A 72089-nucleotide genomic window follows, 5' to 3' on the forward strand; every position below is an offset into this window, starting at 1 on the left:
AAAACCTGGTGTATGACACAAATGTATTCTTGTTCTCTGTTTTCTGTCTGTGTTTGTGGGGGTAGCATTTTTGTTGTTAGACAGATATGATAGAGATAAATCTGACATCATTTATTAACACCACTTCTTCTCCCATTAAATGTTACTACTGATGCACGGTGAACTCGCACACTCAGTTTTCACTTGTCAAATAAAGGGGTAAAATGAGTAGGGCGCTCTTCACCTTTCTCTAGACAGTATTGGAAACCGGGGTACGAGAAATATAAACAAAGCAACAACCTTAAGACAACAGACTTCATGGTAGTAGCTAATGCATCAACTACCTTTCTGTTGTAACCATGCGATTACTTTCAGTCCGAAAATGACAAAATCAACTCAAATGATTAACATTGTGTAAAATAAATGAGTTCTTTCTTCTGACAAAGACAATGCATTCATATTCCAACGTATGACTAGGTTCAATCAGCAAATTTACACGCGATGTAGGGATCAATGATTAATGTTGATTAATGATTAATTGTTTCCCCACTCACAGAAACGGGCTTCACCCATAAAACCACTCGTGCTAAACCTAATTAACTATTTGTGCATTGACTGCATTTTACTTTAAGAGCTTAATGTAAAATTATGAGTTACAGTAGCAAATTTGTTTCAGGAATTCTTCCGTGGTAGGGTTTAGTTAATAACGCACATGACATTGATAAGATACATGAAAATTTGGAAAATCTGACCGCAGTCATGTTTGCGGGGTTCAGCGATTTTCCTAAAGCCTTGTGAGCTATGCGTAACATGTTACTTCAGCACCAGATGGGTATAGATTTACTGTTAGCAGCTCAGGGGGAGGCTCTGTCATGTATCAGGTGATCAATGCTGCACATCATCAGATAAACTGGTTCTCAATGCGGATAAGACTAAATTGATGTTGTTCAGTAACACTAAGAAGGTTTCTCAAGTTCCTCCTTCTGTGTTCACTTTGACTGGAAATGTCATAGAGGTGGTCCATTCTTCTAAGTACCTTGGCATTTGGCTAGATGATGCCCTCTCTTTTAAGCCTCATGTGGACAACCTTGTGAAGAAACTTGAACCCAAATTGTCCTTTTTCTTTCGAAATAAATGTTGTTTTTCTTTTGAAGCAAAAAAGCAGCTAGTCACTGCAACATTTTAATCTGTCTTAGATTATGGTGATATGGTGTATGGGACCGCCTCAGCACAATATCTGCATAAGATTGACACTGTGTACCATGCGTCTCTGAGATTTATTACAAATTGTAAAAAATCGAACCCATCATTGTGAATTGTATTTCAGAGTGGGATGGCCATTGCTGTCAAACAGGAGATCAGGGCATTGGCATATTTTTATCTATAAGGCCATGCTAGGACTGTTGCCATCCTACATCAGTAGTTTAATCACATGGTGAGGTGTTGGTTCCCATTCATTGCGATCAGAGTCTTACTTGCCGCTCTTTGTTCCATTTGCCCTTACAAATCTGGGAAAAAGGGCTTTTGTCTACTCCACTCCTTCTGCATGGAACTCTTTGCAAAAAGACTTGAAATTATCTGAACTTATTTCCTTAAATGCTTTTAAATCCAGATTGAGAGAACCTGAAATGACCTGTTTTACATTGTAAATGTTTTTAACAATCTGTGTTGTATAACTTTTTATAAATGTAATTGATTGTGTTTTTGTCTGCCTCTTGGCCAGGACTCTCTTGAAAAAGAAGGTTATATCCTCAACGGGACTTTCCTGGTTGAATAAAGGTTAAATAAAAAAAAATTTAAAAAAGGGCTGGCTTCGGGGAAACCCATAAGCCCTGGAGCCATAGGTGTCTTTAACAAAAGGCCTCGCTGAACAGGCTTGAGAGTGTAGCCTACTGTTGTCTGTCATATTGTTCCTATGTGCTGGTGTACTTACTTTTGTTTAATGTGTGGAAAGACATTTAGCCTTGGGGACAACAATGTCTAAAGTCTATCTACAGTTTATTTACTCCTAATTCCTGAAATCTTCTTGTAGGAAGTAGACTCCGCAAGAATCAATAAATGTTATCCAGAATAGGAAAACCTATTTTTTTTACGTTGTTAAAGTAAATAAGTATTCTGAATATCATTGTGCTACTTGACAGGGGACAGTGCTTTGGGTAAGACAACATATTTATTGACTCTAGTCAGACTATTTTACAGATTTAACCCTAAAACAATTTGTGCCTAAATGTTTGCATTGTTGAATTTAGAGGATTTTTTACCAAATCGTAATTACAAAAATATACCTCCACTATTGGACCATGTGTCAATATTTCACTGGTTTACCTTTAGTAAAGATGTTTTTATATTTTATATTCAGAATTTAAGTGAACTTGATTGAACTAAGAATCACTGAATGAATAGTGTCATCATGTTATCATTTTTTATTTGTTAATTTTAAAGCAGTTTAAAACAGTCCAGTTACTTTATATGGCACAATACAATGTCAACACATTCTGATCATTAAAACAATGTTTCATGAATTGACTATTCACAGTTTAGATATTTGAATAGTATATATTAAATACATGTTCTTGCAAGTAGGAAGAATTTAGAAGTATTCTTCAAGTTGTGTTGGAGAAATGATTGAACTGGTCCGTTCCACAAACCAGTGCTGTTGCAGCAAATTTCCTGGGACGATCAGGATCCTAATCGCAACAAAAGGAATTAGGATCAATACACAGTGTGAGTCTTTGAAATTATAATCTGCATGGAATAAAGCAATGGATCTACATTAATGTTTGTCTCACCTCTATGGGATATGCACAGGTGGGAATGTAACGGATCACAAACCCGCAGCGCCTCCTCTGGGACTGTTGGGCTCACTGGCATGGACGAGGAAGCCATCATGAATCTAAAAACAAATCCTTCATAATGCACCTTGTACTGTATTCAAACCTGTTCATAACATCGTCACTTTTGACAAACAAGACATAAACTCACAGACATCTGCCCAGCTAACAGAGGGCATAACACAGCTTCACCAGCCTGAACTAGCTCCTCTGGGATCTCCTGATTGACTGACAGCATGTTTCCAGAGCGGATGGCTTGGCGATGGGGCAACATGCCAGCAGAGTGGCTACCTACAGGGCAAAATGAAAAAAAGTTCAACTCTAGTGAAGCAGGTTGTTGATACTTTTATTCAATACTGCTATAAATCACAGACCTGTCTGTAGAGTCTTTTACCAACTCCTACATTAGGCCAATGAGTTGGGACCAGGGAATTTTAAAATAATTTTAAATAATAATTGTAATCTGTTTATTGATCCCCCATGGGGAAATTACAATTTACATTCTGTGTCCACACTTGGTTAGTTTACACACAGTCCTGAATTACACACAGACACACATGCTCAAGATCTATACATGCACTTTCAGTGCTGTGACCCATTTTTTCCCCTGACAGAATGCTCACCGTAGCACAAGCAATAGGCCTACAGTCCATTCATTTCATTTCTGGTTTAGTTCCATTCATTTTCTTTTGTACACAAATCAAACAATGACATAGTGAAAAGCTGTATGCTTTCCCCCCTAGCCACACACCTATGTGTCCCTGGCTGTTGATTACCTGCATGCCTTCCCAAAGGCAATGCTCCACCCAGTGCTCAAACATAAAACTACAAATTACTTAGCATCACCAACGTGGTACAAAACAAAACAAAGTTGTAAAATGGCTCCAACAAAGTCTTTGGTGGGGGTCAAGGAAAGCGTTTAGGCTGTTGTTTAGCTAAATCCAACCAGGACAGCGGCTAAAGGCATACACTTGCAAGAGAGGCAGACATGTGTAACCAAAGTACCTGGGATGACCTGAAGGGCGCCGTTCTCTTGCACTGAGTCATCTAAAGCGAGCCACACAGAGAGAACAGGGCCACCAGCAATACCCCAATACCTGTGAACAAATCAATTACAGTGAGGCAAAACAAAACAAAGCAAAACAAAACCCCTAAGTGTTTTTTCAGAATGTGGATCTACCTCATATCCTGATGCCAGGCCACATATGGAAGTTCAGGTTTGGGTTCTCCTTCGTTATCCTGCTGGATGTCAGGTTTGACTGTTGGGTATTTACAGATGAAGCGGGAGTCCAGCAAGATGACGTCAGGTCCCAGGATGGCTTCGACCACTTTTATGATTTGAGGGTGTTGGGTCAGACCCTTCACCCATGGATACTGAAGGTGAACATTGTGGAGGCTGTACTGGGTGTAGTCTTCCCCTGGAAAGATTTGTAATATACCCATTCACAACACCATACTTCCTATTTAATGAAGTGTTTTGTGAAAAAAAAAATAACAGACACTTTGAACAGGAAATGTCAATAAACGTAAATTTTGAGGATTACAAAAATGTTCAGAAACACAATTCATCCCTTCCCTCCTTCATCTTTCAGTGCTACTTACCAAGTTCTTTCTCCAGCTCAGAAAAGGCATGTTTGGCCTCCTTCAGCTCAGTCTCATTCAACACAGGCAGCGCAGAGAGGAAGCCCTGCTGGTTGTAGATCTCTTGCTGTTTAGCCATGGATGTAGTCATCTTTGGTAGAAAGTTTCACTGTTGATCCCTACAGCCTTCCGCTTATGAAATGTTATGGTGGAGGTTAGGAAGAAAAGATTAAGTTTAAATAGTTTTCCATCCATCCATTTTCAAGACAAGTTTAATTTTTGTTTGTGCAGACATAAACAAAAAACATGCCTTGCCCATCTGGCCTGATGGAAAAAACATTTAACCACATTAATTGGGTCTGTCTAGGTCTGTCTGTCTATCACCTTGTTCATCCAAGACCAATATAACCCCAGCGACTACACCTCAGTCCCTGTGTGAACTGTGTCTCCATGTTAAAAGTCTCTTTGTGAACATGTAAGAGCTGTTGACTAAAACAGGTCGGGAAACGACCATTACTCTCAGCATAGTGGAAAAGGCAAAAGTTGACATACGCTTTAAATACACAGTAGGAGCTACACCTGTCAGTATTATATCTAAATATGCAGTGAATTTTTTATGTCTCCATACCTGTCTGCTGCTCCGGTTTCTCTTTCTCTCTCTTTGAGTCTGGGCTCTGGCTGGTAAAAATCTTCTTTGAGGCAACGATTATATATTGCACGGTGAAACTCCACCTCCTTTCTCAGCATCTTGTTCATTTCCTAAAATGACATCATGTGATCTTAAAATTTTGAAGAAAACAAAATGAAAGGGAAAACCCATGACACTTAAAACTAAATTAAGGGAAAATCAATGACTCTGTGACTTACACTGCCTTTGCATTGCTGTGCAGTACAAGACGTTGATTGACAAAAGTAATCACATTAATCCGTACCTTTTTAGGAGCTACGTGCCAGGATGGCTTTTCTCGAATAAAAAGTAAAATATCATGTTTTCCCATTGGGAAATGATTTACAGGACAAAAGGTTATTTTTGGAGCTGTTTTTCAATTTGAAAGAAATACCTTGAAAGACCTTACTGAGATTACTCAGATTAACTTTTCCAATCATCACAACCTCATATTCAACTTTTATCTTTCTTGTCAGAAACTCAGAAAGTAAAGCAACGATGAATGATCAAAGGACATGACATCTTTCATATTGTGTGGGAAGGGTGTGTTTTTGCGCAAGTGTGTGTACAAATCCAAAGAATAAATACCAGAAGGGTGAGTCTCTTTGCAACGTACATTCCCATCCAATTAGATTGAATATGGTATTGATGACACAAAAAATAACATTAACTGCTGTGAAATTATTTAAAACTAAACTATAAAATTTACCGTTCTCAAAGACATACACACAGTCTCAACTCATTATCCTACTGACAGGTAGTCTTTTTCTTTTCTTTTCTTTTCCTTTTTTCTCCATGTGGCTCGTGGTGTGAGGTGCGTGTCGTTATTCTCCAACGTGACGACCTCTTGCAAGAAACTAAAATAACAAGCTATTTTTTTTAAATGTAAGGAGTCGAAAGTACTGATATTTGTGTTAAAATTTAAGGAGTAAAAACAAAAAGTTGCCCCAAAAATTAGTAAAGTAAAAATTAAGAAAAATCTACTTGAGCAGCCTACAGTAATGAAGTATTTGTACTTTGTTACTCCCTATCTCTGCATTTTCTTCTATGCACCTGTCTGTAAGACATTGAAGGTGTGCATGGGCCTTGAAATTGTTGTCTCGCTCTGTGTATTTTTATTTTTTATTTTGAGTGGAGCTGCTCGGGAACGCAAATTGAATTTTGGTGTGAACTGACAATAAAGTTGTATTGTTTAGTATTGTTTGTGCATTTGTTCAATAAAGCAATGACTAAATGAACAAAAACTAAAAAAAAAGTAATAGATTATTCCACAAAATTCCCTCATGTTGTACAAGGCAAATTAAGGAATGATTTACAGAAACTTTCCAAAGATTGCTAAGAAAATATTGTTGAGGAAAAACCCCATTGCCCAGCAGCCACCTCTGTTGTGTGACAACATGTGTCAAGAGTTTCGGTTCAGATGTTGATCAGTGAACAGCAGCAGTGAACCGTTCAGCTTCCTTTAGTGTCGGAGCAAACATTAACTCAGCAGCGCACTACAGAGGAGACCGTCTGCTCATTCATAGCTGTTCTGGGCAACACCCACCCAAATGCAGCTTCCTTGTTTGACATTCTGGTGTCACTGACTTCTATTGTGTAGTTGCGGTTGGTTTGGTGAGCCCACACATTAAAGGAAATCATGTCACAGACTTCAAAAATACACCATATGAATGTAAAATATGTTTGGATAGAGGCTGGGTAGCCTCCTCTAATGCAAATATGTGATGTGATATCTTTGTGTAGGTTACTGGACCTGTTCATTTCACTATATTTAATTTAAAATGTTCTGTTTTATAAATTAGTATAATAAAGCTGTTCTAAGTGAACTTTTTAAGTTTTTTGTTTCATTCAAATGTTAACATGTAACATGTTATTTGACATGTTAAAGCAGGTAATAAAACACCAGCACGCTTAGACTATATCAGTTATTATTATTTATTGTATCGTTTTGACTTCGTTGTTTAATAACTTTGATAGTAATACAAAGAAGCATTAACTTCGGAGAAAGAGATACATTAGAAGAAGATATATAGATATACAGATACAAAACATTCTATTTCTGTCATATAAGTAATACAATAAAAAAACAGTAGACTATTGTAATCTACAAACTAACTATTTTTGTTAGGAAGCCTAACAGGGCAAACAATGCATCTGACCACAGATTTTGCTCTTGTTGGATTATTACCATTAACATTAACATTAATTTGTGTTCATTAATCAAGTAAAAGTGATGTCAGTGGGTGTAATGGACAACTGAAAAATGGAAGGAAAAAAATGTACAGAGTTGAAAGTTGTACATTTGGAATTTAATTTACTGTGTTTGATCTTGTTTTTTTTCTCCGACCCTCAGTCGGACTCTTTGGCTCTGTTTGGGTGTTTGGGGCAGAGAGGGTGGTGCTGTTTTCTTTTCTCTCCACTTTGTGTCCTCTTGTCTCCACCTGGTGGCTGCTGCTCATTATTGCAGCGGTGAATAAGCACAGGGTCCTTGTTTGGAGGCGTTTTCTTCAACAACAGCCGTTGCAGCATCTGTTTGTCAGACCTCTCCCGTCGGAAGTCATCCTCATACACCTTGAGCTGTAGAACCACAGACAGTAAAATCAGAAAAAACAGATTCCAGGGACACATCTTTAGGAAATCCAAGGAGCAGCTCAAAGTGGATTCATCACATATTTTGTCAAAACAGACTTTTTACTGTAAACCCTTGAGATGTGGAGCTGTGCAAATATCTCATCAAGGCATTATTTATTTAAAGGCCAGCCACATCACATATTTAACCATATTTAACCAATCCAGCATTTGATGTGATTAACAAAAAAATTGCAGAACTGTATGAATTATCAGTTGCCTAAGCACACACGTTCTTGTTGGTTTGGGTCAGATATACCACAGATAGTTTTAACATATATATTTAAGTGTGAATGTGCATTCGTATGTCTGTCTGTGTGAGTGTGTGATTTTTACAGAGTGTGCGTTTTGTGTGTATGTGCACACAATCCGAAACCTTACCTGCTCTTGCAATAGTGCCACCTGTTGGCGTGTCTCTCCCTCTTCTTCCTTAGCCTCCGGTTCTCCTGCAGTGTGTGTTTGTGATCGTTATGCTCTGTCTGATATCCAGCTTCATAAATCTGGGTCTGCTAACACAAGAAATCAATGTCTTGTGATCTGCAGATACTTCTTATTTCACTGAGAGAATTTCAGAACAGCAGAGAGCCACCACTTGGTGGTGCAGTTCTCCATCTAATTCAAGTTTAAGCATTAACCACATCTTTCCCTGGCAACAGAGAGTTGACATCAGTTCTGCTCTCATCACATCAGAAGTGGTAACGTTTTTTGACGCTGTGCTGAAGAGAGCATCCCACCTGACATTGCAGTGCTTCCAGCTGTTCATTTAGATCCTGTACTTCTGTCAGTGCTCCCAGTGGGGTACCACTTCTCTGGCTTTCTCCTCTCCGCCTTGCCTCTTGGCTGGAAGAGTCTGGGAACAGGGAGGATGAGGGGTTGTAGCCAGAGACGTGACTAGATGACAGGGTGGAACCTACTGGAGTATTAGTGGTGGGGCTCGACACAGGACCGCGTATCACAGCACTGAAGCTGCCCTGTATAAAGACATAGGAGAAATTGATTAAGCATGCTCAAGTTACAGATCAGAGCATATCCCACTGACAGATTTAATACCTGTTTGGCAGGTGTGCCGTCTCTGTCTGGGTGATGGATTCTGCTTTCCACCACTCTGATGTATTCATGCAGCTCCTGGTTCTTCTTCAGCTCTTGCATCAACGCCTGTTGCATCAACGCCATTGTTAAAAACATTGTAAATGTTTTTAACAATCTGTGTTGTGTAACTTTTTATAAATGTAATTAATTGTGTTTTTGCCTGCCTCTTGGCCAGGACTCCCTTAAAAAAAGAGGGTTATATCCTCAAAGGGACTTTCCTGGTTAAATAAAGGTTAAAGAAAAAAAAAGAAAAAAAAAGGGCTGGCTTCGGGGAAACCCATAAGCCCTGGAGCCATAGGCGTCTTTAACAAAAGGCCTCGCTGAACAGGCTTGAGAGTGTAGCCTACTGTTGTCTGTCATATTGTTCCTATGTGCTGGTGTACTTACTTTTGTTTAATGTGTGGAAAGACATTTAGCCTTGGGGACAACAATGTCTAAAGTCTATCTACAGTTTATTTACTCCTAATTCCTGAAATCTTCTTGTAGGAAGTAGACTCCGCAAGAATCAATAAATGTTATCCAGAATAGGAAAACCTATTTTTTTAATGCTGTTAAAGTAAATAAGTATTCTGAATATCATTGTGCTACTTGACAGGGGACAGTGCTTTGGGTAAGACACAACATATTTATTGACTCTAGTCAGACTATTTTACAGATTTAACCCTAAAACAATTTGTGCCTAAATGTCTGAAGTGTTGAATTTAGAGGATTTTTTACCAAATCGTAATTACAAAAATATACCCCCTCTATTGGACCATGTGTCAATATTTCACTGGTTTACCTTTAGTAAAGATGTTTTTAGATTTTATATTCAGAATTTAAGTGAACTTGATTGAACTAAGAATCACTGAATGAATAGTGTCATCATGTTATCATTTTTTATTTGTTAATTTTAAAGCAGTTTAAAACAGTCCAGTTACTTTATATGGCACAATACAATGTCAACACATTCTGATCATTAAAACAATGTTTCATGAATTGACTATTCACAGTTTAGATATTTGAATAGTATATATTAAATACATGTTCTTGCAAGTAGGAAGAATTTAGAAGTATTCTTCAAGTTGTGTTGGAGAAATGATTGAACTGGTCCGTTCCACAAACCAGTGCTGTTGCAGCAAATTTCCTGGGACGGTCAGGATCCTAATCGCAACAAAAGGAATTAGGATCAATACACAGTGTGAGTCTTTGAAATTATAATCTGCATGGAATAAAGCAATGAGCCTACATTAATGTTTGTCTCACCTCTGTGGGATATGCACAGGTGGGAATATAACGGCTCACCAACCCACAGCGCCTCCTCTGGGACCTGTTGGGCTCACTGGCATGGACGAGGAAGCCATCATGAATCTAAAAACAAATCCTTCATAATGCACCTTGTACTGTATTCAAACCTGTTCATAACATCGTCACTTTTGACAAACAAGACGTAAACTCACAGACATCTGCCCAGCTAACAGAGGGCATAACACAGCTTCACCAGCCTGAACTAGCTCCTCTGGGATCTCCTGATTGACTGACAGCATGTTTCCAGAGCGGATGGCTTGGCGATGGGGCAACATGCCAGCAGAGTGGCTACCTACAGGGCAAAATGAAAAGAAGTTCAACTCTAGTGAAGCAGGTTGTTGATACTTTTATTCAATACTGCTATAAATCACAGACCTGTCTGTAGAGTCTTTTACCAACTCCTACATTAGGCCAACGAGGTGGGACCAGGGAAGAACTTGCTTGGACTCTTGTTCTGCGTGCCAATAATCAATGTCCACAATATCTCTGTTTTTCAGTGCTGTGAACCCATTTTTTCCCCTGACAGACTGCTCACCGTAGCACAAGCAATAGGCCTACAGTCCATCCGTTTCATTTCTGGTTTAGTTCCATTCATTTTCTTTTGTACACAAATCAAACAAAGACACAGTAAAAAGCTGTATGCTTCCCCCCTAGCCACACACCTGTGTATCCCTGGCTGTTGATTACCTACATGCCTTCCCAAAGACAATGCTCCACCCAGTGCTCAAACATAAAACTACAAATTACTTAGCATCACCAACGTGGTACAAAACAAAACAAAGTTGTAAAATGGCTCCAACAAAGTCTTTGGTGGGGGTCAAGGAAAGCGTTTAGGCTGCTGTTGTTTAGCTAAATCCAACCAGGACAGCGGCTAAAGGCATACACTTGCAAGAGAGGCAGACATGTGTAACCAAAGTACCTGGGATGACCTGAAGGGCGCCGTTCTCTTGCACTGAGTCATCTAAAGCGAGCCACACAGAGAGAACAGGGCCACCAGCAATACCCCAATACCTGTGAACAAAACAATTACAGTGAGGCACAACAAAACAAAGCAAAACAAAACCCCTAAGGGTTTTTTCTAGAATGTGGATCTACCTCATATCCTGATGCCAGGCCACATATGGAAGTTCAGGTTTGGGTTCTCCTTCGTTATCCTGCTGGATGTCAGGTTTGACTGTTGGGTATTTACAGATGAAGCGGGAGTCCAGCAAGATGACGTCAGGTCCCAGGATGGCTTCGACCACTTTTATGATTTGAGGGTGTTTGGTCAGACCCTTCACCCATGGATACTGAAGGTGAACATTGTGGAGGCTGTACTGGGTGTAGTCTTCCCCTGGAAAGATTTTGAATATACCCATTCACAACACCATACATTTTCCTTTTTAATTAAGTGTTTTGTGAAAAAAACAAAACAGACACACTTTGAACAAGAAATGTCAATAAACGTCAATTTTGAGGATTACAAAAATGTTCAGAAACACAATTCATCCCTTCCCTCCTTCATCTTTCAGTGCTACTTACCAAGTTCTTTCTCCAGCTCAGAAAAGGCATGTTTGGCCTCCTTCAGCTCAGTCTCATTCAACACAGGCAGCGCAGAGAGGAAGCCCTGCTGGTTGTAGATCTCTTGCTGTTTAGCCATGGATGTAGTCATCTTTGGTAGAAAGTTTCACTGTTGATCCCTACAGCCTTCCGCTTATGAAATGTTATGGTGGAGGTTAGGAAGAAAAGATTAAGTTTAAATAGTTTTCCATCCATCCATTTTCAAGACAAGTTGAATTTTAGTTTGTGCAGACATAAACAAAAAAACATGCCTTGCCCATCTGGCCTGATGGAAAAAACATTTAACCACATTAATTGGGTCTGTCTAGGTCTGTCTGTCTATCACCTTGTTCATCCAAGACCAATATAACCCCAGCGACTACACCTCAGTCCCTGTGTGAACTGTGTCTCCATGTTAAAAGTCTCTTTGTGAACATGTAAGAGCTGTTGACTAAAACAGGTCGGGAAACGACCATTACTCTCAGCATAGTGGAAAAGGCAAAAGTTGACATACGCTTTAAATACACAGTAGGAGCTACACCTGTCAGTATTATATCTAAATATGCAGTGAATTTTTTATGTCTCCATACCTGTCTGCTGCTCCGGTTTCTCTTTCTCTCTCTTTGAGTCCGGGCTCTGGCTAGTAACAATTTCCTTTGAGGCAACGATTATATATTGCACGGTGAAACTCCACCTCCTTTCTCAGCATCTTGTTAATTTCCTAAAATGACATCATGTGATCTTAAAATTTTAAAGAAAACAAAATGAAAGGGAAAACCCATGACACTTAAAACTAAATTAAGGGAAAATCAATGACTCTGTGACTTACACTGCCTTTGCATTGCTGTGCAGTACAAGACGTTGATTGACAAAAGTAATCACATTAATCCGTACCTTTTTAGGAGCTACGTGCCAGGATGGCTTTTCTCGAATAAAAAGTAAAATATCATGTTTTCCCATTGGGAAATGATTTACAGGACAAAAGGTTATTTTTGGAGCTGTTTTTCAATTTGAAAGAAATACCTTGAAAGACCTTACTGAGATTACTCAGATTAACTTTTCCAATCATCACAACCTCATATTCAACTTTTATCTTTCTTGTCAGAAACTCAGAAAGTAAAGCAACGATGAATGATCAAAGGACATGACATCATTCATATTGCGTGGGAAGGGTGTGTTTTTGCGCAAGTGTGTGTACAAGCCAAAGAATAAATACCAGAAGGGTGAGTCTCTTTTCATATAAAAAAATGTTTTAGTAGGGATGAGCGAGTACAGCATTATCTGTATCTGTATCTGTATCTGTATCTGTTTACCACATGAATTATCTGTATCCGTATTTGTACTCGAACTGGGCGGGGCCTAACCCAGAAGTGGACAGAATTTAACCAGGAAGTGGGTCGGGTTGTCTTGAAACGGGCGGGGCTTTAACCGGTATGTTATTTTAAGCATGCAATTGATATGGGTTGATCAGAAATTGTTATATTTATTGCTGATTAGAAAAGGTCTCAGATCTGTATTGACTTTAATGAAGCCAGCTGACGGTTGAAAAAAAAAAAAAAGATCTCCAACGGCAGAGACGCCACGGGAGTCGCATTTAAACCAAGCAGCATGTCTGAAACCCACGTTTACCAGAAACCTACTGGTAAAGTAAGTACTAAAAACCGAAGTTAAAAACAAACCTGAAGCTGAAGAAACCCTAAACGTTAACGGAACAGACCCGCGGACCTGATTGACCGGATACTCGTTTCAGCCGAGTACTTGGCTCATCCCTATGTTTTAGCCAGCTTCCTCGCTGGTCATTGTGATCGTTCTGAATATTATGTCATGATACTGTCATTTTAATTCAGTTTTTCCTTTTGTCATCTTTTTATTTTCCACTTGAATAACAATATAAATGACCATATGTTTGTGTCATTCTACGTGAATCTTGTAAAAAGCTGATTATAATAAAGTTTACTGCAAGGGTTTCCTTTACTCTCACCTATGGACATTTTTTCAAAAGTACTCATTTCCCCTACTTAAGTAGAAGTACAAATACTTACAGTACAGACCCGGTCATATGCCTTCTCCAGATCCACAAAACACATGACCGGTTAGGCATACTGTTGTGGTTTGGGGTTTTGTTTTGGATTTTCTTTCCCTTTTGGTGCTCCTTGTGTTTGTTTCTTAGTTTTTTTCCCCGGTCTTGTGTTGTCTCTGTCTTGTAATTCCCCGTTAAGTGTTTGTTTGTTCTGCTTCTTGTTTTGTTTTGATAGTTTGGTTTCCTGTCTTGTCTAGTCTTGTCTTGTGCCTGTCTGATTGTCCTGCCCCGACTCATGTGATTCACCTGACGTCTCACCTGTTCCCCGTTACCTTGTTACCTCTCGTATTTAACCCCTGTGTTCCCTTTGTCCTTCGTCTGATCCTTTTGCCTTTGTCCTGCAAGTGTGTCCGACCCGTTTATCCTGTTGGTTCGTCCTGCTCAGTGTTCCCGTGAGTTTGCAACCCTTGTGCCCTGGCTTTTTTTTTTTTTTTTTCTGGCTCCCTGTGATTTTGTCGTTTTTTGGACTCTGTTGCTCAGCTTTTTGTACAATAAACCATTTGAAACTGCTGCTCTGCCTTTGGGTCCTCCTTCCGCTACCATCACACATACTCCTAGCATCCTTGCAAGAGTGAAGATCTGATCCGTTGTTCCAGAACCAGGACGGAATCCGCTTTGTTTCTCTTCAACCAGAGGTTCAACTATTATTTTTTTTTTTAAATGTAAGGAGTCGAAAGTACTGATATTTGTGTTAAAATCTAAGGAGCAAAACAAAAAGTCGCCCCAAAAATTAGTAAAGTAAAAATATCAGAAAAATCTACTTGAGTAGCCTACAGTAATGAAGTATTTGTACTTTGTTACTTCCTATCTCTGCATTTTCTTCTATGCACCTGTCTGTAAGACATTGAAGGTGTGCATAAGCCTTGTAATTGTTGTCTCGCTCTGTGTATTTTTATTTTTTATTTTGAGTGGAGCTGCTCGGGAACGCAAATTGAATTTTGGTGTGAACTGACAATAAAGTTGTATTGTTTAGTATTGTTTGTGCATTTGTTCAATAAAGCAATGACTAAATGAACAAAAACTAAAAAAAAAGTAATAGATTATTCCACAAAATTCCCTTCATGTTGTACAAGGCAAATTAAGGAATGATTTACAGAAACTTTCCAAAGATTGCTAAGAAAATATTGTTGAGGAAAAACCCCATTGCCCAGCAGCCACCTCTGTTGTGTGACAACATGTGTCAAGAGTTTCGGTTCAGATGTTGATCAGTGAACAGCAGCAGTGAACCGTTCAGCTTCCTTTAGTGTCGGAGCAAACATTAACTCAGCAGCGCACTACAGAGGAGACCGTCTGCTCATTCATAGCTGTTCTGGGCAACACCCACCCAAATGCAGCTTCCTTGTTTGACATTCTGGTGTCACTGACTTTTATTGTGTAGTTGCAGTTGTTTTAATGAGCCCACACATTTAAGGAAATCATGTCACAGACTTCAAAAATACACCATATGAATGTAAAATATGTTTGGATAGAGGCTGGGTAGCCTCCTCTAATGCAAATATGTGATGTGATATCTTTGTGTAGGTTACTGGACCTGTTCATTTCACTATATTTAATTTAAAATGTTCTGTTTTATAAATTAGTATAATAAAGCTGTTCTATGTGAACTTTTTAAGTTTTTTGTTTCATTCAAATGTTAACATGTAACATGTTATTTGACATGTTAAAGCAGGTAATAAAACACCAGCACGCTTAGACTATATCAGTTATTATTATTTATTGTATCGTTTTGACTTCGTTGTTTAATAACTTTGATAGTAATACAAAGCAAGCATTAACTTCGGAGAAAGAGATACATTAGAAGAAGATATATTAGATATACAGATACAAAACATTTCTATTTCTGTCATACTAAGTAATACAATAAAAAACACAGTAGACTATTGTAATCTACAAACTAACTATTTTTTGTTAGGAAGCCTAACAGGGCAAACAATGCATCTGACCACAGATTTTGCTCTTGTTGGATTATTACCATTAACATTAACATTAATTTGTGTTCATTAATCAAGTAAAAGTGATGTCAGTGGGTGTAATGGACAACTGAAAAATGGAAGGAAAAAAATGTACAGAGTTGAAAGTTGTACATTTGGAATTTAATTTACTGTGTTTGATCTTGTTTTTTTTCTCCGACCCTCAGTCGGACTCTTTGGCTCTGTTTGGGTGTTTGGGGCAGAGAGGGTGGTGCTGTTTTCTTTTCTCTCCACTTTGTGTCCTCTTGTCTCCACCTGGTGGCTGCTGCTCATTATTGCAGCGGTGAATAAGCACAGGGTCCTTGTTTGGAGGCGTTTTCTTCAACAACAGCCGTTGCAGCATCTGTTTGTCAGACCTCTCCCGTCGGAAGTCATCCTCATACACCTTGAGCTGTAGAACCACAGACAGTAAAATCAGAAAAAACAGATTCCAGGGACACATCTTTAGGAAATCCAAGGAGCAGCTCAAAGTGGATTCATCACATATTTTGTCAAAACAGACTTTTTACTGTAAACCCTTGAGATGTGGAGCTGTGCAAATATCTCATCAAGGCATTATTTATTTAAAGGCCAGCCACTCACATATTTAACCATATTTAACCAATCCAGCATTTGATGTGATTAACAAAAAAATTGCAGAACTGTATGAATTATCAGTTGCCTAAGCACACACGTTTCTTGTTGGTTTTGGGTCAAGATTATACCACAGATAGTTTTAACGTTATATATTTAAGTGTGAATGTGCATTCGTATGTCTGTCTGTGTGAGTGTGTGATTTTTACAGAGTGTGCGTTTTGTGTGTATGTGCACACAATCCGAAACCTTACCTGCTCTTGCAATAGTGCCACCTGTTGGCGTGTCTCCTCCCTCTTCTTCCTTAGCCTCCGGTTCTCCTGCAGTGTGTGTTTGTGATCGTTATGCTCTGTCTGATATCCAGCTTCATAAATCTGGGTCTGCTAACACAAGAAATCAATGTCTTGTGATCTGCAGATACTTCTTATTTCACTGTGAGAGAATTTCAGAACAGCAGAGAGCCACCACTTGGTGGTGCAGTTCACCATCTAATTCAAGTTTTAAGCATTAACCACATCTTTCCCTGGCAACAGAGAGTTGACATCAGTTCTGCTCTCATCACATCAGAAGTGGTAACGTTTTTTGACGCTGTGCTGAAGAGAGCATCCCACCTGACATTGCAGTGCTTCCAGCTGTTCTTTTAGATCCTGTACTTCTGTCAGTGCTCCCAGTGGGGTACCACTTCTCTGGCTTTCTCCTCTCCGCCTTGCCTCTTGGCTGGAAGAGTCTGGGAACAGGGAGGATGAGGGGTTGTAGCCAGAGACGTGACTAGATGACAGGGTGGAACCTACTGGAGTATTAGTGGTGGGGCTCGACACAGGACCGCGTATCACAGCACTGAAGCTGCCCTGTATAAAGACATAGGAGAAATTGATTAAGCATGCTCAAGTTACAGATTAGAGCATATCCCACTGACAGATTTAATACCTGTTTGGCAGGTGTACAGTCTCTGTCTGGGTGATGGATTCTGCTTTCCACCACTCTGATGTATTCATGCAGCTCCTGGTTCTTCTTCAGCTCTTGCATCAACGCCTGCTCATAGTACTCCTTTGCGCTCTGCAACCCCAAACACACTTAGACCACATCTATTATCTTCCACCATCTATACCTCCTACACCAAAACCCACCCACCATTTAGTAATTCCCCCATATGCTGTATCTACACTTACAGTGTTGTTGTGTGTTTACCTGCTGGTGCTCAACTTTGAGCAGCAGTGTGTTGTTGAGCTGTTTGATGGCAGTGTTCTCCAGCTCCAATGTCTCCAGTCTGTGTTGGAGACCCAACATGGCACTGTGGTACACCTGGTCCCAGTCCTCATTAAGCTTCATCAGCTATGACACATCATCATCATCATCATCATCATCATCGTCACAAAATCTTCAGTGCCATGACCTCCCTTGCAGTCATCGATTAGCATTAAACCATCATTACTGTGGTCTTGAATTTCCCCTTGGAGATCAATAAAGTATCTATCTATCTAGCTATCTATAGTCTTTCCCCATCCTCAACATCATGGGCATCAGAATATGGATTTAGCTCAGTGAGGTGAGACACTTCACTCTTCACACTTGCACGCTCTCTGAATACATTACAGTTTACATCAGTTGAAAGAGTAAATTCCCCCCTGTCTCTTTCTCTTTTTATTAAGCAGCATCTAATTAAAATCCAGAAGCAAAGGTTGTATAACTTTAAATATGATTCTTTAGCAGCTGTTTTCACACGATGCCCACAGTCTTCCTCTGGTTTTCAGAGAGAACTAGATGTAATTGCCAACATCAGCAATACAAATGTGGACCTGTAGAGAATCTGCACCGGATAAAGGTGACGTTGTACCTCTTTGTTGACTCTGCGGAGCTCAGTGTTCTTGTTGAGCAGCAGCAGTTTCTCCTGGTCAGTGGAGGTGACAGTCATACTCTCAGTGATCAGAGTGACCTGCTCCTCAGTGGACAGAAGCCTGCCGCCCACTGGACTCACATCTTCTGTCCTGCGCATGCACACACACACACACACACACACACACACACACACACACACACACACACACACACACACACACACACACACACACACACACACACACACACACACACACACAAATACAGTTACAGAGAATATGTGCCATAAATAAAGTCATGATGAAGGACATTAGCAGAGGACTTCCATTAATAAGCAAACACATGCACACAAAAGAACGTCAGAGTACTTTTGAACACCCACTCGCTTTGAGTGCACTTACAGAGAATCGAATCGGAGCTATTATGCACACCCACGCACACAGGTACATGCATGCACAGTCACATTATACACCCCAGACACACACACACACACACACACACACACACACACACATACACACACACACATAGTGGTGCATTTCTCTGCATCTAGAGTCCTAACCAATCAACATTGGATGTGTTTGCATATTGATATCAAACAGTATAGGTGAGGATCCCATGGAAATGTTGATTTCTATCACACCACTTGGTGAACAGAAAAATATTTGCAAAAAATAATTAGTCAAACTAGTTTCTTTTCCACTATCCCTGTTGTGAGGTTTTGTCTAAAAGGAATAGCTGACAGGGAGGCAGCAGAGAGTTAAAGCCTTGGGGAATCTGCTCATGGAAAAACACACAACCCTGCATGTAGCCCGCAGGCCTTCTTCACACAAACATAATGTATGACTGCTGTAACCTTAGAGAGCTAAGTACTACAAAGATTCACAAGCTGCGATCACCTCTCATCCCCCTTAAGGCTAAACTCCCTCGCAAACACACGCTTTTATCCACTTACGTACAGTGTCCTGCAATGTGGAAACCGGTGTTACACAATTTTAGATTCAAGTTGTATTCAAGGCAGTACAAATGGGAAGATGCAGGTCTATTTATTGCCAAAATGACATAAAAGGAGCTAATTTTTTTTTCAAGTTTTACATTCAAGTTCAACTGATTTTGTATGAAAACTTTGTATTTTCAGGATTAACAGTTTTCAATATACTTTGGCCAGTGTCTGATGATGGGAATTGAGATTAGAAAATGATTTGCCTTCAAGATTAAAATAATATTTCATATTTTGGGATATATGCATTCTTTCTTTTTTTGCTGAAAGCTAAATGAGAAGATTGATACCAGCTTAGTTTAGCCTAGAGACAGGAAACGGGGGGACAGCTGAACTGACTCTTTTAAAAGAATACTACCACCAAACAGTCAAGTTGGGGTTTACATCCATGCCTGTCTCATATAATATACATAGTGAAGACTTTGAGAGAATTAAATAATTGACCTTTTGGATATAAAATGACATCCCTTCATCTTTTTATCCTGTTTGACATTTGTTAAATGTTGTCCTAATTAGTGTAGGAATTCTTGAGTTATGGCCAAAAATATGTTTTGTGAGGTCAGGACAATGCTATTTGACCTCCAAATCTATATTTCAGCTCATCGTTGAGTTCAACTGAGGTGTTGATTTGGATTTGATATGGATTTTCTGATATGGATTTGTTACCTATGGACGGACTTAGGCTAGTTTTTTCCCCCCAGACTAGAGTTTAGGCTAAGCTAAGCTAACCGGCTGCAGCTTCATATTTTGTATTTACAGACGTGAGAATTGTATCAATTTTTTATTATTTTTTTAAATTGCCATGTTAAAACTGGTCAAGGACAACAGATGAAAATTGGCCTGCTGAGCTAACTCATTTACAGTTACTGCTAACTTTTCCCGTTGATTAATGAACACTGTCCTTGTCTAATAAACAAATAAATGAAATGAAATATAACTCTTGGTAAGAAGGGGAATTAGCGTATTTCCCCAAATGTTAAAATTTCTTTGAGAACTTCTAAAAGCCCCTGGAAAATGTTAACAATGTGTTGTTGCTCAGAACAAGGGAATTTTAATTCTTATTTCCTTTAACGACAAAGCAAAGTCAAATTCTTCACAAAATACATAGCTATTTTCAAAAGATACATTGCACTTTGTGTGAAACCTTCTATAGGCTCACCAGATAATCAAAAAGGGTAATTGCATGAAAAGGGAGTTTACCCAGAGTCAAAATGTTTGTCTAAATCTGCACTCTGTAACATCTGTCTTCAAGTTCAATAGCAAGCTAGGAAAGAATTTTACTGAAGGGTGTTTATGGCCATTATGGTGAATTATGCACACAGAAAAAACAGTTCTGCAGTTTGGGAAGCGTAAAATGAATTGAAGCCTAGTGTGAGCACAAAATGCTAACCGATGTCCGATATCATGTCTAGGCAGGTCAGTACTGTGTGTTCAGACAACCTATTGGGACCACACCATGCACAGGGCTCTGATCCAGAGCCTTTTCCTCTTTCAGCTTCTCTGACAGCCGATAGACTGTACACTGTCTGACCCAGTTAAGCAAAGTTTTCAATTGTATGCAGCCTTGGAAGGACACCAAAATGCCACCGCTTCTAGCAGCAATATGGTAACTCACTGTCATGTTATCTGATGAAAAAAGAGAGATAAGGTCTTTCCTTCTCGCTGGTGGAAACCTTTACAAATATCCCTCTAGATATGTCTCTGTGTGTAACTGGTCACTGGCCAAAGTTGGATCCTGTTTCAGTGGAGAGAAGTGTGCAGTTTCACTGTTTCAAATGAGTTATTTTGAGGCAGACTAATCATTTGTGTAGGTTGAGGGGTCACAGCATTTACCAAGTCTTCCCACATTAAGAACCATGACTATCAGTCACATATAAAATAGTATCAGTGTTGTGAAATAATACACTTAAGCCTAAATCTTTATGACCTCATGGAAAACTCCTCAGTCACTCTTTATTCCTCTTTTCATTGAACTATCTCTTTAAAAAACGTGATAAGAAATATGATGTATCCATACTGTGGATTTCAAACAGTCTCTAGAATTTCATACATTACAGATAATGGTCCGACTATTCTAATCTATCACTTCAGCTCAATAAGTTTTAAATTTTAAATTTAAGGAAGTTTGGTAAAATTATGGGATGATTATACAGAAATCTTTGCACAATATAATATATACTATAATAAATACATAGCTTATTACTTTCTGTATACTGTTAAACATTTCTTGACACTCAGGCAGATTTAACTTTATGGTATTATATAAGGTTGTGGAGTTGTTTTATTGAATTGTTATGGATTGTACCACAATATGTTCCTGTTTTGTGTCCACCCCTGTATGAAAAATTGTGAAACACACATACCATAATTCTTCAGTTGATTTGTGACCCTGTTGGCTCTGGGGGAGGCTGCTGTCGCTCTTTGGTGAAATATCTTTCTGTGTTCCTGCCACCACTGAGGATGATAACGATGAGGAAGACGACAAAGACAGCACATCTCCATCCATAATCGATTTCAATCTTTAAAACTTCTAAACTTCTTCTGGAGTCTTGAGAGAAAATGAAAACTCTGCTCTACACACGCGGCGATGTCTCTCTGCTGATGTCGTGGTGGAAAGTAAATAGTGCCGTCAGAATTGATACGTAGCAAAAGAGGAAGTAGCTGAGACCAACAGCCACATGATGCAAATGCATGAGAATAGGAAGTGACACTGACAACGGTTGCAGCTTTAGGCCTATGTTAAGGAGGGCCTGTCCCACTGTGGTTAGATCTATTGTACTTGTTATACTCTGATCGTACATTATTCAAAATGTTTACACAGTTGACATGTTGTTTTGACAGCATTTGGAGAATCTGGGAAACTCCACTCAGCGTAGGAAGTGTGTGTGTTTGTGTGTATGTGCCTTTACGCTTGTGCCTGTGCGTTGGGAGACTGTTGCCTGTTTGTCTTGTGTTTTTAAATGAGCAATTCAGGAAAGAGCTAATAGCGGGGGAGCAGAATAGATATGCATAATTGCAGAACATGTAATTGATAATAATTGTAACACATACATTTATTCATAACAAATAATGATAGGGTCAGGCTAATTGCATTCACCAGTCTGCTCATTACTGGGATTGAGAGAAGTAGGCTGCGGCAGGTTAATTAGGAAATCACATGTTCATCCAAGGGACAATCGAGTAAATTAAAGGATTTTTTAGTAATTATGTTCCTCCTAGTCAGGCTAAGCTGTCTTTTATTAACACTAAGGAAATTAATTTGCCAACTTCGTTTGCTACACGTTCTACTCCAACAGTGCCAACGGAGTCCAAGATATTCGAGGCCACTTGAAATATGTACCCCATGGCAAGAAGAAGAGGTGCAGTTCAGTGGCTTAGATGTAAATAACCTCCTCTATAGCTGATTAAGATATATCGTTACTTATGTCAAGAGTTTAAATGTCAATAGACGCAAATATACTGCACCTTTAACAGCAAAACTTGTCAGCATCCCTACAGTATTGTAGTGAAATGGATTTAATACTGTAAAACTGTATATAGTATACAGTCTACTTCACTGGGGAAAAAGGCAATATTCCGTTTGGTAAAATAAATACAGAGAGACACAAAAACGTGACTTGGCTATTCACGTAAAAAACATTTAAACTAGCCAGTTACATGGAGGAAGGAACAAGACGAGGAACAAAGCCCTTTAGGATATATTTAGACTCAGTCTTTGTGGTCAAAATGTTTGGCATGACAACACTACAGTCCACAGCCGTGCTCGTGGCTCTGTATGGCTCTACTCAGCCACATGCTGCTTTTTTTTATCTTAATGCTAACGTCGGCAGACTTTAATTCGGATAGTTTCTGCCCAAACTTTATTTGTACTACCTTTAAATCATTGTTATACTGCTCATTTTAGCCTAACTTATTATATCTATCTGTAAAAATTCTGTCTATAATAATAGCCGCCTGTACATATATATTCATAGTACATACTCACCTGTAAACTCTGTAAACCTTTAGTATATTATGTTATTTACACATATCTGTAAAAATTTCTACTTATAGTAATATCCACCGGTATATTATATTCAGTACATTTCTAGCTGTAAAACTTGCTCACAATACTTGTTATCTATATTTTACATTCATAGGACAAACCCTTCTGTAAAATTCTGTTTATAACAGTATTCATTTCTATATTTATTCAGTATATATCAATGTCCTACACTTACGGAACCATTGCATATCCTGCACTTGTGCTATTGCACTTCTGGTTAGACCCAAACTGCATTTCGTTGCCTTGTACCTGTACATGTGTAATGACAATAAAGTTAAATCTAATCTAATCTAATCTAACATGGTCTGAGTTACAATGAAAACATACTGGTGTTTAGAAGGTATAGTATTTACCACGTACATCATCTTGGTTTAGTGTGTTAGCATGCTAACATTTGCTAATAAGCACTAAACACAAAATACAACTGAGGCTGATTGAAATTGGATTTGTTTTGCAGGTATTTGGTCAAAAAAGTAGTATTGGACAAAATCTCATTTTGACATGATGAATGAGCTGTGAAAAGTCAGGGATCAGCAACGTGATTGAAATTCCCCTTAAAGGGGAGCAGATGTAGACATTTTATAGCAATCCATCCCATAGTTCTTGACACATTTCACTTAAACCACAAATGTGAACCTCAAGGTGGTTCTAAATTGCAAACTAACTAACTAACTAAGCAGTACTTTGAAGGATAATACAATCATTAATAAACAGTTTCCATTAAATTACTGGCCCTGGCACCTCAACACAACAGTAGATTTTTGCAAACAGCCTTCACACTCTTGGGAAAAGTAAAAAATAAACTATGATTTAGAGTGTTGTTGTGCACTGTGGTATCCAGAGGGCCGAGTCAAAGTTGCTGTCATTTTACCATCTGATGCAGTGCCATGAGATAAAAGCGGTAGAGGCAACAAAATGTTTCAGTGCTGCCCAGTAGCCCTGACTTGCTCCAGTGATTCCATTCACATGCCTTTGCCATCTATCATGGACGGTTGTCAGCATATTGCTGTGTCAAGCAGAGGCTTTGCTGGGAGGCCAAACGAAGGAGTAGCGATGCAGTGCCTTTATTGATCCAAGCCTCTGTCAAAGCCAAGGACAAATGGGCTGCTGCTCCACAGGGGGATTGATTTTTAGTCTAACAGGATATCTTGGAGAGGAATAGAGAGTGTCCCATGGAGTGAGAAGGACAGAGGTGGATAGTTCTCCTGGGTAACTGTCACTTCTGTATGTGCCTGAGCGGAATTCCTCATCAGCAGCTTAAAGGAGAACGTCTGGGTTATTGAACTGGATTGGACCAAATTGAGCTCTTTGACACCTGTCCTCTCTGCTGAGCCACTCTAACGGTAACATTGGCTTTACCTGTTTAGCCTGACCGATTCAACTAGGGTCAAGGATGGAAGTTGATCCACTGTTCCAGGTTCAGCGACTGAGTGCATCTCTGTATGTCTCAACTAAGATCTCTTAAAAATAAATGAGCACTGGCGTGTGTGTGTGTGTGTGTGTGTGTTGCATGACTGTGGGTGAGTGAGAGTGGAAGCATAGGCTCTGCAGATATAACAATGCATTAAGGTGTCCTATGGGAGGATTACGTGATTTATTGGGTAGAACACATGCATGCTTTCATTCACTCATGCCCACATGCATACAAGGAAACACACACTCCAAAATACTAAATTAGTGTGCAAAAACTCTTGGGACCAGTGCAGCAGAATTGCTTATGTCTAAATGTTTTGACTAGCAAGTCAAGGAAAGTCTGTAAATAGTAAATTCCATGTAGATCCACAAATATTAGATTCCAGTTTATTTTCTATGCAGGCACACTGTCACATTAATTATATTTGGAACATATAAAATAAAATAGATTTGCGTGCATCCTATAAAAATGCAAGAAGCAAGAGAGAGAGCGTGGGATAAGGCATAAAAAGTGTCCTTCAAAGAAGACGAATGTGATGAAAAATCAGAGACAAAAGAGAAAAATATATACATTATACATATATACAGTTTAGGACAAGAAAGACAAAAGACATTGGGAGCCAAACAGCTCAAAGAGGAACTCTATTAATTTCACATTTATGGGTCTTGAAAAGTACTTTTGCATGTGAAATATTTTTATAAAGCCTTTTGTTGCTCAAGAGGGAGCTGTGCAAAATTTGATGCCTTAATTGATGTCACTGAAGTCTTCATTGGTTACGGACAAAAACTACAAGTTTGAAAATGAAAAAAACTGTTAGTGTATTAGTGAGTTAGAAGGAAGTGAGCTTACCAGACCTCGCTCTTCACGTACACTTTAGGCTGGCGGCTTGAGGCTACATTAGCCGTTACAAGCATAACACAACGGAATTTCCAAACTGAATCTTTGGCGGTGTGGTTGCATTGTGGGTAGTGTAGTCAGCAAGGAATTGACAAGAAAAAAATAATACATGGAATAAAATAGATATCTTCGGCTTTGCGGGTTCGATTTTTATCTTTTTTTGTTTTTTAAATGTCCATCCTGAGTGTGACACTTTTATGTGAGTGCAATACTAAATTTGTGGAATTTAAAGGATCAGGTTGGTTATATTTAATATTTTTCTTATTGTCAACAAATCCCATTAAAGACCAAAATCGACGGTATATTGATCCTACCAACAAGTATTTTCTGTGTAGCCCAAGTCTGATATATCTTATTGATTTGTGCCACAAAGCAAACACATCAATGAGCCACAATTGTTGCACTGGGTAATATGGCCCTGCCATAACGTTAACATGAGGACATTGATTTAGTTTGAGTCAAAATTACTTGACCTTTTTTTTTTTTTTTTTTTATAAAAGTTAACATCAGGCTTATTCTATTTCCAGCCTTGACTTTTGAGTTGTGCTGTTGTTTTCTTGTTTAGAGAAATGTTTAACTGCATTCAAAGTGCCTTCTGATTGCATCTGAAGAGCCCTGTGTTGCAGGGGGGAGAGAGGAGACTGAGTTCAGCAAAGTTTTAATATGACACTTGCTATTAATTTGGCCAATTAATCACAAATGCCCACTATTCTCCATTAGCTAAGCTTTTAATGCCCCCATTAAGAATTAATATCACCCTACTTTGCACTTCAGCATGGGTGAGCTCATTAGGGTAATTCTCTGAACATGGCTCTCATCTGCCCGGCCATGGCAAAATAAATCAAAGTCCCGCTTCACTGTCTGGATTATATTGTAAGAAAATAAATCTAATCTGGTCCACTTAAATCAGTAACACAGCCAGGTCCATCCTTATCTCTTTGTGTAATCTCAATCTCCATTTTATGTTCCGTCTGTGTGTCCTTAATTTCTTTTTCCTTGCTCTTGCTTTTCCTCAGTCCTTCTGACCTTTATACTTTATTTTCTCCTTTATTTTTTCAGCATGACAAAGGGACAAGAGCCAAAGACTTTGCATATCTGGCCTAGACCCCCACCAGATAGTTATGACCCCTATTTATCTGCTGTAGAACAGGTAACAAAAAGATGAAGCGGCACTGTGTCCTTCTGCTACTCACACTGTAAATCACAATCATGCAATAGGTAAATGAGAGAGAAAGGCTGCCTGGATCTTTTTCATTTAATTAGAAATGGAGCTGAGCAGCTTTGCCTATCACACTGAGGGAGAGAAAGTGGGCCCCCTGGTCACAAAAACATCCATCAACACACAAATCTGTCGAGTGTGTGTGTGTGTAGATCTTGCACGTGTAAGAGGGTGTGTGTCGATGTGAGGCCAGCAGGAGCTTGCAATATCACAGCAGGCTGCATCCGAAAGATTTCATTTTCAACATCTCCCTGCACCCTAATCTGTGTTACGGCTTAGAGCTGGAGAGTCAAATTGATGGAGAGAGGGCATGGTTGTATGAAACATGCAAAGCATCAGAGTACCTGGAAACAATGTCAGAGCAAAGAATCAAACAAAAATAGACTTTGGCAAAGTAGAATTTCAGCACCACGGGGTACGTTTTACCCCTTTCATTCTTCACTTCCTACAACATTTTACTGAAATGGCTGCAAAATATGGATCAATCACCAAATCTGTGGCAATTACACAAAATCTGACATCCACACACAATCTTATGCATTCGTACATTGCTCCATGATAACTATTAGTTTGTACATCCTTTGTGAAGTATATCCTGTGAACAGATAACTTTACACCTGATAACCAGCCATGAGACAATCAGTGTCATTGACGTACTGACCACTGGACAACGATGTGACCTCATGAACAACTGAGCCAAGTATTGATCCTTAACAACAGACTTCACACCGGCAATGACAATAAGCCCTCTCATACCTCTGTTCTGCTGCTCCTGCAAAGCTAATCTGTGCAGCAGAGTTTACTGTTTGTGACATGTCATATTTCCTGGCCAGCCCTTATTGCATTATAATTGCTCAGCCATATGAATGAAAGCATAGAGCAGCAAATACCTGGCTGGACAACAGAAATTCCCATTACAATCATTTCAAAATGGTGTGTGACCATTTTGGGGCAGGAGCAAAGAAAATAGGAATTCCATGGCCTGTGAAATATGTATTGTTGTGCTGCACATTGAAATGCTGGGTGCATTGGCAAATGCTAAGAGAATGTGAACTGAGGTAGGTGGGGCTGTGAGCTGAAGGAGGCGGGGTGGCTCTGAGCCTGCAGGCTGTGGATTAGCCTGACAAAATCAATGGGATCAACAAAGATAGGGCCCGACTGAGAGCAAACACTATATCAAATCCATCTGTAATCCACTATGTGTTCCTTCAGTTTGTGTATGTATGTGCACATCTGAATACTTCCAAGATCAGCATACGATATGCAGTAAAAGAGAAAAGTGAAAAAGATGGTAATTTCCCATAACTGGCAAAGGACCAGTGTGAACTGGTGAAACAGAAAATTAAAGAAAGAAAGAAAGAACTGAATGGCAAATCTGCTCAGATCATATTTAATTTCCCAAAATACATCCATTCTTTTTGTATTCAATGAAATCCAGTTGGCAGAGAAAAAACAAACAAACAAGCCAAATAACCACACTTCCTGTAAGACAGCCATGATGAGTGATCCAGAGGGCAATGGGGGAATCTGAAGCTGTATTTGAAACCACCTATAATACTAGCAGTACATATGAATTTGGCTAAAATGTAGCATGTAGAATGCAGTATGCAAACAAAAGCAAAATCTGCAGTAAGCCAAAGATACTTGGATGTCGTCCTGATTCAGAACAAATCTCCAGCATGCGTTGGACCAGCCTACTGTGTTCGGCAGTCACAAACACGGTCACTTCTGCTTTCCTAAAAAGGAAACTACAATGAACTACTGGCCTAACATACCGCAAAATGAATCAAAGAGTTTTATACTACATACTATTGCATACTGCTACTGCATTCATCGACTGTATACAAAGTACAGTAACAGTTTCACTGTGTTGGTGTTAAAGGGGTACTCCACTGATTTAGTATTGTAAGTTTTGGAACTTATAATTGACACATCTGAAAAGAATGAACACATTCTAAACTGCGTAGACAAACATGGATTTACACTTGCCACTAGAGGTTAAGGGCAGTCCTCTCGGAGGTACCCGGTGGAGGTTAGAAATTATAGGTCAGTAGCAGATGTCACCCAGAGGTGCACTGTGACACCAGATGGATGTATTGTACTTGATCATGCCGCATAATGCTTTATTCATATTCACTACAGTTACTGTGATCATCTTTTCATTCACTATATGATATTGAGTGAGGATGGGAAAGGTTGCCTGGTCTTGTTTATGAAAAGGGGATTACAATTAATTCACAATGATGGAGAGTGGTCACTGTGGGCAGAAGGTTTGCAGTGGAAGTATATATGCTAGATGTGTCACTTTAAAGACAAAGGTAAGCCTTTCCTTAACCCTTGTGTTGTCTTCCCGTCAAAATTGAAAATCAACACTTCCGTTGACGCTTTTTGTCAATGTTTTTTAACTTTTTCTTACGTTTTTGCCCCATTTTTAAACACTTGGCGCTTTTTTTCAATGTTTGTCACTTTTTTTACGTTTTCAACACTAGGTACCACTAACTCATTAACTTTAGTTTTACAGTTATTTTTGGAATTTATGGTCAATAAACCTTGTTTATAGGAAATTATACCTAATGGTTGAGTTAGAAAAGCAAAAATTAGGTATTATTTGGACTAGAATATGTTAACTTTTACTCAATACTATTTCAAAACCACTTCAATGTTTTTTCAAATGCTATAAAATTGAATAAGACAGCCCAAAATTAATGAAAGTAGAGCTTTGTACTTGCCAAACAGCGTTGTGTGGAATCAATAATGTTATTTTGGGTAATTAAAAAGAAAATTGATTTGGAAAACAGGTCAATTTGACCCAAGGACAACATGAGGGTTAACTTAATTCATTTTGTCTTTCCTATCAACTATCATCGCACGCTTGTGGGAGATGACACAAGCAGCCAAAGCTGAGCAATCACGTAGCTGCTGTAGCCCTGTACATGTTTTAGGAGATGCATGTTAGCCATGGCCTAGCTATAGTGGTTCCATGTGCAGGCTCCCACGCTATAACCCTTAATGTGTAATTATAAATCCCCATTCAGTCCCGAGTGTGGGTCAAGCTAAAAAAAAACAAAAAAAAACTGAATCTTACACTTCATCTAATGCTGTCTGGTAAATGCCCTCATCTATTAAAGTTTGTAACCTTTGGTTATTTAATTGTTGTCCCCAAAACAAAGCCGGGAAAACATATTCCGTTTTATATATATATACCGTTTTCACAGGCTGAATAATGCTCCCTGTGATGATTTAATTATCTTTGTGAAGTGCCCCTGTGGAGTCCCCTTTAAATGAAACCTTAAGGTCTTCTTGCACTTAACCTAACCAAAGGGACCAGATGTGTAAATGCAACACTTTTCAGCAAGTCATGTGTGCAAGGAAATATGAAAATACCCATTTAGTACATATTCACTGTGGGTGTTATTGCATGGGCAGTTTTAGGTTGAATCAGATAATGAGTCTATGAGACAAATACCTGCTTATAGCATATGAGGGCATTATCCAGAAAGAACGTTTCTGCCTTTGCCTGCTTCTCATTTACTTAAAGCCAATATGACTATTTATGTGGGGCTCTGGGAAATGATAAATGGTGGTGTGCTGCCTAATAAATATGAAATCCCTGGATCATTAGCTGGATTAGATTGGAGGGAAAAGTGCATAATCAGCCCATGGATGCACTCTAGTCAGGGAGCCATCGATATTGCATCAGCTCACCCTCAAAGAGACAGTTATAGTTTTAGAGACAGAGGGAGAGACAGCTAGAGACAGGGGGAGAAAGAGAGAAATTATTAATTCAGTAATGGACAGTGAGCAGGCCGAAACAATTAGAGAATATGACTGTCTATTTAGCATTTAAATGGGACTGTGACTACAGGGATAGTGAGTTTTTTTTAGTGTTGGACAATGTGAAGGCTGCAGGATGGGAAGTGAGGAAAGAGGAGTGAAAAAGATGAAAGTTTCCTTCAATAGAACTGTGCGAGGAGGGGGAAAACAGGCGATGAAAACAGACTTTGTGTAGTCAAATTTATTGTGCTGACATCACCTTACATCCAATGTTGCATTTACCTTTTAGCTTCCAGCTAAAGCTTGGAGACGGTGGGCAAGCGGTGCCACAGAGTGCTGCAGTGGGGCCATCCCTCCAGCTCACTGACAGGCTAGTCAATGTGTTTAATCAACCAAAGACAAGCTAGAGAGAAACCGGCTCTGCATCAAAGAAGTGCTGATACATTGATTCACATCACCTCCAGCGATAACAGCCTATCTTTTTTGACTGATCCACGAGCACGGCGTCGTCATGATGGACAGAGAGACAAATAACCTGAAAGAGAAAATATTTAGCAGGAAACGGAGGATGTGCTAGATTTTCAATATGGTGTTCAAGCAATGCTGTGTTCATTCAGCATTAACTAGATCTGGACTTCCTGTTCAATCTGAGGGCTCCTAATTTCAAAGACTAATTTTGCCCTGCCACTGTAGTCATCATGAAATATACGTTCATATAAAATGTGACATTAAAAACGTTCACTGCCAGACTTCAACGCTGACAGCAAAGCTTCTCTCATCTGCTAATGCCCATCTTACTTTGGAAGTTGCTCACCAAATCATAAAGATGAGGTATTATCTCCTCAATGAGGCTCTGTATCACTTCTGCTGTATCCTTGTGGGACCTTCAAAATGAGCAATAGAAGACGCCATTGTCTTTCATGGGACAGTAACTTTTCCCAAGCAGCTTTCTTAGAGCAATAAAAGTATTGAAACCTCTGAAGTATGAGACTACTTGAGGGTTTACAGGATGAGATGAAACAATCCAACTACACAAAGACATTGTCCCACACACACATTCACATGTCCATCGTTTCGACGCCAGGCTTTTACAATGCGCCACTAAGCCATTGTCTCTAAAAAGGGTTTATTTCTGGTGCAGATTACAATGCCAGTGTGGGAAATGGGGTTTCTGTCATTTATTCTCCTTATCCTACGATGTGAGCCTTCTTTCATATGAATACTCCATAGAAGAAAAACCCTACTACTGTTTTCTCTCTCATATACCCAAAGAGAATAACAGCAACAACAACAACAACAACGAAAAGATTTCTTTAAGGATATGGTTTGTAAGATTGCATTTCTTTTATATCATCTTTTTCCATCTGCTCTGAGTCCTCCCAGATAAAGGGCTGATGAAAGCACTGCTGCAATCCTCTAGGTTTCCTTATACGACCCACTGCCCCTCGCCCATCGTTAGCTCACCGCAGGCCTAATTGGGCTGTGTCTAATAACTGCTCTCCTCAGGGTGTGCTCTAATGAATGGAGAATATAATTAATGCCACGGTAATGGAGATTGGCTCACAGCCCATGGGCGAGATCTACCCAGCGTTCGACTTATCTTCCTCTGTCTCTACGTCCGCTCTGATGAGCGACCACAGCATTATTAGCATTGTCTATTTGCCCAGGTTTCACAATTGGGCTCTTCTCCAGAGTTATCGCTGTTCTGAAAAAGTTACAGATGCGTTAACATTCAAAGCCATGAAACTGCCTGGCATTATTGATAATAATCCTATTGTAAACAATGCTGTGGCAGTCTGACACTTTCCAGGACTTACTTGTCACCTTTCCAGGACTTACTTTGAATTTTAAGTGTGTGTGTGTGTGTGTGCGCGTGGGTGCCTGTGACTGGCTGTGGATGGATGTGTTTGTGTTGTACCAGTGCTATGTCAGCTTATGTGTCAATAAGGCATCCAGGTGGATCCAACAAAAGACAGAGGAGTGAATAGCCAGCTGCTCTGCCCCTCAGTGAGCACACCTACAGACATCCATCTATTTGTCTGGCGCTCTGTCATGCCTCACAGTAAGACGCTGATGGATTCACCCTCGATCCTGCCCTTACCCCTCTCTCTCTAAGACTCTCCTCTCTGCTTCCATCTGTCTGCCATCTGCCCCGTCCTTCTAACTTTTTTGCTCCTATGTTAACTCGAGTACAGTTTGATTTCATCTTTCTCCCACTGCCTCTTCACTTACTTTGTCCCACATGTTTTGGGCTGCTTGATACAAGAGTTAGGCTGTCAGGATCTACAAGAAAGCACAGGAAAATTAGCTTTTTTTTCATTTTATTTTTTTAGAAAAGGCAATCTTCACTTATTAATTCAGTCACTCCATCTGCTGTTGAAACCTGGGTTTAAGTTATTTTGTGGGCATTTTGAGTTCGGGAATACCACTTCATAGATTTGGAAAAGCAAATACTGTGTGGCACACTACCAACCCCTGGTGTTAGCTTGCTGCCACTACACCTCACAGGTACGATTACCTCAGTTTGACTGGCAGTGTCTCTGGCCAGGCATGAGTCCAGGGAAAGCTCTTAATAAGCATCCAGTAGGGAACAAAATGAGAGAGGAGAGGAGTAGGATGGATGGGAGGCAGCAGTCAAATAAAAAAGAAAAAAAAGAAAAAGTTATAACGAGGTGTTTCTCTGTGGCCTCAGGCTAGATGTTGAGCTAGGCTGGTGTGTAAAGCTTTGACAGGATTAGAGAGTGAAATAGAATCTGCACATCGAGAGGCATGGTAATGACCATGCTAGAGATGGATGACCAAATGACTGCACAGATACCCTTGTTTGCCCTTAAACCTGTCAGTGTGACTGACTTAGTGTGACTGACAGGTTATTAATGAACATGGAACCCTTCACATTTACCATGCAGGCAGAGTAAAGCCAGCCCATTATGATAAAACCATTAGCAGGAGGCTGAATTCATGACATGCATGGCTTCCATGCCAGTTGATTGAAATAGCTATAAATGGATTAAATTAAGTATACAAACATCCTGACTGACACAGCAGAAATGATGCATTACATTTGTAAATTCACAGAAGGTTTTGGCTCTTGCAATATATTTCCATGGGATTAAATAATGTCTTTGTTTGAATATGAAGATTGCCTTTCCTTTTTGTGAGCATACTCGCGTGTGTGTGTGTGTGTGCACAATAGAATAGTGATGCCATGAGCTTCCATTCAACATCTTAACATCACTACACACTCCACTGCACTGACCTTGGCTTTAATTGCAGCTGGACCTTTTCTTTTATGCTTTGGTCACCGGGATAGAGAAATTAAATGTCAACCCAGCCTGAGGGGGAAGAAGCAAGGTATTGCACTGTATCGGCTTGGAAGCTATCCAAAATGTCCGACATTCAGTTCCACAGTTCCCTCTGCTCCGTGTGAGAGGCAGTCACGCAAGCACGCACACACTCACTCACACACACACACACACACACCAACAAGTACTTGGCAAGATGTCAGAAACAGAAAAATCCTCCACTGAAATGGATACTAATGGAATTCTGTGGGAGTTGATTTAATTGCCAAGGAAAATAGAGAAAACACTGACTACACCCATTCATTCATGCAGCCAGGAGCAGAGCACATACACACAAGAATATGTACATACTGTATGTACACGGACGCATAGGCACACACAAACACTTACACAAGACAGAGGGATTGAGAGTATTCACATTTGGAGGGTAAATAGAGCATGTGGTGACAGCAAGTGTGGTGGGGGGGGGGGGGGGGGGGGGCGTCCAGAGGGAGATGGGGATGTGCAGCAGTGAAGAACAGCTTTGAGTCAAGGTTTCACAGAGCACCAAGGGGAGGAACACAACTCCAGGATTTTTAAAAGGTTTTTTCTGATTCAAAAAGATTCCCAGACATTTTTTTTGTCTGTGCACAACGATCAAACCACCACATTTGAATATTGAATGTTCAGGCATTTGATTCCATTAGAATTTGGTCGCTTCTCTGGAGCAGTCTAAGATCAACAAAACAGAACAAATCAGAATTATAAGACAGGCAGGGCTACTTTTACTGTGCTTATTATGATGTATGATCTTGTTTGTCCAGCAGTGACCACAACCCACACTAAAACCACAGAGGACATATTACCTACAAGTATTTTTGCCTTGTCATCCCGGTAAATTATTTTCTGCATAGTTTCAGCGCGATTACATTTTTGTCTCAAGTCGTAGGCATCTCTCCTTGATCCACTAGCCGCCTTCTCCCTGAATACACTGTGAAAAAGCCCGGTCTCGGGAGACAACACAGGGGTCGTAAATGTCAAACAAACACTAGGGGCACCGGCTGCACACCAAAATCCAACAAAACCGTCCCAACCAATCACCGACAAAATGGTTGGGGGAGGTGGTGGGGGTTAGTGACAGTTAGTCAGTTAGGCATGACAGTTGAGGAAACATGGGGGGAGGGGCGAGCTTGCTCTAGTTTGGTATTTACTTGGAATGTCATCAGAAGTGACATCATGCAGGAACTCATAGTACACCTTTAACCTGTCTCAATGGCATTTAATGGGTTCATCGCCAGACTTTAAAAATGAGTGCAGCTGTATTGAGGAAACCAGCCTTCCCCAGGATGTCTGAGATGAATTTGCCTCTAATCATGAGCACAGGTTAAGCCCACTGTTGTCATGCATGTCACCCAGGGGAAGAAAAATACACTTTGAAGCATATTCCTTCAGCCTTGTGGTGAGCTCCCCTAATACTTCTAATACATCACGGCAGTCAGCAGCAGCAAGAGGGTAATTTTTAGTACTACTTTTATTTTCCCAAAAGACATAAAAACTGAAATATCTTTTGAGTTTAACTAAGATTAATTAAGTTGATAAAAGATAGTCAGCAATTTTACATTTTGACTGTGCAAAAGCTCTTAGCAGGGACACACAATAGATATCAGTCTATCAAACAGTGTGCAAAATTGTAATTACACATATGAAAGCTTCAGAGGAATATCCTTTATTGATGGTGTTCTGCAAGCACAGTTAATGTTCCCATCAATCACAGGCCCGGCCCTCCACCTCATGAAATTAAACAAATAAAAACTATATTTTGTAATACCACTTTAACAGAAACTGGAAATAACACAGTACTCTGAACAAGCTGTACTATGTGTGACACCTTGGCGAGCCTGTTAAAGTTTTTTATGAACATTCGTGGGGGATTAGTTTTGCAGTATTTTGTGTGTGTGTGTGTGTGTGTGTGTGTATGTGTGTGTGTGTGTGTGTGTGTGTGTGTGTGTGCTGTTCTTCTAACCTGAAATGTCTCACAGAAATCCAATCGTACATTGAAACTCAGCTTAGTTTGTCACACCTCGATGACCCCTGCCCATAATCCCATCATATCTTGGAAATGTTTCAAAAAGTCCAAAGGTAGGAGCAGGATATGTTATTCACCAAAAACAGCTCCCTTACAACTCTTTTGGAATGGAAATGAAATGTTTATGCATGGTTAAACGGATGAGCTTCAGCTGTGAACGGTTTGCAACATGTTGTTTGATGACGTCCATGGGGCTGTAATCCATTTCTTTCATGTGACTGAATAAATGTTAGTCAAAATAATATCAGATCTGTCTCCCAATTCTCTTCTTGTAGTCTCTAAAGGGATGAGCATAATATTTAAAGCTACTTTAAGAACATCTTCATTTCAGTGTAACTTTTGACTTTGATTTTGATTTAATTTTTGCCTTTAAAAAACAGGTTCAAAAGTTTTGATTCTTCACATACTGATCCATCCAAAATGAAGAAAGTTATTTTTAATCTTCTGAATATAGACTTTCAGTAGTGACATATATCTCTCTAAATTGCTGTCTGATCCTTCTCAGTTAAATAAAAAATATACTTATTAACATGACTGAATACCGCGCTATCTTGTACATAATATTTGCACTGGGTTTTTCCATTTATGAAACATGCATATTTGCATATCAAAAGTATTCAAATCCAAGTTGTTTGCGAGTAACACTGAATCAAAGTAAACCCTAAAATATGATGTGGTTATAAGTAAAACTGTCAAGCTTACTGAGAATTTCCTTTTATTGTTTTCGCTCAGTGTTTTGGACTGACTTTTACCATTAGAATAGATTATATTCTAGTTTCAAACAATCAAGGGTGGAAAACACATTGGCTTTATGTCATGATGGCTTATTATTGTATATTATTATTTTTTACTTTTAAGAAATAATGCATTTTAGTTGCATGCATTTACATTTTAGTTATCCTAACACGTTTTAACAGTCAAACTGAAACACTGGCAGTGAGCTCCAGGTTCATTCTGCAGCCGCAGACGGACGGGTATAACGCGTGCCAAGTTCTGCATCCCTGCCGAGACTTGCATCCACAAGGGAAAATAGAGATTTTATAAGACAAAGCAGCTACGGTTTAAAAGATAGACTACATACATTTTTTTGTCATGTTAGTCAATTATGATTGTAATTTAAGGACATTTTAGAGACACTGATGTTTTATTATCATTTTGCCACCTTGCTACCTGGATGCAATTCTTTGCTGCAATGAGGGTAAAGAGACGCATTATTCAGCAGAAATTATTGTTGCTGCCCAAGCGAGTGCAGTTTTTGGCAGGGATGCAAAATGTGGGCACAACATCAAGGCAAGGCAAGGCAAGGCAGCTTTATTTGTACAGCACATTTCAGCAACAGAGCAATTCAAAGATTCAAGATTTTAAGATTTCTTTGTTTGTCATTTCACAGTACACTGTAGTACAAAATGATGTGTGAAGTTCACAATTCAAATAGCCAAAGAAACAATTAAAAAAACCCCTAAAAAAGTTTAGATTTTTACCCTTGCTAAAAAAAATGCTTTTTTGGGTTTGCAACTTGTAACGTCAACGCTTTTTTTTGGAGAATTTTTTTTCACCTTCAGCAAAAAAATACTATATTTTTAAATTTTAAAAAAAATATTTGGGGGAAAATTTTTTTCTCAGAAGTATTTTAAAAATTTCAAAATTAATTTAAACTCTTTTTTTGTTTAAAACATTTTTTTTGCTATAAAACTTTTTCTTTTTGATTTTTTTTTTTCTCGTAAACGCTTTTTTTGCTATCAGGTGGAACTTTTTTTCGCAAACGTTTTTTTTTTTCCCCCAATCATTTATTTTCTCCAGGGCTAAAGAAACCCCGCCCATATGGCCAGACCGTACCACCGCTGTGGAGATTGGGTGGGAAGCAGACTAACCTGCTAAAACTACAACTATTTAACTATATGTCCCATATGAAATGGCGCCAGTTTAAAACATACAGTAGTAGCACATAAAACCGCCCTTTTTCCACAATATCAGTTTGGTAGAAACGAACAGTGTTCATAACAAATTTAATAAATGCACAGCATTTAAAAAAAAAAAAACTAAAAAAAAAAAAAAATGTTATGCAAAAACTCAAGATGCCTGCAATAGAATTAAGCAAAAATGTATTCATATGAAGTAGTGTCAAAACAGGAGTTAATATTTAAATCTATTAATCAGCTGCAGAGAAAAAAAAAAAGACTTTACACACCTGTGAATCACTATCTTACATCTGTTTGGGATAATGTTCTCAGAAAAAGATCACAAGGTATGTTCTATCCAAAGCGTTTATCCAACTTGATACATGACAAACTAACAACCATCAACAAATTGCACAATGGAACTTAAGTAGTTCAACAACAATTAAATTTGTATTGATCAGCAAGGCACTGATCATAAAGCCTGACAAACTGTTGCACTTCACATTAAACCAGCCATAAACATGCTGTGTTTACGGCTACTTTAATGCTATTAAACCAGTTTGGGTGCTTAATGACACAGCAGTTTACTTTAGATATGCATCTGGGTAATGTCATCTGAAAAGGAAGTTTCCCTCTTGGGATGTTGAACATTTCCCACCATTCACTTTCAATGGTGCTTGTATGTCATTTCAAGATAATATCTACAAAAATGCAATTTAATTTAATGTCAAAGACACAACTTTATGTGTTATGTAAAACACTGGCATAGTCGTTCAGTTATGCTTTAGGCGTGAGGAGAAAAAGAGCTGCCCCTGAATGCAACAACATACTGGGAACAAATGATGATGTCCGGCAGCATGTGTACGCTGCCAGATAGGATTCTGTCTCCAGCGACTCCAACACTGACCATCAATCACACTGTGTGTAATGGCCAATTGAGGATCACAAATATTAATATGGGGTTCCTTCATTGTTTTGAATTGTGTGGAGCTCATGAGTAATGAGGATGATTCAACTAAACTTCATTTAATTTTTTATTTTTATTTTAAACAAATTTAAAATATATGTACACACATATACACACATACATACATACATACATATATATACATATATACATGTACATACGTATACATATATACTGTATATATACACATCTATATACTGTATATGTATACACATATACATACACACGTACATACCTTTGCTGATGTGTTGTTGTAATGTACAGTTTGTAAACAAAATTAGTATTCTAAATATGTTTCTGCCACTGTGCAGACTTTGATTGCGAGTATAATCACACTGATATCATCAGACTGCAGTGTTTACTCTGCCTGACTATAATTTTTTGCCTTAATAGCATCATAACGACATTTCAGAAAAACATATTGATTCTGAGGGTGAAGGTTGAACAACCTAATATATATTTGTATTGATGATATTGATTATTTAATGACCGTAGAATTCTAATGCAATCCCCCTACCTTGTTGAGTTTGCACTTACGGTAAGAGGAAGCCAGACAGGTGAATGGAGACACAGATGAAGAAGCGAGGGTGGGGGGGGGTTTGTAAGGAGTCATTCAAGGTGGGAGAGTGGTGACGAGATACGACCGAGGGATATACAGCTGCACAAATCAGCTCTGAGTTGATGCTGTGACACTGGAAAACCTGATGAGAATTAACACAAAATTAGCACATATTATCATAATCCTTTCCTTTCTTCTATTTTTGATGGTGTCTGTCTGCGTCTCTCATTTCTCATATACTCTCCTTATTACTCCAATCCAGTGTCATTGGGAGTATTTGCTTCCACAGTGAACTATAGTGAACTATATAGCTAAAAAGGCGACATCTCTAAATCCGGTGAATTGGTTTCGCTACACATCCGATAACAGCTAGGCTATATGGAATTAGGGATTTAGAGATAAAAAACAATGTGTAACACAAAAGAGAGAAGAAGCCAAGGAGGAGATGGAGAATTATAAGAGAGTGACTGAGGCTCTGCTCTGAGGTGAGTCATAAGCACTTATATAGTTACTGACAGTCCCAATCCGGTTATAAACTTCACTGATAAATACCTGAAAAACGATTGAATAACTGATGGAGAAATGGGGATTGTGCTAGGCCATGTGTATCCTGGAATATGTCTTAATACTTAAGTAGGGCTTAAGTAGTGCTCACATGACACACATACAACAGCAATACTTTTTAGCCATGTTAATGCTCAGGATGTTCGTACCAGTCAGTCGGTCGCTCCAACCTTTGGTCCAGACTGAAATATCTCAACGACTGTCAGGTTTTCATGAGTTTTGTGCAGACATGCATGGTCCCCTGAGGATGAATCCTACTGACTATGCTGATCCTTTGACTTGTCCTTTACAACCACAGTGAGGTTGACATTAATAGTTTTGAGGGAACTGTGTTTACAGCTATTGGATAAATTGGCATGATATTTGGTCCAGACATTAATGCCCCCTTAGGGTGAATTGTAATAACTCTGGTGATAACTTAGCTTTGCCTCTAGTGCCATCACCAGTTAACATATTCAATAGTCCAATACTTTGGTTTATGATTAAATACCTGCTAAACATATTACATTCCCATCTGTCTCAGCTTTATTTTGTGTTGAGTGCTAATTGGCAAATGATAGCATGTTAATATGCTAAACTAAGGTGGTCAATATGATAAACAATGTGGTGCTCAAAGAACTGAGCCATGTTGGTGGCCTTACAGAGCCATTAGCATGGTAATCTTGTTTTGAGGTTAACCATAAAATTATATTCTACATGACGTTCTTAACACTGCTATTTGCTCATTTCAAGCCAATAATAATCAGAATACAATATCATATCTTCTGTAGTTACATATGTTGTAAAATAGTTATGACAAAGTAAATGTGTAAAACAAAAAAACACAAAATCCTGGAAGCTGCAGCTGCCATACATTTCTAAAATCACAGAATTTCCAGAAAAAAAACACTGATGACATGACCTCAGTGTCCTCAGTAGGAACGTCTTACTGTATCCAATACGTAAAAAATACTTTGGAGCGCCTTACCCATTAAGAATAATAATTAACTTATGTTCAATATGCAATTAAATAAGAATAGTACATTACTTGCTGTGTCTCTCTCCACCCTGAAATCGATATCCATTTCTAGAAATGGAAGGCAGGGGGGATTGAAGTACTCAATAAAAGCAATGAGGCCAGACTGTGGGTCAAATTTGATCCTCCGTCTTAGCCTTGACATTTAGAAATATAGTGACACACAGACAGATACATAAAGGCATATCCAAGTTTCGAGGTCCTGCATTTGGTTTCAAAGTCCTCTGACAAAGACTAAAAGACCTACTGTACATATTCTCTGTACCTTCTCTCTCCATCCCGCCCCTCCCAGCTTCTACTGGTGGGTAACAACGTCATGCCCCTGCTGCCTGGCAACGCCTCTTCACTGGAGGATGAAAAGTGCTTCATTGTTTTTCTGCCATTCAGAGCAGCTGTCTCAAGGTCCCTGCATCGAAGGGAGAGAGGACACCTTTGTTTTGTTCTTTCGGTGGTTGGAAGCCTAATGTCAGAGGGCCCGAAACAGACTAAAACAAACTCAAAAAATCAAAAATAAATCTTTATTTCTAGACACTTTTTAAAAACAACCTGTTGGCCCAAAGGCTGTACAAAAACTGGAACAATAAAAAACAGAAAAACCACCAAAAAATACAACAACAGTTCTAGCTGTTTAAAAGCAGGGAATAAAAATGTTTTTTTAAGTCCGTTTTAAAAAACCGGGAAAAGGCGGGGGGCCGTTTGACTGTGAGGCAGTTTTCAAGTCTGGGGGCGGGTGAAAAAGCCCGACCCCTTCCCTTACCGGTTTTGGGGAAAAAAAGAAAATGGTTTGCAGACCTTAAAATTTTGAAGGAGCAGTGGCTTCAACGTTTGTTAGTGACGGGGATAGCCCCGGGGGGGTTTTTAAAAAACAAAAAAAAATCTTAAATAAATCCTAAAAGAACGGGGAGCCTGGAGAGAGGAAAGGGGACAGGGGGGATGTGATCTCGTTTACGAGTTCCAGAAAGGGAGAGCGGGCAGTTTTAACAGGTAGCGGAAGGGAAAGGCTCTAACTCCTAATACAGAGCATTAAAATAGTCAAGGCGTTTGTAATAAAAATTATAACCCTTCAAATTTAAAGGATAAAAAGGCCTTAAGTTTGGTAAAAAGCCTCAAAAAGAAACTTGCTTTCACAACAGAATGATCTGTTTCCCCCTTTTTAAAAACAAAACCTTTTTACACCCAGGTTTGTTACAACAACTTAAAAAGGGGTTGAAAAGGGCCCAGGTCTTTTTGACCATAGAGGCCCCCAGGGGGTTAAAAACCCTAACCTCATTTTACTCTCTTTTTAAATTTTTAAAAATGTAAAAGCCATCCCGGGGCTTTAAATCAAAAAAACATCAAAAATCTTGTAAAAAAATACCATATTTTTTTGGGGGGCGGTAGTTTTGGAGTCTCTGCATAAAAGAGGAAGTGAGTTGTGTTTTTTTAAGATAACCCAAAGGGGAAAAAGGATAGGGGTGAAAAAAGAATTGGCCCGAACAACCCGGGGGAACCCCAGGGGGAACAGAAGGTAAATAAGCCCCCAAAATGATCAAAACTTTTTTCGAAAATTTAAACCTAAACCACTCCAAAGCGTGCCCCTAATCCACCCATGGGGCGGGGAAATAAGGAGCTGGGGCAATGTGTAAAAATGATGCGTAAATCTAAAAAAATAAAATTACAAATCTCCGAATCAGTTGAGATTAAAAGATTTTTAAAACTCTTAAAAAGGCAGTTCAGGTAAAATGTTTTTAAAACCCCAATTAACCCTAAAGAACACCAGGTATCAAAAACGTTGAAACTGTAAAAAAACCTTCCAAACATCTTCGGAAAAAAGGGAGTTAGAGATAGGGCGATAGTTTGAGAGGCAGATGGCCAAAATTTTGGGTTTTTTTGGGGAGTGGCTGACCATCTTTTTTTAAAAAAGGCGGTACAGAACCTGAAGAAAGGGCTATTTTTATAATTCTTGGATCTAGTCCAATATTCCCCACCTTTTAAAAAGGCGGGGGGAAATATATGGGACACACTGAGGGGTTCAAATTTGGGTAACTTTTTTTTGAGAGAAGTGGACACAGATTCAAATTGGCTGAAAAAGGGGGACACTCAGGAGAGGAGGGGAAAAAGCGGGAAAGGGATGCTTGCTCTAATTAGGCAACCTTTTCCACAAAAAAGGGGAAAAATTTTTTCACAGGCCCAGGGATTCCACAGGAAGACGGGTTGGGGGTATTTTAAAAACCCAGTTTAATTTTTTTTTAAAAAGAACATGAGGTTTTTGGGAATTATTTGAAATAAAATCAGGAGATACTTTTTTTTCGCTTTTTAAAGTTCTTGATAAATGGCAAAATTTTTTCAAAAAAGTATAAAAAACCCGCAGATGATTTTTTTTATTTTTGCTACTTTCCACCGTGGCTAGCAGCCCAGTTTAGTCATTTTCCAAAGGTTAAATTAATTTTTCACATGGATTTAAATGGGGGAAGGGTCCCGAATGTTCAGCGGGGACAAAAAAAAAAAGTTTTAAATTGCTGGTTTTTGCAGGGGAAGGGCCCCTAGCCTCCTACAATATTAAAAAACCAGAAAAACCCCGCAGCAGGGTGGGTTGAAATTTTCACAACGGGGGGGAACGTAGTTAAGGGTTGATGGGGAAGAGAAAGGGGGAAAAAAAAAAGGGGCCCTGACAGGAAACAGCTTGTGTAGTCTAAACAAATAGGTAACCATTGAAGAACCAGGTCTAAGGGCCCATGGACCTGTGTGGACCCGAAACAAAAAGGTAAGGTTAAAAACTCGATAAACTAAAAAGTCTTTTTTAGGGGGGTTTTTAGGACAACAACAAATTCAACCCCTACAAATTTAAAAACCGGGAATTCGGATGATTTCAGACGGAAAAACGAGAAATCAGATAAAAACTTTTTATATTTGGAGGGCCCATATACGCACATAATACCCTGAGACTGACCAAATTTAAACATGGTTAGTTTTAAAATTTTGAAGGAGCCGTGACAGCGTCGCAGTTGACTTTTTTTGAAGAAATAGCAATCCACCCCCTCGACCCGTAGCCTGGAGAGTTAAAATAAGCCTTTTGTCGGGAAATTCGGAAAAAGGCCCCACCACCAACATAGCCAGTTCAGCCCCAAAAGGAATCCAACAAGAGGTAAAGAAAACGTTCAGGGTAAGGTCTTTTCGCAGCGACCCGCTTGACCAAAGGGGGCTCGAAAAAGGGGGCCCCCTTTTTCCGGACTGGCGTCCCAGGGACCGATCCGACCCAAATATCCTGGTTGGCCTCTTGGGGGGCGAGAGAAAATCGGCGAGAAAGTGGGCCCCACATCCGTGCGAAACAGGTCCACCGGGGGAAAAGGGTCCCGGGCCGCCAGGAAATTCGCAATAAATTTACGCAAACTGCAGGAAGCCCGGGGATTCCCACCCGATCCAGGATAGCCCCCAGTAGGGTTTAAACTTCACCGTCCCTGCGTTTTTTCCCGGGGCTTGGAGCGGCTTTTTTCGGGAAAAGACGGCGGTTAGCAGGAGTGAGAGGGCTTGAGAGCAAAGGCGGGGGAAAAAATTTTTTGTCCCCTTCATCGTATTGTCAAAGTTCTCACAAAAAAACGGGGATCAAGCAGCTTTGGCGATCGTAGCCAGCGAGAACAAATTTTTTAAAAACGTGACAAAAAGTAAAAATCAAACAAATTTACCGAGGCGGCCCCCACACAACTGGGGCCATCTTCTAGAGGCTAGACCCTGGGGATAAAAGGTGAGGTACTAAGGTTTCCTTTTAAAACCCCCAACATTCCCCCGGCTCACTTTTTCTTTTTGGAGATTTTGGGAAAATTTTTTTAAAACATGAAAAGAATAAATAGGGAAAAAGAAAAAGGCAGACAACACTTGAGGAGGAGATGAGACCCGGGGGAAAAAGTCAATCTGTCGAATTTAAAGGTCCAATCAGTAACGCTACCCCGCCATGTCCTGCTTGGCTCCTCTAGTGCAAATCAAAAAAATGCCCCCCATCACCGAACATGGCCTAACTAACCCCGAGACGTGTTCTTTGCTATGGGTCCCCCCCACACAATGTCCATTCCTTTTCTTACAGTGACCCGTTTTTCACAGTAATGCCCCACAAAATCAGAAAAGGCCCAGAGTGGGGAAAATTAATTTTTTGCCCACCACCCAGGGTGGGGAGCCCCCTTTTAACCCCCACTTAATTTTTTACCCCCACTTTTTTAATTCAAAATTTTTAAAAAAAAGTCACCAGCCATTTTAAATTTCCCTTTAGAATTTTTGTATATAAATACATATTTTTTAAATTTAACAAATAAAAGTGTTTGAAAAAAAAGAAAGCTTTTATTGCCACACTCTGCTCCCGGGGTCCCATCTTGTATGGCAGTGCACTTGAGACTTTGATGAATCGTGGTCTTTTATTTCCTCTAATTTAAAGTAATTTGTTCCTCTAACGAAGAAATTGTTTTCATTTTCTGAAGACAAGTAGGGTTGACAGTAAGTATAGTGCATGGACTGGTCGTCTGTAAGGTAGGCTATAGATTTGTGCCAATGGACAATATCATATCATTGCCACCATCATGATGGTTGATGGTTGACACGCCCCCCCCATCCTGTCAGACACACTAATCATAGTGCACGGGAAATTGACAACAGTGTTGGTCTTAAACTAGCAAAGACACTTACGTTGGGCTTTGCGCTGTGCTGCCCTTTAAGTGGAAGCTACTTCCCCCCTTACATGCAACCTATTTGTAGTGATAGTCTCTCTCTCTCCCCCTGTCAGTACAGTAGCTCGCTCTACCTGGCCTAGTAACTATCAGCATGCGGTCAGGTCATGCTCTGCGCCTCGGCTTGGACACACCGGCCTCGAGCAGAGGAGAAAAGGCGTTAACGTGGAACGCTTTCACACTTTCCTTTATCCTCTCAATGGACTAACTTTGTGGATACTACTGTGTGCGTGCATCAATAAGGAAGTCTGATGACGATGTTATGTAGGATTTATGAATGTACATTAGCAACAGTAGACTAATTCAGAAGGGTACCATTTTATGTGTGAGCTGATATTGCGCCTCTGTTCTTGTGCGCTGCAAGAGTTATGTTTCTGATTATTGAATAAAATAAAAACGTGAATGTAGTTTAATCTCAGTAATGATGTATGTTAGGTTATTACTGTTGCTCTGTTGAAGGCAAACATTCCACTGTACTGTTGTTACACAGATCACGGAGATCTGATTGAGTCTGGACTTTACGGCACCGTTGTTAAGGGAAAGTAGGTCAAGTTGTAATGTACTGCCCCTAACAGTAGCAGTATGTAATACTGTCTATTTACAGAGGACATTTAAATGTTTGTCTGATCAATTGTCCATTTAGGGGACATCCTAGCAGGCTAACCATTCCCTCGTTTTCCCTTCGCCACAATGGGCCACTTCTTCGAAAAGTACCATCTCTTTTTCTTTCCTTCGCCCTCAACAGCTGCTACTGCTGACTCCGGTGGGCCTCTTAACACTGGAGATATGTTGCCACATTTTTTAAACCGATGTCTGAAAACCACTCCACCTGCCACTGTGGCTGGTATACAAGGCAAAGTCACCCGCCACTTTGAAAAAGTACCCGCCATTGGCTGGTGGCGGGTGCTAATTTTCAACCCTGGAAAGGCCTATTCAGCCCTAGAAAAACATACAGCGCACACACACACACACACACACACACACACAAACAAAAGCAGAGATGAATCAAGCATGCATACAACACACACAAAACACACACACACAACACACACAACCACCACACACACACACACCACACACCACACACACACACACCACACACCACACACACACACACACACACACCACACACACACACACACACACACACACACACACACGCATAACCTGACAGAAGCTGGACAATAGTGAGGGCAGAGACACTTTTGTACTTGAAAGCAATTGCACCGTCGGGATCAGAGCAGATAAAACAAAGTTCGGAGAAGAGAAATTAAACCGCCACTCCATTTTAAACCTTTAATATAAGAGCCACATGCCTGCCTTTGATTCTCAACGCCTGCAAATTGGAGAGATGGTGAGGATGCACCTTATCTTCACTCGACAACCTGTCACTCTTTTGTGCTCGATTCAGTTGGCCACAGAAACAAACTGTTGTCACTGGTAATGGTGCTCAGTGTCTGACTCTTTCACCCCCATTTAAAGGAGCATTATAACTAATGTGGTATGTGTTTGAAGGACAGAAAACAGTATGGCATATGTTGATTATAGTTACCACTCTTAGTACTCTAACTCTCATATTTTAGGCAAATGTGTGATCAAAATACTGCAAAAACTGAGATTAACATGTTTATGATGAAATTGGGATCCATAAAGCAATTGTTTAAAGTCTGAATGACATCTTCTTCTTTTTTTTGTTTTTTTCGATTGCTAAATGACAGTGGGTACAACTGGAGTCACATGTGTAAAACTGACTACAATCTGCACACTGTGGATTCACAGCACTTTGTTCAGACGCTAACACGCTGCTGTCACAACTGTTAACCACACATTCAAAACAGAATGGATTTCAGTCTGTTGCCTATCAGACACTGCTGATTGCAATTTTAGCTGAAAGCCTAAGCTTGTGTCTTGCTTTAGACTAGTTAGTGAACATATACGATATTTATAAAGAGAAAGCTCAGAAAGCCTTTTTTGTACAGTATACATACACCAAATAAGAATTACAGTAAATAATTATAAACTGTACCGTTTGAAAGAAACAGGTAAATGCTATAAAAAAGTTAAAAACACTATATCTTTACAATAGTAAAACTGCATTCTTACTGTTTTTCAGAAAATACTGGATGTGAAAGCAATGGAAACTTCATAGTATTTAGAGAGGATGCAGACACCTTATGTGATGAAAACAACTTGCTGCATAATGCTGGAGAGAGACAGGATTAGTCACACTGTTCTTCGTTACTATTTTGTACCTTTGTTTTCCAGTAATTCCATAAATTATCAGAGACAAAACACTATATTGAAGCAAACTGCTGATTTTCATTTCTTCTTCTTTAACTTACATGAAAATTGTTATATTATGAAAATCTATAGCTTTTCTTTAAAGAAACTATTGAGTAGTGTGAAGTCACACAAATTGTTCAAACGAAAAGTGAAGTAAAGACGAAAAGTTTGTATTTTCTGTATTGTTGTTTGATGCTAGTGTTTTGACTCTCAGCGTGTTCTGAGTGACAGTGTGTGTGTTATCTCAGTGAGGATTATTCACAGTGTTTGGTGCACTGAGCCTGTTTTGAGACATGTGTTAGGAGTTGTGTTGCTTGCAATGTGTTTTGCAGGAAATGTGAACTGTTTAGCTCAGGTGACTTAGCTAATGCAGACTGTAGTTAGAGTTTTGCATATGTAGCTTAGCATAGTAGTTTAGCAATCAAAAACAACTGTAAACAGGTTCTAAAATATCTTCTTAAAGCTCACAATGTAAATACTGGTGACTGATTTATGGGAAGGTGTGTTATCAGAGCACAACAGAAAAACCTCAGAGGTGCAGCCATGTGTACAAATCATGGACAATTTATGTTTTCAAGCCTTGTGTTACGCTCAACCGGCACAGGTGCACCTGCCAAAGATGTTGTGACCGTTTACTTGCTCCAAAATCTCACATTTGCTCTTAATGGAAAATAATTAATTACAACTCATCCACACTGATAAAATGGCAGGATATCTACCAAACCATGCAAATAAAAACAGAGACTTTCTATCGGTATTACAAACAAAACTGCAGGACCTTTACATGGTTACGGCACATGGTGTCACAATTAAATGTCATTGTTTTTTCTCTTGCAGTCTGAGTTAATTGACTGAAGCCTTTCACCAGAATATTTTAATTTATGCTCAGGGAGCTAATTACAAAATGGAGAAAAAACTCGAAAAGTGATTAATAAGATTTATGATAGCTTTTTCTCTGCTAAAATCTGATACTGTTTTGTGTGAAATTAAAGCACTATAATGATTGTTTGCTTCATTTCACTAAACTGAATCACAAAACTAAGACATGCTGTAAGGGCTTGTAACAGTATAGAGCTACAATATCAGTGAAATTGAGGAGTAATTTTAGCCTAAATGGACTTGTAGGCTTATATGATTTAAGCAAATGATTGATGGCATGTTCTGCTGCCCTTGATATCTGAGAAAAGAGGCACTTTTATAAGAAAATCTCTGTGGAAGACTTGGATTCTGAACACACTCTCTTTTACCTCGGGTTATAATGATCAAAGTCAAAGAGTATCATCAAAACCTAAAGGAAAGTTTAGCTCTTATAATAAACTAAACATTTATTTTGGATTGGTATTCATGCCTGATCGTATATTTAGGCTACAGGCAGCACTTAGCAAGTTAAGGTGAACCCTTAAGACCTGATTTAGTAGATGAGATGTGACCACAGCGGGATGTTTGTTACTCTTGGAAGCATTAGCACATTGATCTATTACCATACAGAGAGGGAATTGTATGTCTTCTGTTCTTACTTAGTGACAGTAGCAGCGTGTGTGCTTGCTAGCAGGCAGGGTGAACTTAAATGAACCCCAAACAAACCAGAGACATATTGACCCAACTTGAAGGAATGATTTAAAAGTTCAAAATTTTCATTAACATCTTTTGAAGAGAGAAAGCACTATAGAAATTACTTGTTTTAATAAAAAATATCTCAATGTAAATATTCCATTTTTTAAGTGTGCAGAGGACCAGACAACAATCCTGAACTTAGTGAAAAGACCTATAATGCCTCCTTATAATGAAACGTAAAAGCTTTTCACTGATTTATGGCAGCAGTTAGATGCAAAAGCAATTTTTTAGAAAGTAATGTTCTGAATAATGATATATGCTGCAGGCTTTACGATCTGCTTCATCTGAATCAGATAAATTGGGAATGAAATTATACAAATCAAGATGATCACAGAGCATACTTTTGCCTCAGGCCCAACAACAGTTTATCAAACACCATGTTGTTGTAAGGGTCACTATTGCAGCCAAAAGACATGTGTTGGGTGGGTAATACAATGGTATTGTGTATAGTCATGGTAGCCCCCCCACCGCACCCACCCACCCACCACCCACCCACACCAACACACACACACACACACACACACACACACACACACACACACACACACACACACACACACACACACACACACACACACACACACACACACACACACACAGCATTTAATCAGAATTTAAGATAGACAAGTCCCAAAGCACAAGCAGTTCAAACTAAATCAATGAGCCTACCAGAGCCAACAGCCTGACACAGCAGCAAAATTACCACACACACACAACACACACACACACACACACACACACACACGGCAGATGCAGCCTCTATGCTTTCATGTTTATTGTTTATACCTGCTTATCCTTTCAGGTCGAAGAAATAGCGTCATAAAATCTGATTGCAGCCATTATGTCTCCATTCAAAAATATGCTAAATAAACAATAATGGACAATACAGAGCGTAAAGAATGAAAATAGCTTCCCTTTGATGATTACAGAATACTGACGTTATTTCTTTATAGTCCAATGGATTAGATGTCAACTGAGAGTGGACAGTGTTCAGCCTCTGTGTCTCCGTGCTGATGGCCTGATGACAGTTTATATTCGCCTGACAGCTGAGAAGAGTCTTATTACGACACAGCTTGTCACCGGTGGGATGATGAGAGCCTTAGGTCACCGTTCAGCTTGGCAACCATCTCATTGGGGCAAGTGTTGAATACTTCAACAAGCGATGGAAATTCCCCCCCCCCCTAGCCTCCTTTGTTTCTGAAATATAGTATTTCATTTTGGTTGAAACTATGTAAAAGAGCTGTCAAACGATGAGGATATATTTAATTTGCATTATTTTACTATAGCCACGAGATATCGGCGCCTAACAAGAAATGTAATTATATCATTATAAGCAACATATAACAACTGACCAATACAAATGTTTTCTGGATGGGGTCGGCCTGTTTCACCATTCCAACAATTTGTTATATGAAATACGTATGAAGATAAATATGGTGCAAAATGTAAGCGTAGATGCAATGTGAGCACTTGTAGAATATGATTTGAGAGCTTGTAAAAAAAATCTGTACTCGTAGATGTGATGTGAGCACTGCTATACCCACTGATGGCGGTCCGTCCGCGGCAGCGCTTTCACATGTTGCACCATAATTACCTTCCTAAATACGCTGTATGTTCTTCGCAAACTTAGTGAATAGTCAGTTTTTTACAGGCCACTTGTGACTGGATTTGGAATGTTGGAAAGTTAAGTTAGGGGTGAATGTGAGTGTGTGTGTGCGTGTGTGTTTTTGTGTCTGTGTTCCAGGAAAAGCTCGGGGCTCCGGGCAAAAAGATGACAGATGCTGGGAGTGTGGGTGTGAAGATGCTGAAAGAAGTACAGAGCTTGAATATCTTTTTTCTGTCACTTAGTCACTCTCCGTGTGGGAGACTTGGTCCCTGTGTTGAAGCTGTCTGAAAAAACTTTGCGCGACCAAAGACACCAGACAGAAGTGTGAAAGAAGAGCAGGCATAAGTGCAGTTCTCCTGTGTGACTTCTCAAATGGTACTTCCCTTACATGGCAATGCTGTTTGACTTCCACTCATCAGCTGGCTGGTTTACCACATAGCACACAGAGCTTAAAACTGGGCTTAGACTGACAACAGCTCTGTGTCAGTCTAAGGCAAAAAAGGGATTAAGAGTTGAGTTGAGCTAATTGCAACTTTTACTATTGGGCTCAACGTGATGCAGCATCATCTGTTAAAGCACTGTGTCAAATACAAGCCCTTTGTAATGGTTCTAGACCTCTGAATTGCCACCCACATTTTCAGTTTATTCAGTGATTCAAACAGGCCTGGTGATGTAGCCATTGTCACCTGTTTCCAGTGATGGGAATGACGGCGTTACTAACAACGTTATAAATAACTAACTATACTAACGGGGTTACTTTTTTCAGTAATGAGTAATCTAATATCACTCTTCCCATCTTAATAATGCCATTACTGTTTCTGAAAAAATGTGGCACGTTACTATAATTGAAGCGTTTTTTTCCATCAGACCAACTAGATCTCTGAGCTGAGAGGCAAACACTTTTTTTTACTGTTCTTCCATGGTTAGTGGGCAGTGCACGAGACAAGCGCATAAATGCTGATGATTGGCTGAGGTATGCCATCAAGGTAAGCCAATCAGAGATCGAGTTGGGAGGCTGTTCGAAAGCAGACATACTCGGCCACACAACGAACAACACAAGCAAGTCAATCAACAACGGACAGGTATGGCGAGCCCACGTGAGGGGCAATAAATACCAAAAGTTGCGAAACATCTATTGTGTTATTTGCATCGATCCACTATATAAACATAACGGCCCTCATTTACGAAACGTGTGTACAACCTAAAACAGGCATAGGACGGGCGTACACCGATTCCTACGCAAAGCGAAGCATTTATATATTTGTAGTAATTTGTTGTCAGTTTGTACGCAGTTAGAAGATGGCTGTGTCTCATGTGACCTTGTTAGTTGTACACCCTGTGACTATACAAATCACAACATGTGAATAGGAACATGTTGGCGTTATTTTGTCACTTATTTGGAGCGGTAGGGTCGTTGGAATCAGTTACCTGCAGAATCTTTGCTAGACTAAGCTAATGCTGGGGGCGTCAGACAGAGTTACAGCACACACGGAGATGAGAAGGGTATGTGGCTACTGAATAAACTAAAGTCCCAATAAGTCAGCGTGTTTCTTTAAACACAGATGGCTTGAATCCATGTCTACATTCAGAATGAGTTGAAACACAGAGAGCATAGTTATAAAGTTCTTTGGTCACACTACGTATCATTGTTTTATTGTGTCTTTCTCTGTTTATCTGTTTCATCTATCTGACTCCTCATCTATGAACCTCTTCCTCATTCTCTGCCAACTCAAGCTGTAATAAAATATTGTATTTCATGTGATTCTGTTACTTCAATCTCAGTGCCGGTACTCTGCACCCAGTGTCAGTCTGCTCTTTTTCCCTCTGCATTCTGTAGCACTGGAGGAAACTGCTTAAATAAGCGCAACCCATGGGAATACTACAGGCTTTCGTATAAAAAAAATTGAAACAGAACAAATCAAATATTCATGATGGATACAGAAACTTGTCGTATTTTATAAAAACTAAGGTGGCCGCCATTTCTCGCTGAGAACTAAATAATATGCAAAATGTTTATCCACCCACACATTTTGATTTTTTTTCACAGTAACCTGACATGCAGCAAGTGGCCCGTGGCATTTTCTTGCTGACTCTGAACGGTAGGTTGAAGGGCACAATTAAGGCTTTTGAAAGAAATGTAAAACATTTGAAAAGAAAATGAACTGCATTAAAATGTCAGAGAGAGGCTGTTTAGCACTGCCCACTCACTGACTGAGGGAGAAGACCATCAATTCTCTCCATCCAATTAAGCAGGACCTTAAATCCATCAGCACACTTGAATCTGCCAGGGTGCTTCTGAACACTGATCGTGCCTCACATACATTTAGACATAATTGTTTCATTTAGGCACCAAAGGAAATCCAGAGAAGTATGCTACAGTACACGCACAACATATACAACTGTCACAATCAGTGCATTGTGATTTAAGCTCCTATATGCGACAAATGGAAAACAGTTACTACTGTGACAGTGCCCATATTTTGCAAACTTCCACTCTGACATTTACAAGAAATCCACTTTTAGGGAGTTTATCAAGGCGTACAAAACACAAAGAGTCAGCATTTTTGCATAATGATTTACTTTGCATTTCAAATTCCATTTGAAAAGTAAATATATCCTTTAGACACCCTGAGGCTATTGATCATGAAATATTACAGAAGCAATCCGTGCATATGACAACGTGTCTGTCTCGAGATTTCAAGGTCTTTAAACACCATGCAGTGCAATGTTGTAAAACAATAAAAAAGCATTTCAGTTCTGCTACCAGCTGTGAATTCATACAGTATTAATCCACAGTGATTCAACTATATTAACATGTTATGTTATTTTACAATATTGTGCACAGCTGGGAGTTTGGCCTGAGCTACAGTAAGTACATCGTTCACTTTGTTCTCCCCGATGATTCATAAGGCATGTCTGGGCAGTGGGCACTCTTTCGTCTATGAATGCTGTCAAAGGAATATGGTGCAAATTACACGTCTGCTTCCCACCCGGGAAAGCTAAATCAGTACATACTTTTCATCTGCCCGCCTGCTTAAACATTGATGCCCTCAGTGCTGTCTCAGACCGTTGTTTTGGCAGACTGTAATGCCGCTATAGTCAGGTTACACTGTTGCGGCCAGAGCTTTGAGAACAGCCTATCCCTGATGTGTCGGCTAACCTGTGTTGCGGTGTCAGTCAGTCTAATCAGATACAGCAGCCTTTTTGTTCTCAGCTGTTGGCTCAGCGTGATGGAGCCTGTTGTTTGATTGCTGAGGGTTTAATGCACATGTCAATCACAAAACCTGTAGGCGAAAGTCATGCTGTCTACTCTGTTACATTTCATCAGCCTTTAATCTGTCTAGAGAGATAGTATTCCTATTTCCCAGCACTACACATAGCAAAGGTAAGAATCCACCGTTTCATGTAATGGATCGAGTCATTGATTCAAGAAACCCAATTGCCCCAAAAGTGCTGTCCTTCTGGTGAACTATCCAGGGAATTGTCAGCATTAACTAAGAATGTCATTCCTCGGAGTACTAAAAATAGAGGCTTACGCAATGGTCGCTAGTGATAAATCCTAATTTTCCAGTTTGATGTTTCTCGTTAAGACATTTTTGTCTGGATAGAGCTTTCCCTAGAGTAGCCATTTTCTTAAATTTCAATTGACGACATTTTCTTGGACTCCATCATTCCAGCTGAGGCAAATTGAAAAGAAACAGATTGTGTAACTGTGCGGTGAACTTATTCAACTTCCCACTCAATAGCACTCCAAAAGTAGCAGTAAGTGGTTGATGATTTCCTGTGGGCTTGTTGTAAACCCCCCCCCCCTCAGTCTCGCCTTTTGTTCTGTGACTCTGGAGCGGAGTGAATAAAGCTTGTTCACTTTGAATGATGAGGTCATTAGCAGAGATAATAAGACTTTGCTGTAACGATCTTAAAACTGGGATAGCACATCACATTTTAAAAAGTCGATTCGTACAACCATAATTTACGAACCTAATTTTCCTGGTCGGATCACCGCTATAATTTTCATACAGGGACTAAATTTAACACTCGCACCGCAACACCCATCATCATTGCAACAGTCTATGACAGGGTGAAAAAAGTCTGCTCCCTGACGAAATATCTGACATTCAAATTATTTCTGCGTTGAGATATGTCATGCATACTGCAAGCTGGGATGTGTGGGATGGGGGGGGGGGGCACTCAAGGTCACTCTGAAAAAAGATATAACATATTTTAATAAATAAACAACAAGCAAAGATGTGCTGTTCATTCATATGTGAAGGTGTGTGTAGATCTTGAATGTACTGTAGGTGTGTGCTCTTACTGCCCGGAATAGAAATCAGGTTACGATGGCTTTTAAACCATTGATGATTCTATTCACATATTAAAGTGTGTTATATAGTAGATATATAATGTATTAAAAAACACATTTCACTGGAGCTCTTTCTCCCACTGTCAGCACTTTTTCTTAACTGCCTGAAACGTCTCATTCCTCTTTCAAATTCCTTAATTTAATGATGTCATTGATTGAGAAAGTCCGCCCAGTATTTCCATATGTGCTATGCACTGGTGCTACAAGTTTCCACTGAGATAAAAAAAAAATACACACGGAACTGCTGTGGGATGATTATCACAGAAACACAACTGAACACACGGCAGCTAGCAAGTAGCAGCTGGCAGGGCGAGCTAGCTACCAGCAGGATAGAGACAGGGTAGGTGAAATTAAACGTCTGAGTTGAAAACGCATTTTGGGCCCTGTTCATGTAGCACAGACATTTTAATTGCATTTTGTGTTTGTTAAGAGGCACAAAGACACTGTAACAATTGCCCCGACAACTGCTGTTTAAGCAGAGTGGAAGCTCGTATACATAGCTCCAGCTACTCCGTGTTGACCTCACCCATTCGGATAGTTTTTTTTTTTTAATCTATTAACTGTACTCGCATTTTTATAGCTATCAAGATTAACATAAGAATTGGCTGGAATTCTCCTTTAAGTTAAATGGTTCCTCACATTTTATTGTTCGCTAAAACTTGTTTTTCCTACACAGTAATTGCTAAAAATGTGATCTGTGATATCTGACCATGTAGATTTATTTGCCCAAATTATGAGATAGCTTGTTTGTGGTGCTCGGACAACTTCTGTGCAATGTCTCTGCTGGTTACCTGGCAACCTCAATGTGGATACAAGCCTCCAGGAAGTCATTGTGCCTGGCTGTTGTTACAGCACGTATCTCCCCCACAAATTGTAACATTTACAGTTTACAAGAGATGCAATGTATTAAAAAATAAACTTCAGAGATGATTGTAGCATGATCTTTGTTACCTTTGGACAGAGCCAGGTGACTAGGTGTAACTCTCTAATTCCAGTCCTGTTCTAAGCTAATTACCCCTGACATCACCATGGTTAAGGTTTGGTGTGGTTAGGGAAACATAATTTGTTCGGGTTGCAGTAACCATTAGGTTAAGGTTCAGGGGCAATCAAGATGATGGTTAAAAGAAACTCTCGTCCCCCATGCCTGTCAAAGTCAGATGTTTCATTGACAAATTCATGTACCTGAATCTCAAGAGATGAGGACTCTCTATGATTATTTTTTTTACGCACCATTGATCCTCATAAGTAGAAAAAAATATGAGAGAGTGAATCCACCTATACTCTTTTTCTGTCCAGAGCTGGGTTTCTGAAGTGGAAATGGAGGAGATGTGATTTTTATGCTGACCACCGCAGATGAGAGCTGAGATATCTGACTGCCAATTATTTCAGACCGCCTGGAGGTCAAGCATTGCGGCCAGGTTCCGCCAGCTCAGCCAGCTCTGTGCAGATGACCCCTGGGAACATCAGCATCAGTGGACTTAGCCGAACCTCAAACCCAAGGAGAGGTCCTCTAAATTGTTGGACTATGGCCTTGTTCACACTCTACCACTGTGGAAGGTGGAAATAAAAAGATTTAAAAGCTCTTATTAATCATTTTCACTGCTGCTTTCATATTTTGATGACCTCCGTGTTTGATGAAATATATTCAGTGTTTACTATGGATTTTTTACTTTGCAGTTTTTAAAACACAGCAGGTTCACACTGGGTTTAGATCATCACTAATCACACAGGGACACCAGGTGCAGTTTGAACAGACTACTTGAAGACATTTATCTAAGCAGTGGGACGACGTTCAATGTAGCTCTGAACAGTGAATCCATCTACACATTATTCAACAGGCCTCTTCTATACAGATAACCATTATGTCATTTATTGCTGAATGAGACAAGAGATCCGTTAGCTAGCAAGTGTGAACAATAGGGTGTATTAGCTCTGACTTTTCAGCCTACAATCAAAGAAAGGGTGTAACTCTGCTCTTTCGGGTAGTGAGAAGGTCAGGTCACCACTGGAGATCAGGAGGGAAAAGCGTCTGGGTGAGGGCCAGTCTGGGCCTCTGAAGGTGAGAGCCAAGTGTCCCGTTGAGGCAAAAAAGCAAAGCACAGCCTTTCAGAAAGGGCAGGGCATTCCCTTGGGGTACAGTATATGGATTCAGCTCCGGATGAAATGTGTTGGATCTATGATTACAGTGCTCTTCCTTGTAGTGCCCTGAGGGTGTGTTCACATCGGTCATGTCAGCAACAGTTCAGCCACACTGTAGAGCATTCATTTCTCTGGTTTAGCTCATTTTGACAGGCGAGAACAATGCAATTTGAACTTGGGCACAGAACAAATAACCACCCGCTTGAAAATATGACACCTGGTCTTCATTGGAGCAAAGGAGTGAAAACCAAGATGAGCACTATAGGGTGCAGTTATCACTGTCCAGCTGTAGAGGCGTAACACGTGACAAACAGGTGAAGAGTGCTAGCTAGCTTAGTAACACCCCCGCAGACTGGGTTCATCAGGCCCATTGATCTTGTCATTGCTATTGGTCATCCTGGGCTGTATGACAGATGATGTGACAGAGACACAACAGGAGTTACATCCAGCTGTACCATTAATCACCAGGTTGGTATTTACACACCAGGAGAGCTAAAAACAAAACGAGAGGAGGGGGAGGTTGGGTTAGGTAACAAGAGCATTTCAGAGTACCATTCTGCAACTAAATGTGGCTTTCATGCATATGTTAATTTGTTAATTATTAAATGTTGCAGAGGGTATAGAGAGGCACACCTGTTCTATTCTGCTTGAAACATTCAACAATGCGGGCGCCCAGATAGCTCAGTTGGTAGAGCGGGTACCCATATATAGAGGTTTAATACTTGATGCCTGCATGTCATTCCCCCTCTCTCTCCCCTTTACTGTCTTCATCTGTCCTGTCAAAAAAAACCTGAAAAATGTCACAAAAATAATCTTTAAAAAAATGAAAACATATAAGAATGCGCAGACATACACCATCTGGCTTTGACACTTGTGAAATCCCACTAAAAGACCACAAGGAAGGAAATATGGATCTGAAAGACTGAAAAGTCGTGCTATCTTCTCCGAACGGAGCAGCAACATGAACCACAGTGCTCCCCACAGTACTTATAAAGTTGTCACGTTACTGTCGAGCACCGCTCTCTATAAATAAGATTTCCTTTGACAAAGATGGTATGTCAACTACTGGACATCTGTTATGGTTATTCTATTTTGTAGATTGTGGTAGAAATATCAGCTACATGGACTTCCTTAAAATTGTCAGAGCTGTTTTACAATTTTACCTTTGTCAGTAAACAACAGTTGCCGTTTAGGGTTTTCACTTATGGATCAAAATATTCCCAGAGACCCTGAGCCCAAATTTATTTAAATGTCATTGAATTAATGGCTGTGTGTGTGTGAACTAGGTTGAAATGGCTACAATACAGTACAAATGTTATATTTACATTCAGTGTTTTTACCCAAATGCACTGTGTGTTCTTTTTAGGTCTAACAAACATGGTGAACCCATTCCCTTCCTCATAAATCATTTAAAAAGCTGAGTGTTGTGCAATGTTTACATTATATCTGTGTTTACTCCCAAACAGACTTCTTCTTCACTGCCTTTGGTGGCGTATAGTTTTGCATTTTTCAGTTATTATTTTCATTTCGTTTTGACTTTTTGTTTTCAAATTCAGTTTAGTTTTAATTAGGTTTTAAAGTGGGTTTGCTAGTTTAGTTTAAAAAGACAAACAGTACATGAACAGGTGTTTTTAACTTTGGTTCAAGTAAAGTGGTGAACTGAAGTCAATCGATACACATATCGATACACGGTTGTCTCCGTCATGCTGCCTGGCCCTGTACCCCCATATCCATGCATAGACTGTATAAAACCTTTCTCATACGGTCTACGTATAAAACAGGTCTATGGTGGGAAATGTCAATTCTAAAAGATATAACGTTATTTGCTCTATGAACGACATTGACAAAGACAAAAACTATGGAAATTTACTCAATAATTGTATTTTAGTTTAGTTAGTTTTGCAAACAGGCATTACAGTTTTTGTAATTTTGTTTCTTTTCAATAACAATTGGTTGGTTGACGTATTGTTTGGCAGTGGCAAAAATGGTTATTGCTTTCCCAAACGTCTTAATGCACAGTACAAACAAAAAGGGGATTCACACAGAAAAACATTGCTCCACAATGCTAATAGTGGTTAAAAAAGGCAAAGGGTGACAAAGGATAAAGGATCAAAGTGGATAAAATGGTGGTGCTGAGATATTCAACAGTTTAAATGCATCTGTGTCTACTTTTGTGAGAACAGATGAAGGGATGATTAATGAGAATTCATATTTGCAGGATTGTGAGGTCATTTGTATCTGCAATGATAGCCTGCTGCCCCAAAGGACATTACAATCTGTAATCAGTGTGATTGGCTGATCACTGGTCACCCAGTGTGACTGGCTGAGGACCAATTATACCATTAGTATAATCAAATTACTTCTCATCACTCTCTGTTCTGCCAACTTGAATGTGAAATTAGTAATCAATGGAGTGGGTATGCAGTTATGAGACTTATGAAACATTTGTTTTGTATATCATCATATATACCACATGTGACCAATACTAGAATCTAGGTAAAAGAAAATAAAACAATGAAAACTTAGAGGGCACTCCACTTGTAGTCTCACAAGCCAGTTAAGTCTCATGAGTTAATCATACTGTGAAAAACATCTGGTCCCCCTTCTGGACAGCATGATAGACGGCAAGTCTGGCCACAAAAAAATGGCGGACTCCCAACCTGGGGGCTAATTAAAGGAGGTGACATTCACCCATTAATGAACGGGTGGAGTATGGCAGCTGTGTTGATAACTATATTCTCTTAATCAAGGGTGTTAATGCCTTGAGTTAGGACCTCATAATAACCAAACTGATGGTAAAATGAATCCGATATAGAAAAAGAGGGCATATGATACAGCACGCCATTATTTCTTCTTCAGTTGCTCTCATGGTGAACAGGGTGAACAATTGAGAGTTATTAATAATAATGACTCGTCACCCATGTTTAAGACAGTTTTCTGTGTTATTCTGTTAGTTTTGACAGTGTCATTAATATTTAGAAGAACTGAATTCACATATTAGGAAGTCTCCACCTGACTGTCCTTGACTGAATGCTAAATATCATTATGTGAACACAACTACATTCAGACGTCGGTGCCCCCGCCCCTAACACTCTTCACCGCAACGCACCATTTGGCACCCTTAACAGTATTCTGCAGCAATTGGCAGTCCCTGTTTGCAATAGACCCATTAATGTACTCTAAACTATCGCTGTATTACTTTAATGCTGACAAGATGTTAAAAACATATGGATTCTCAGCCAAGCTCTGGAAATACAAGAAGCGGGTTTTTTTCTATGATTTTTAAGCCTTTATATGATGTTTATTTGCGACGGAAATTGAAATGGTTTTCCTGATGAAGTGTAAGTCACATTGACTCCCAAAAGGAATATTCCTTTTAAAATGCAAATTGTCTAAATTGGGCACTACTGGTTTTAACATACCTTATTTGCATCCATAAGCTGTGTGTCACATCATCTGATGCAACTCCCACTGCTGACCATTTTAGTGAGTGGGCCAAATCAATGTACCGAACTACAGTAACTATTTTATTGTTGTTTTTAGAGCACCGACATGCACCTGTCAACCTCTGTATTAAAGTGCTCATATTATGCTCATCTTCAGGTTCATAATTGTATTTAGAGGTTATATCAGAATAGGTTTATGTGGTTTAATTTTCAGAAAACACAATATATTTTTTGTACTTTTTTTTTTTGTACAACTTTGGTCAGAAATCTTTTTTTTATACATATACCAAGATTTGGAATGACATTCCGTATCACATCAGAACCCTACCATCCATCACATATTTCAAAAAGGCATACAAACAGCTCCTTCTTAACAGTTACACTTGCACGCATTAATTCGTTTATGTATTGTCCAAGCCTTGTTTGCACTGTCCGTATTTGTCTAGCCCAGCTGATGTCTAGTATAAATGTCTTTGTCCTTATGTAACTGTATTGTTGTTTTCAGTCGAAATTAATTTTTCTACATCGGTGTCTTGTAATAATGTCTGTCCTGACGTGCTGTAACCATGTTTCATGTGTCTGCAGAACAGGAACCGGCTGAAAAACAGTTTTTAAACTGAGTCAGGCCCGTTTTTATATTGTAATGTAATCGTTACTTTTTCTAACTTTCCTTTATAATAAATATATGAAATGAAATGAAAAGTACTGCAGCACCTCTTTTCACCCTGTGTACCATCTTTGTTGGGAGTCACACATGCGCAGTAAGTACTGCTAACTTGTCAGTTGCAGAGCATGTGGGAGTGCCATGCTAGCAGCTAGGCGAGCATTATAACGTGTTACAAAGTGACGCACGTTCGTCACAGAAGTAAAAGCTGGACTACGCCAGAGCTGTTTGGAGCAGTTTGTGAACAGTGTTCTCTTTGAAAGATGGTAAGTCCCTTTGGGGTGGACTGTGGGCTTTTTCACTTTGTAAACCTATAACAGGCACAAAAAAGTTATATAACATAACAAAGAAAAGGGAAAAAGCCAAAAAGCATAACATGAGCACTTTAAGACAATTTGAGGTCATACAAGCTGTAAATATTGCTGTAATGTAAATGTCCTTAGCACACTTAACTGTGTTGAATACTGCAAGTTACAGTCAGACTTCAGTCTCCATATTGTCATTCAAGAAATTCCTTTGCCATGCAAACATATCCCTAGAATATGGAATCAAATCTCTACACCTACATTTTTTAAAAGCTATGGCTAAAAATCAATGTGATAACATGTTACGTAGAAAATTGAGTTCCATATCACCACAAAAAATTAATCAATTGTTCCTTGTTCTGAGGCCTACCTGTCTACAATATTTAATAAAATATTGAAAAAAAAATCCTTTTATAATTTAATAGGGGTGAAAACATAACCTCTCCGTTGGCATGGAGTTGAAGAAATTATATCCATCCGATTTTTTTAAATCCAATGTTAAAAACAAGACTAGAAAACAATCAGCTTTTTCGAGAGATGGCGGGAATAACGGGGTCGCTGCAGGGCAGGAGGGAGTGGCAGGCTGAGGAAAGAGAAGAGAAGGAACAGCACCACAGTCCAGGGACAGATTGTGGGGTTAATTGGTGGTGCTTGGTCTTTGCCCTAAAACTGGAAACTACCAGAGCTTGTTTTGTCTTTGTTTTTGGATTTCATCATCTGTATTTCTGGCATCACGTCCTTCACCTCAACTCGCAAACCTCCACTCTCTAGCATGGAGGGCCAGGCCTACACATGGCCTTTACAGTAGCTTTTTTTAGGCTTACACTCACTGATCATCACACAGTACTGACTAACATATTTTGGTAACAACAGTCAGTAGCCAAAAAAGAAAAGTGGGCACATTAGAACAATGCTGTCATTTGAATAAGTGCATCAGGCTCAGACGGCACCATGAAATGCCATGTCTGTAGGAATTTAAATCAAACGTTGACCTAAAAAACCACTGTCAACTGACTTTGACTGACCATGATTCAAGAGAAGACCTGTCAATCTTTGAGCTCTCTGAATTCTGACCCAGTCTGCCGTTGTTGAGTTCACTGAATGGCGTTTCCCTAAAAGCGACTCTCCCCACTCTGCTCTTGTCTTCCCACATCAGTCACTGCCACAGCAGACAGGCCACAGTCAAAATCAAAAGATAAAGGATCACATCAGAGACGTTGCATTCCCGAGGCAGAGACTCACTGCATTCCTCAAACTTCTACCCAAACTTGTCAGTGCGTTTAAGAATAGTTATAAAAAAAAGTTTACCGTGTTTGTTCACGTCAAATTTTCCAATTACCGAGGAAAGGCAACAACTTTATTGGTTCTGTCTGTTTCTCTCCTTCTTCACTTCATCTATCTCCGTCTCTACCATCTCTCTCCACCTCTCTCTCTCTCTCTCCGTTTTTTCTCTCTCTTACTCTGTCTTTCCAACAAAATCAATAATTTCTAATAGATTCAGGACATGATTGAGTATAGGCGTCAGTTTCCCACAGGCTGGAAGAGAAGCGTATTAATCACTGAAAATGTTTTTTTTTGTATTTTACAGCCTTGTAGTGAGCCTCCGGCACAGACTTACTGAAGCGAGTGTGTGTGTGTGTGTGTGTGTGTGTGTGTGTGTGTTTATGAGTCTTAATGCAAAGTCATGTCATTTGCCTCATCAGTGAAATATCAAAGGCATTGTCATATTACATTTTTATTTTTTGCAAAAGGAGCTTCACTTTAGTCTTAACATAGTTTTGTATGAAAAATCGATACTAAGAATTTTAAACACTGGTTAAAGCTTACTGTAGACTGTAACTTTTAACTAAGTGGACAATTTGTGTGGTGGTTTGTTCTTTCATCGCCTCTGCCACCTCTGCCGACACTTTGTAGTAAATAGGGACCTGAAAGCTGATAGCTTTCTGGTTTACATTTACCCTCAAGGTCTTTTCCAGGATATTCACTGGGGAAACAGAATATTTGTGCCCCCTAGTCACAGTTGTTAGTTTCTGTAGTTAGTATTTCCTGTTTTATTTTGAAGTCAGTCTTTTCTCCCTTGTCTTGTCTGTTTTACCTACTGTCTTGTGTTTTCCCCCCTGTTTGATTGTTCTGCCCCATCCTGATGTGTTTCACCTGCTGTGTCACTTGTTCCTTGTTAGTCTATGTCAACCTGTGTATTTAGTCTCTGTGCTGTCTTTGTCTTGTTTGGGATCGTTTTGTTTCTGTTGCTGGTCGGATTATTGTTCTGTGTTCTGGGGCCTGTTGCACAAAACCAGGATAAGGGATTAAACCGGGATATTCAAATTTTCCTGGATGCATTTAGCTTTGACTTGGTTGCACGAAACCAGGTTGAATTAAACCCAGCCAAGCAACCATGGAGATTTATTCTTTGCAGCTAGCCTGGTCCAGAGCCGGCTAACAGCCAGGCTAAAATTAATCCTGGAGTCTCATGTGTTAAATCAGCTGCCGCTCTGATCCCAAATAAACGTGTTTAACAGTTATTTCGTTGACTGTTCTGCTTTATTTTTATTAACATGCATTACTTGTCACTATTGTTGTCATGAGTTTGATTGAAAGCCTACTATTGCAGTTGTTTAGATGGTTAGAAATGGTTGCACTGGCACCCAATCGGGAGAGTCAGGACTTTTCCCGGTGGGACGGTAGTGTTTTGAGGCTGCATGGCGTGCGGGCCTGCTGGCAGACCTGTTCGTCGCATCAGTGTGTCCCCTCTCTCTGTAAAGATAGAGATGAGCAGCGCGGTGTCTGTGGTCTGTGCAGCTTCAGGTTTTTTAAAGGACGCTCCGGAGATTAAGTGGAACAGTGCAGCGATATTCCCAGATGATATTAATGGCAGACTGGTCAGAGAACAATACATTCATGATTTCATTTTCTTGTTGTCCTTCTCTATAAAAGGATAGTTTGTGTTACTCCTTAATATGTAGGACTAACGTTTTTTTTTTATTATAGCTTACTTTGGTTTCATAACCTTCTCAATTAGTCTCACATCACCGGACCAATAACGTGGCCTATATACGTATATATAGTGTAGTTTACATTCATCACACCGGGAACACCACAATGCTTTTTAATCTTTTTATTTTGGTGCTGTCACTTGTCTAATAAAAAAAAACATGAATATTGTTTTACATATACAGTATGCTTACAGTGTGTATTGAAGTCACTTCTTGTTCTAGTTTTTGTCCCGGTCTGTATGAATATTAATGGTACAAAGATATTTAGAAATAGACAAAGCTCATAGAGATTTGTGCATATGGCTGTAAAACATGTCTACACGCTGGGAATAAGGGTTTGAAATTAAGCCTAGGGTCGTTAGGGTGCATTTCCTGAAGAACATAAATTCCCTCTGCTCACTTTTAAGGCAAAGTAGGCTAAATAATACATTGTATTTATATAGTGCTTTACATGGTAGGCTACTCAAAGACGCTTTACGGTAAGACCAGCACATTTAGTACATAAAAACAGATACAGCAATAAAACCAACACATGAAACTAGCATATTTAAAGTGATTAAAACACAGTGTAACCTACAACTAGGGCTGCACGATTATGGCCAAAATGATAATCGCGATTATTTTGATCAAAATTTTGATCGCGATTATTCTCACGATTATTTGTTGATTTTAACCAAAACAAATTTTATTGTCACATAGGCTATTTATAACTGCGAGAGGGAGTGTGATGGACGCTACTCACTGAGAGACGGCTGACTCATTATGAACGGGTCCAGCACGGGTCGAACGGCGGATACACACGTCGTGTGTATTAAACGTCTGTATCTTCACTGCGCTGCATTTTTATGAACTATGATATTCTGGCCATGGGTCACATCTCTGGTCCTGGTCCAGGCTTCGGTACAGCAGCTCCGTCTCCCACGCTGTGACTCTACCAACTGAAGTTAGCTGCATTCAAAAACTTCTTCTGTGTTCTTCGCCGTAGCGGCCGCGATAACAGTTACCCGCGGAAACACTGGTACAAATACAGGTTTGCCCCTCATATTTAACAATATACAGCTGTGTTAATGAAAAATTAAAACTGTAGACATAACGCTACATCAGAAGTGTGGACCGGCGGCCGCTGTGTGGCGGGGCGCGGAGAGTAAGAGGAGAGAGAGTAGGACGAGAGAGCGTAGAAAGATCCAACACAGGCACGGCTTTACAGACGAAATGGGTCATGTAACGCAAAATTAAACCATATCCATATAAACAGCATTGCAGCGGATGCGAGGACATTAGCACCGGTGCGTCCTAGAAGAGCTAACAGCTAACAGACGCTACTAGCTAACAGCTAACAGACGCTAACTAGCACTGGTCACTGCTGTTGTCTGAAAAACAACAAATGGGACAAAGTGTTGCGTTTACTGGTAAACTGGTAAACCTTGAGACTGACGTATTACCGACTGCTATCTGTTGAGTTTTCCTCACGCTACTCTGTCCTCTGTGACTGTCTACATCTAGAAACTTAGCTGCACGGGGTGCAGTGAACTACTCTGACTGGCTCATGAGCAGACGGCTTTATGGAGCGGGAGATTGGCTTTGCAAAAAACCCGGAGCGTTCTATGAAATGACGCTTTATAAAAAATAATCGCTTGATCACGCAAATTTGATCGTGGGAAGTCCAAATCGTGATCGCGATTAAAATTCGATTAATTGTGCAGCCCTACCTACAACTTTGTAAAAATGTGGAGTGACTAGAAGGCTAAGTAGATATTTTTACATCCTTACACATTCAGTCGGTCTGCTACAGTCTGTTGGGCTTTTTCTTTCCGTTTGATAACAGCTGTATTTCCCTTTCTGCATATTCTATGCTTCACCTCCTCGTTACCTTCCATTAGAAGCTGCTGCTATTTGGGTGAAACATATGCCGCATGCGTCTTCTCCATTTCTGCATCAGTAAATCTGTGATCAAACGTATTCTGGAAATCTTTATTCTACTTTTGTGCAACAGGCCCCTGTTAGGTCTGATCTTGTATGTTATGTTTGTCAGTGTTCAAGTTTGTTCCTTGTTCCTGGTCATGTGCAATCTTCAGTATTTTTGGAAATATTCTGCCTGCATCTTCAAGACTCTTTTTGTTGTACCCTTTTGCTCCATTAAATCTTTGAACTCTGCTCTCGTCATCTCTGCATTTGGGTCCAAGCCTCATCTCCACCCTGACATCCTTTTCTTTCTGATATTTTCCTATATCCCATGTTTACCAGAGTACAGCCAGCTGGTATCATGGAGGTAGTTTAATAGCAGGTTATATTGTAAGTATGGTTGAAATCAATATCATAATATCAGCAACAAAATGTTTCCAATATCAATTTACAGTACAGACAACTTAAAGGAAAAACCTGAAGTGACATGTTAAGAAACATGACAAATGCAGATACTTTCATACAGCGATCCAGATATCAACTCAGCTGAACACACACACACACACACACACACACGCACACACACACACACAGCTCTTAACCACCATCATCACAACCCCATCTGCACATACAGTAGACAAATCCAAAGAACTATTTACAAATATCCCCAGAGCACACAGAACAGCCCAGGAAATCTCTCACAACCCAGTCTACAAACAGAAGGAGCCTGTTGAATGATGGAGTGCTTCAAATAGTTTGGACTCACCCTAGACAATAAAACCAGAAAAGTTTTGATCAACACACCACTGAACCACAAACTCTGCCAACAGAGACTCTTTGCCATCTGCAAACTGAGAGCACTTTCCGTTGACCCCTGTCACCCACTACTACTGTGTGAGAGCATACTCCAACCCATTCTACTCTACTGTTCCCCCTGCTTCTTCAACATGGTAACTACCATCAACAGAAACAAACTCACTCGGGTCACCCATATTGCATCGAAAATAATTAGCATTCCCACCTTTTAGACCTCAACAGCAAAGCCACCAAACGCAAAGCGACAGACAATCGCACATCACACCAACCATCCCCGCTACCCCTTCTTCACACTGCTTGCATCAGGACGCAGATCCAGGTCCTGGGCCTGGAGACGGATCCGCTGCAGTAGGAGTTTTTTGCCTTCTTCTATCCTTCAATGTAGATTCCTAATGGTGATTGTTGTGAACGAAACGGACTGGAAGAAACTCTATCTATCTATCTATCTATCTATCTATCTATCTATCTATCTATCTATCTATCTATCTATCATCATCACCAAAACACCAAATTACTGTGAAGAATGTGTTTTGGGAAAATGGTGTTCAGTAGAGTTCCAGAAATCTATGGCAAGTTTTCTTCAAAAACTAATGGTGCCATTATATTTTGCCTAAAATTATTAACTTTGATGATTAACTTTAGCGAAATTTTGTAAAGCGCCAGCTGGCTGCTGTTTTTCCTATTTAAAGTTTTCTTTCAAGGTTACCCTCAGTAACACAGGACTCTTCCAGGTTAATATAAAGATGTTGGTTGGTTTACGTTATAACCACCAGTATAATTTGAACTTTGCATCTGAAAAATCCTGCTTTGTTTGTTATGTTGCAGTGGCGGACATGTCTAAACACTACAGTACCCATGGGCAACGGCCGGCATTGCTATCCAGTCAAATGTGCAAAGCAAAAAGTTTAGTTGTTGAAGTAATCCAAAAGTCAAAAACCAGAATCCAAAGTTGCAGAATTCTTATCTTTCACCTGCCGTTAATGGGGCATGTCACGGAATTTTAGGTCAGTAATCAAATGTTTATTGTTGAAATGCACCATGGATGTTTTTATTTACACAGGCTTGGACCCCTGACTTTTTTTTTATCAAAGGACCAGATATGTTTCTAACAGAGATTAAAGATTTAACCAGGAGAGTTTCATGCTGATCCAAGCAGTAGAAAAGCTCCAGCTGTGAGTTGTATAACATTGTCCATGGAAAATGAACAGGACTGAAATAGCTCTGCTTACTTTGCAACTCTATAATCACCATAAAATACCACTGAAAGTTGATAAATCTTAATATTGTGTCATTGGCAAACCTTATTATATTGTTATGTTATATAAATTTCCCCCATGCTTCAACTGTGTTTCCCTCAACCAGACCTTATTGCCCAAGACATTTCCCTCTCAAGACAGATGTCCCTGCCCTTTAAGTTGCCCACAGCACACAACAAGAACATAAATTGTCATTTCAAATGGAGATTCAACAGGGATCTCATTTTCCAACGAGTCAACCACATGAACCAAAAAGTCAGCCAGAGACATTCCCTCCAACCCATTGTCATTCCGAACACGGACGTTTGGACAGTGGCTGTCTGCATCTGATGCGACGCCACTTCGGCGTGTGTGCTGCACACTGCCACATGTGTGAGAGGACTACAAACAGGTTGACCACACCGCCCGCTGCTGTTATCAAAAGCTTTGGCTCTAAAAACTTTAAACAACAAGACCCAAACAAAAGAAAGTACTGAATGCAAAATATGTGGAGTCTAGCTCAGAGACTTGAGATTTGACCTGGCCAGCTTATAGACTTGTGAGCGTCTCTGTCTGAAGGAGCATCAGCCTGCCTCTTTAGAAACTGGCATCACGCTTGGCCAGACCACATGGCAGATGCGAAGTCAGAGGACACTAACTGGCTCCTGCAGACAGTGCGCATTATCTGCTGGGCATGCACGCAGGGCACAAGGTTAAACTAACAGGCCTGCTTGTACCAGATCAAGCCTTGCTGACTAATCACACCAACACAGACACACACACAACACACACACACACACACACACACACACACACACACACACACACACACACACACACACACACACACACACAGACGCAGACACAAAGGGCAGTAACGCATACTGTTTGTGGACATGTTCATACGGAAAGCTTGATCTTGATTCATTTTAGCGTGTAGGGAGGTTGCATTGGTGACAATCTGCATCACAGTCAAGACAGAGAAGCATGCATATGGTGTGTATGGTGTAGAACTGTGTGTATGCGTGAGAGAGAGAGACAGAGAGGGCAGGAGGGAGAGAGAGAGAGAGAGAGAGAGAGAGAGAGAGATGAGAGAGAGAGAGAGAGAGAGAGAGAGAGAGAGGAAGCTGCTTGCTAGATAACAGCTTTATCAGTGAGCTGTCCTTGGATGATGCCTCCATGGGATGTCTTTCTTCGGTATTCTGTCTAACCACCTTCCCCATTTCTTTCACTCTTTATTCAGGCAGCACAAGACTGCACATAATGGAATACTTAACAGACTGTGAGAGCCTTTATTGTTTTCCCTGTCACCTCTCATGCATCCACCACCACTCACTGCACAGTGACTGCAAGACTTCTAGCTCTGATTAAGTGCTGCTTGCCTTCTGTTCAGATGTCCATTTGACATTTTGCATTTCCCCTCCGTTATTTTAATATTCAATCCCCCACCTCATAATCCCATTACTGTCAAAAGCCTGCTTTGAACCCCCCCGTCTCATGTTCTCATTTTTATTCTTTAACAGAGCCAGCAGAGAAGCAGAGAAACAAGACTCATTCTGAGCTAAGATGGAAGGATGAAGATGAAGAGTAGCAGGGAGACAAGAAGAGGCACAAAGACACATGTCGGACAAAAGAACAAAGAGGAATGGGGCAGAGAAGAAGGGAGAGCAAGAGAAAGATGAGGGTTTTGGTTGAGGAAATTAGAAGCAGGGAGAAGGTTGAGAGATACATTTGGGTGGACAATAGATGAGAAAGAAGAGAGAGGAGCAGGCGGGAGAGGTTCAGGTATTTCCAGTCATGCTGGGGGACAAATTTGTGTCTGTGCTCATTTATTATCAATTTTTCTTATTTATCATTAGCAAAGTGCAAAGGTTGATACAGGTCTCTTGTGTGCCACCGCTGCATAGTGCTCAAAGCATATTGTCAGCTCCGAGCTCCACCTTCAGGTACTGTAGTCTATTAGCACATAAAACCTCCTCTAATCTCTTAGTCCCCTGCAGCTTGCACATGTTAAGCACTACTTCATCATTATCCAAAGGACTACAAAGAAGAAAGGCTAACAGTGTAGGAAATCTTCTCCTCTAATCACCATAACTGTGCACACACAGGAATGCAAACGTTTAACCTTGGAGCTGTCTTTGGTTAACATATTGCACCATTACGTCCTCACACTGCAGCACAACAAAACACAGATACGACGTAGTCTGTGTGTGTATATTTACATTTTTAATCAATTCAAATTTCCAACCCTTCATACCTGACTGTAATGCCTAATCTTGCTATCAGCTAATTTGCAGCGGGGGAAAACAACATTTAACAGAGGAAATCTCTCCCGCACACACCAGCTGAATGTGTTATCTTTAGCATTGCCTCTGAGACACTGCCTATTACCGTACATTTAACCAACATAAACAAAGCAGCATGTGTACGTGCGCGCGCACGCGCACACACACACACACACACACACACACACACACACACACACACACACACACACACACACACACACACACAGCTGTTAAGATGCACCGCCTGGGGCAGAGGCAGGGTAACAGACAGTGGCATGCTCTCATGAGAAACGAGCTATGTTATCTCTGTTATCTTCCTCCCCAGCTGGGCCCTGCAAGACGCAATAACGTTGTTGCAACAATCAATGCATTTCTACAATTCACAGAGCTGATGGAGTGGGTGTCAAACTCTGTAACTTACTTTTTTATACATCCAACTCCCCAATGCACGCACACACAAACAACTGCCAACACATTCCCAGAGCTATTCCATCAAAAGCTATTATCTGAGTTATGAGCTAGGTCAAAAACATCAAAGGTCAAAGCCGCAATTGGATGTGTTGGGGAAGAATCTTTATAGTGTCATTATGCCGCCTGGCAGCTTTTATTTGTGATGAAGCTTGTGTTGTGTCACAAAAACGTATCGCACCCAGGGAAGAAGAATGATGGCTTCAGATGTTTTGCATACTAAGTATCTCATTTACTGTACTCTTGGTCACTTCTAAAGTTTTCTGTGTAGAGCTGTAGTGAATAGTTGGTAAGGTGACAAACAGGAAGCTATTTTAACAATCAATTTACTGTCATTCGTCAATCAAAAATACCAAACATTCTCTAATTTATTTTCAAATGTGTCTAAATTCTTTTCAAATGTGTAGATTTGCTGCTTTTCTTTGTCGTATATGATAGTAAAAGAATTATCTTTGGACATTTAATGTTTGGTCAGACATAACAAGCTGACATTTCCT

General features: G+C 39.8%; 3 protein-coding genes and 1 long non-coding RNA gene across 6 annotated transcripts; all 4 read right to left on the reverse strand.

The window, feature by feature from the left end:
- Positions 1 to 2384: 2384 nt before the first annotated feature.
- Positions 2385 to 5054, reverse strand: LOC116697024 (probable alpha-ketoglutarate-dependent hypophosphite dioxygenase). The gene is given in 8 exon segments (XM_032528323.1): positions 2385 to 2666; positions 2769 to 2833; positions 2836 to 2872; positions 2962 to 3101; positions 3816 to 3907; positions 3991 to 4228; positions 4413 to 4583; positions 5020 to 5054. Coding segments are annotated over 7 exon segments (786 nt in total). The 5' UTR covers positions 4543 to 4583; positions 5020 to 5054; the 3' UTR covers positions 2385 to 2582.
- A 2324-nt stretch (positions 5055 to 7378) lies between these two features.
- On the reverse strand, positions 7379 to 21702 carry si:ch211-153b23.7 (uncharacterized). 2 transcript variants are annotated; one of them, XM_032528318.1, is made up of 8 exons: positions 21424 to 21702; positions 18059 to 18209; positions 17413 to 17556; positions 17257 to 17280; positions 8737 to 8841; positions 8421 to 8657; positions 8068 to 8192; positions 7379 to 7635 (listed from the first exon to the last, which is right to left on the reverse strand). In XM_032528318.1, exons 1-8 carry the CDS (start codon positions 21564 to 21566, stop codon positions 7566 to 7568), a joined length of 999 nt encoding a protein of 332 aa, XP_032384209.1. In that variant the 5' UTR covers positions 21567 to 21702; the 3' UTR covers positions 7379 to 7565. The 2 variants fall into 2 exon arrangements, with proteins under 2 accessions (XP_032384209.1, XP_032384208.1); XM_032528317.1 differs by lacking the exons at positions 7379 to 7635; positions 8068 to 8192; positions 8421 to 8657; positions 8737 to 8841 and adding exons at positions 15570 to 16042; positions 16479 to 16604; positions 16836 to 17072 and having other exon boundaries at positions 17152 to 17280; positions 21424 to 21689.
- LOC116697023 (probable alpha-ketoglutarate-dependent hypophosphite dioxygenase) lies at positions 9637 to 12265 on the reverse strand. 2 transcript variants are annotated; one of them, XM_032528322.1, is made up of 7 exons: positions 12192 to 12265; positions 11584 to 11754; positions 11158 to 11395; positions 10982 to 11073; positions 10215 to 10354; positions 10021 to 10125; positions 9637 to 9918 (listed from the first exon to the last, which is right to left on the reverse strand). In XM_032528322.1, exons 2-7 carry the CDS (start codon positions 11711 to 11713, stop codon positions 9835 to 9837), a joined length of 789 nt encoding a protein of 262 aa, XP_032384213.1. In that variant the 5' UTR covers positions 11714 to 11754; positions 12192 to 12265; the 3' UTR covers positions 9637 to 9834. The 2 variants fall into 2 exon arrangements, with proteins under 2 accessions (XP_032384213.1, XP_032384212.1); XM_032528321.1 differs by having other exon boundaries at positions 11584 to 11765; positions 12192 to 12244.
- Positions 21703 to 38929: 17227 nt separating the features above from the next.
- On the reverse strand, positions 38930 to 46391 carry LOC116697029 (uncharacterized). Its single transcript, XR_004333897.1, has 3 exons — positions 46295 to 46391; positions 45694 to 45695; positions 38930 to 38941 (listed from the first exon to the last, which is right to left on the reverse strand). It is a non-coding gene; the product is annotated as an uncharacterized LOC116697029 (long non-coding RNA).
- Positions 46392 to 72089: the final 25698 nt, after the last annotated feature.

Source organism: Etheostoma spectabile, chromosome 10 (genome assembly GCF_008692095.1).
Source record: "Etheostoma spectabile isolate EspeVRDwgs_2016 chromosome 10, UIUC_Espe_1.0, whole genome shotgun sequence".
NCBI classification, from domain to species: domain Eukaryota; kingdom Metazoa; phylum Chordata; class Actinopteri; order Perciformes; family Percidae; genus Etheostoma; species Etheostoma spectabile.

Excerpts from the sequence above, each read along its gene's own strand:
- si:ch211-153b23.7 (XM_032528317.1), bottom strand. The coding sequence starts at position 21,566 with ATGGATGGAGATGTGCTGTCTTTGTCGTCTTCCTCATCGTTATCATCC. Across the intron at positions 18,210-21,423 it reads AAATCAACTGAAGAATTATG|GACAGAAGATGTGAGTCCAG; the intron begins GTATGTGTGTTT and ends GTGCATGCGCAG. Across the intron at positions 17,281-17,412 it reads TCAAAGTTGAGCACCAGCAG|AGCGCAAAGGAGTACTATGA; the intron begins GTAAACACACAA and ends TTGGGGTTGCAG.
- LOC116697023 (XM_032528322.1), bottom strand. The coding sequence starts at position 11,713 with ATGACTACATCCATGGCTAAACAGCAAGAGATCTACAACCAGCAGGGC. Across the intron at positions 11,074-11,157 it reads GCCTGGCATCAGGATATGAG|GTATTGGGGTATTGCTGGTG; the intron begins GTAGATCCACAT and ends TTTTGTTCACAG. Across the intron at positions 10,355-10,981 it reads CGCCCTTCAGGTCATCCCAG|GTAGCCACTCTGCTGGCATG; the intron begins GTACTTTGGTTA and ends TTTGCCCTGTAG.